Source organism: Akebia trifoliata, chromosome 6 (genome assembly GCF_017979445.1).
Source record: "Akebia trifoliata isolate Shusen 1 chromosome 6, ASM1797944v1, whole genome shotgun sequence".
NCBI lineage: Eukaryota > Viridiplantae > Streptophyta > Magnoliopsida > Ranunculales > Lardizabalaceae > Akebia > Akebia trifoliata.
The window spans coordinates 22983650-23055738 of NC_141380.1; the positions used below are offsets into that span (position 1 = coordinate 22983650).

The following is a 72089-nucleotide window of genomic DNA, read 5'->3' on the forward strand; positions in this document are numbered from 1 at the left end:
TTAGCAAAGGTTACCTTAGAGTATGAGGGACCAATACTAGTGGGTTGAGCAAATACTGTTTGATCTTGTCAAAAGCTTCCTGATAGTCTTTGTTCCACTTCTTTAGCGTGTCCTTTCTGAGTAATTTGAAGACTAGATAGGTGTGAGTTGAGTAATGAACCGGCTGATGTATTATATTATTCCCATAAAAGCTTTGATATCTCTATATGAAATAGACACCTTTATCTTGAGGATATATTTGGCTTTTGCCGGATTTATCTCAATACTTCTTTTCTTGACGATGAATCCTAGTAGCTTGCCCGATGTTGCTTTGAATACACACTTTGTTGGATTTAGCCTTAAGCTGTACTTCTTTAATCAGTCGAACAATTTCTTGAGATTTACCAGATGATCTTCTCCTATACCAGACTTAGCGATCATGTCATCTACATAGACCTCCATTTCTTTATGGATCATGTCGTGGAATAATGCAGTCATTGCACGTTGGTAGGTCGTTCTAGCATTTTTTTAGCCCAAATAGTATGACTTTGTAGTGGAAAGTGTCTTAGGGTATGATGAATGTGGTACTCTCCTGGTCTTCTTCTACCATTTTTATTTGGTTATAGAGTAAGAAACTACCCATGAATGAGAACATACCGTGTCCTACAATATTATCGATGTGTGGTAGTGGGAAATTATTCTTAGGACTAGCCTTGTTTAGGTTTCGATAGTTAATACACATGCGTACCTTCCCATCTTTCTTGGGTACTAGGACGACATTATCTAGCCACTCAGGGTATGTAGAAACTGCAAGGAATCTCATTTGGAACTGCTTAATGACTTCATCCTTAACCTTGAAGGTCTATTTTAACTTCAATTTTCTTAATTTTTTCTTGATCGACTTGCTTTCGAGAGCAATTGGTAGTTTGTCGACGATAAGATCTATGTCTAACGTAGGCATATCTCTGTATGATCATGCAAATATGTCTTGATCATTATGTAAGAGTTAAAACATTTCCTTATTCTGCTGTTATGTTAGTGAGGCTCCGATTTGGACGATTCGTGGGTCCTCTTCGGTACAAAGATTGATTGAATCTATATCATCAATGTTTGGCTGAACACTTTTCTTGTGACGTTCTACTAAAGTCTTTGATTTCTTTAGACGGTATTCCATTTCGTCCTTAGACTCTTCTTTGATCCCCATGAGGTCAAAGTTGAGTTCAAGATCAAAATCATACTCGTCCCTTTCAAACTTCGTTCTATCTAGGTACTCATTTAATTAAAGATAAATCCCTTGAAAGCTCTTTTTATTTTTATTTTTGGAAAATATCTATTTTTTACATTTTGAAATAATTTTTTTTTGTTTTTTTGTTTTTTGAGATGTTTTTTATTTTGATTTTTTATTTTTGAGGAATATTTATATTTTTGTTATTTTCTAGATATCTAAAATAAGAAAAATAATCATGCAAATTCATTAGTAAAGATAGGAAGCCCTCAAAACAGTCTTTCCCCAAAGACAATAGCTCGTTATAATCCTTGGGTAAATTAAAATTTTCTAATGATATATTTTTTTGAGACTTCAATAGGTCAAAGGGAATTTTTCCCAGTTGTTCAAGACTTCCCTTTCTCTGACGGGGCAGATAAGGTGGGAAAGTGATTCTTTTGGTAGTTTGGAGATGACTATTACCTCCGATTGACTATTGTTAGGATGGGGTAAGGTTCCTCCTAAGCTTGGTGGGATGATGATTGATGCCCAGTCGATACTGATGGGGAAAGGTGATTTATTCTTTTCACTTACAATGACTTTCATGTTTGCAGGATCTCCCAATGTTTCTTGTAGACTTTCGTTGGAATCCCCATTCAACAGGACATCTATGCCTTCTACGAGGGATGGTCGAGACTCAACAATCGAGTCTTCTTGAATACATTTGGATTTGAAAGTTACTGTTCCCGACATTCTTATTGGCTTTGTTGGTAGTTGATTTGATAAGCTATTAGGTCTGACTTGTGATTCCAGACGTTTGATTCACGATTTTACTTCCTTAGTAACCAGAGTTCCCGCTTTTTGTTGTTCATATCCGATATATCCTTTTCTATAGATCTGAACCCAAATCGAAATAAGGAGTATGTTTCTTTGCTACTATCAGAGTAACTTTCCCTTTTCCTCATGGTCCTAACTCTTGTTTGGGCCGATAACCTACTTTCTTCAAAACCTGTCCGATCATCAGATTTGCCCTTGATAATTCTACTTTTACCTTCTCTTTTCCTTTTTTGACGTGGTTAACAATAGTGAATTGGTAGGAATGGTATTATGCTTTATCTTTTATCAGCTCTATGTCTATGAAAGGAACGTCCGGAGCTCTCCCAGTCGGTATTAGGTTTTCTACTAAGACATATATCATCATCTGCCTCCTGATAAATTTGACTCTCTGGTGCAAAGAGGAAGGTACTGCCCCTATAATATGGATCCATGGCTTGTCCAGCAGCAAGTTGAATGTCTGATAAGGTCCCAATAATTCGATTTTGGGACCGTAAATTTACAAAGATTATTAACGTTTAAATGTTAGTTCCTATAAATAATAGTAAATTATATTAATTTTCAAAATTAATGAAACTAATGAGAATTCTTATTAATTGCAGGTAAATAAAGCACATTTGGAAGTCAACAAATCGTGTAACAAGCTTCATTACAATGTACAAGCAAAAAGAGAGCAACCAATAAAATTTGATCGCGTTCCATCGCCAAGTCACCGTGTGGCGGTGGCATCCTAGTGCTCCACGGTGATCTCGAGGAATCTTGCTTCAAGATTTGTGTTGAATGTCCTAGAAGGTTTAGCCGTTGTAACTAAATGATTCTTTTGAATCGAATCATCCGAAAAGTCGACCCAATAACCCGATTACGAATGCTATAAATTGAGGGGTTGTCCCTAGAAGAAAGGGTCCCTTTTGAGTCTTTGATTTTCTCATTTCCCTCCTGTAATTCTTTGTAATTCTCTGTAGTTTCTTTAGTTTTTGAGAGATTCTTGATTGTAGTGAGAGGTGGTCGGGTAGTAATATTTGGAATTTGGTGAGTATGATAGATGGTGAGATCAGCCATTCTGAGTGGTAATCGGGAATTTTGAGGCGAGTTTGGGTATATTGGGTAATGGTATTAACTGTTGATGTCTCTGGTTCCTTCATTAAGTGGATTCTGATCTTTGACCCGACATAAACTATCAAAGTTGATGGATTAAAGTTTAGTTCTTAAAGAATGACATTTACTGCATGATCACTTCCCCGTCCATTGTGGGTGGGTAGGGGATTTTGATTGATGTTCTACTACTGAGTGAGATTCGTTGGTCCATATAATATAAAAACCTTTTTATCTAACAAGTTCTGTACCTGATATTTGAGTTGCCAACATTGATCTGTAGAGTGCCATGATGCACCCATATAAAATTCACAAAACAAGCTAGGGTTGTACCCTGGTACTTTCGTAGCTTCAGGATTTGGTGGTCGTTTTGTAAGGTACTTTCCCCTGAACAAGATTAGGAGTAATTCTGATAGTATTATTGACAATCTGGTGAATACTTTGTTGACTCTTTTAGGCCGTGCATGTTGGTTCTGTCCATATTGTGGTACCTGTTGGGTGATTGGTAGAGGGTTTGCTCGGAATGGTCTTTGAGGTGCAGAGATCCAGGCTAGTGGAGGTATTAGAGCCCATGAATTTGATGGAGTTTGTGGTCTCTATGTTGGTGCAGGGATGAAGAAAGGTCGGTTGGCTTGTACGTTGTTAATCTGTGCTTTTTTTATCTTCTTTCCCAACGACACTGGTTTTCTCTAAGGAAGGACCCTTGTTGCTGCCCCTAGGCTTGTGAAGTCAAATATCAGATCGGTTCATATCTTGTCCTTGACCCAATCGGCTATTTGTACTAGGTTTGCAAAGGTGCCTGTAATGTGTCCCACCAGATGAATATAGAAAACATGCCCTAATGTTGAAATGAACGTTGTGTTCATTTTTTGTTCAATTATTGCAGGCCTTACTTGTGAAGCAGACTCTTGTTACCTCTGGATGTACTTTTTTACCGTCTCCCTTTGTTTTCATGTCATCTTAGTCATGTCACTCTTATCTAAACCCACATTTGTATTGAACCGGTAATTGTGCTAGAATATTTCAACCAAGTCCTGCCAATTCTTGATGAGTGTATGGTCCAATCCTGAGGACCATTTGAAGATTGGCCCCGTTAGATTTCTTTAAAACAGCCGTACTAGTAGTCTGTTGATGAAATTATCATTGTTCTTCCCACCGGAGTTAATATTAATCTTACTTTTACCTTAATTATGGAGTAAATAGGGGATCGAACCCAAGAGAAATGAGGAGTAGAGTTAAGCTAAGAGAATAAAATTTGAATTAACTAAAAGAAATTAAAACTGTTTTTCTTTGAGAAGATGTAAAATTACTAGAAAATGAACTAAAGTAAATGATGTTAAAAGTAAGTAAACGTATGAAATTAAAGCACCTTTGGAAGTGAATTTGCCTAGAACATGTTGATGAGCAATTCCTAGTCTCTAGCCTTTTTATAACTCAATCATAAGGATTTGGTGTTAGTTCTTTAGATCGAAAATTTTAGCAAATGAAATCAAATAAGAAAATATAAACAAAATAGAATTTCTTCAAAACTTCCTACTACTAGTTATTTAGTTTAAGTATACTTTATCTTGATCTAATCTAAGCATAAAGTATTTATATTAAGAATAAAAGGTGCAATAAATCTTAAAGAGAACTCATAGGTATTTTAGATAAAAGAAAGACATGAAATTAGAAACAACACAAAAACTTGCTCTAGGCTTTTCCACCCTCCAATGGAGGGGAGCTTAGTCTAATGTCATTGCAAGAGATGAAAGATAAGAGATGAAAGAACTTTTCTTCATTTCATGGAGAAACTTACAAATTTTTCTTCTACTATTTCTTACAAGACTATTTAGCCAAAAAGAAAATAACTAGAAGATAAAAATATAAAAAATAAGAGAATAAGCTAAGAGCCTTAGATTAATGGAGTCTTGGACAAGAGAATCAAGAGGGGGGGAGAGCCTCTAGAGATTAATGCTCCAGTTATAGAGAAAAATGTGTGTAAAAGAGTCTAAAAGTAGCCTTCACTTTTCTTTACATAAAAAGATAAAAGATGAGAACATGAGTTAAGGATTAAGGCATTCTAAAGTGGGCCTAAATGCTTTTGCCTTAAGATTTTGATTCCAAAATGTTGATTTTCTGCACAAGAAACACACGTAATTAGATTTATCTAATAAATAAATTTATTTATGTATAATTAAATTTAATTAACATGCAATATGATGTTTCGAGACTTATTATGATTATTACCTTAATATAGAGAAATAGGGATAAAAATAAAGATAAATATCCAGGAAATGTGAGTATAATTCAGTGTTTCGAGACGCTTATCACCTGTCATCCTTGCCATATTGGCACATTGATCCACAATACAACTTTTGATGCGATAAAGGACACCTTACTTTATTGTATTTCTCAAATTCCAAACACTTGAACTTGGCCGGCAGTTGTGCATTAGGATAAAAGTAGAGGTTCTTATACCAAGTTTTGCCCATGGTGTTGATGCCTTTGATTATCCTAATTTCTTCTTGAAGGACTCAATTTGTTGGGCCATATTTTCGTCTGTCATACTCTTGGCCTCTGTGGCTTTATACTCACATTTGTCATCAGGAATGACCATAGGGAGTGGTCGATTCTACGGAATGTGGAGTGGGGGCCCTTTGTATCCTAGAATAATGGGTGGCAGGGAGGTTTGCGACTCTTGTGAAGGTTATTCAGGGAGATCCTGATTTGACCCTGATGTATGGTGTTCTACCGTCTGGGCTTGTATGAAGTTGGTATTGGCTAACACGATGCTTAACATCTTTTCTTGTCGCTCAATCGTTTTCAATAATGTTGCGATCCTTGCATCAATATCTAACATTTCGGTTACTACAGGTTGTGGTACTTCGGAGGTACTCATAGTGGTGGTTAGGGATCTGAGGAAATACGAAGCTCATCTAGCTGTTTATATTTCTTTCGTTTGGCCACCTATGGGTACAAAAGACTAAGCGTTACTTTTTGTTTACAAAAAAGGAAAAATACATGACGTTTTATTAGGTTGGGTCAAGTTATTTATTACAAGGTAAACGATTTTTAAAGAAAGTTATTCGGTGTGGAGTTGGTATCAACACGAAGTTGGATTGCATGTTTTTGAAAATAATTATATCAACACGGAGTTAGCATTAACACAGAGTTGGCATCAGCACGGAACTGATATTAACACGGAGTTAGCATCAGCACGGAGCTAGGTTGTGTATTTTTAAAAAATAATTACATTAGCACGAAACTGGCATTAATAAGGAGTTGACATTAGTACAGAGTTAGGTTGTATATATTTGAAAATAATTACATCAGCACGGAACTAGCATCAATATGGGGTTGGCATTAGCACGGAGCTGGGTTGCATATTACATCAGCATGGAACTGGATTGCATATATTTGAAAATAATTACATTGACATTAACACAAAGTTGGATTAATGGATTACATCAACATATGACTGGTATCAACACGAAGTTGGATTTATTTGAAAATAATAGATTACATCAGCACGGGACTAGCATCAACACGGAGTTGGATTAATTTTGAAAACAAAAGGGTTACATTAGCACGGGACTGTAGACACCCCATTTTTGCCTTCACCTGATTAATCAACTCGTCAACCCGATCGCTACGATTCGCAATGATGGATGATTATTTCAATATTTTATTTGTTACTAGATATATTTCAGAAATTCAGATGAGGTATCTCAAACTAATAAAATTGTAGAAACCACGCTAAGTTAGGAAAGTGTAACCCCAAAAACATAGAAATCATCATTTTGCAGACAAAAAGAATCTTTTCGAGAAAAATCACTAAAAAAATGATCAAATTATCAAAATACCCTTAACATCAAAATATCCTTAGAGCCCCCTTATACTTAGGAAAATCCATTCGAATACATAAAACAATAAAATGAAATCAAATAAATCATTTTGTCAATTTTCACTAAATTCGACAAAATCATGAAAATGCCCCTCATAAGGGTTGACAATCATTTCACACTAATTTTTTTTATAAATAACACAAACCAATAACCCTATTGAATTCCTTACGAAAAAATGATTCCAAAATATCCCGAAACATCGAAAATCGACTTGAAACGCAAAAGTTCTATTTAAGGGTAAAACGATAATTTTTTAATTTTTAAAATTCAAAATTAATAAATAAAATATTAATTAATATAAAATAAAATCCTAATAAAATTAATTTAAAAATTTGAACCAAGTCAATTTAATAAAACTTAAGTCAAAATCCTAATCTAAAGAAATCAAGTCAATCTTATAAGACTTAAGTCAAAATCCTAATTAAAATCCTAACCAAGTCAATCCCATAAGACTTAAATCAAAACCCTAATTAAAATCCTAATCTAAAGGAACCAAGTCAATCTCATAAGACTAAAGTTAAAATTCTAATTAAAACCCTAAAAGAAACCTAATCAAACACTAACTCTACCTAAAAAACTCTATAAATAGAGAGCTTCCACAACCTAATTTCGTAGGTCAAAATAAATCATACAAAAAGTAGGTCAAAAAATCTCATTAGCCTTCCCAAAACCCTGATTTTGAAGTCCTAACTCCCTACTTATCATCAAAGCCGCAACTTTTACTTAAAAAATACACAAAAATCTTTCAAAAATACCTAGAAATCCATCAAAAAATTTAGAAAATACTTAGATCTAAGAAAGAGGTGCTTCATCTTAGAGATCCGAAGCAAATCCAGTGATGGAGAAAAAATAAGGAAACTCGTACAAGGACGTTCCCCGCTAGTACTAAGGGAACAAATCATTGTGAACATTTATGTAAGACCCCGAATTTTCAACTCATATCTCGATAAAATTAAATGGTGAGATTTAGAGGAAAATATTGAAGGAGAGACTTAAAGTAAAATATTCGAATATTGTTATGATTAATTTCAAGGAAAATCAACTTCACCATTAAATTTAAAATGATCGAAATATATACGTTAGCCTATAAGCAAGTTTGAATTCGAGTTCGGATGAAAAAATTATAGAATCCTTGAATTTTGTGTTGGGTGGGACCCAAAATAGTGAAATTTTGTTAGAGCGAAAATCAAGAAAATTTGACGTCACCATTAGATTTGTAGTGAAAAATTATTCGAAATGGAATATTCATTCTCCACAATTCGAGTCCGAATAATCAAGTTACGGTCGAACTAAAAACGATGAGAAGAAAATTACAAATATACCCTCCTCACTTTCTATTTAAAAGAAAATTTATTTTCTTTTATTCCTTTCTCTTCTTCTCCATCGAACCAAACGATAGCCACTCTCAACTCAAGGGTTTCAACCCATTCCCATTAAGTTCTAGCGCGATCGAGATCGAGTTCGAGTTGAACTTCGACGAAGAAGGCAAAGTTGTCAGCTATGACGAGAGCTACAACTTCACCATCTTTGGTTGTCTATTCTCGTTCGTTTTCCCCATCTTCCATAAAAAACCAACAACAGAGATTTTGATCTTACTCATTTAGAGTTCCACCTAGCTTGAAGAAGAGTGATCCATTGTTGTTAGGGAAGGAAGGACACCTCCATCGAGGGTTTCGCAACTAACTCGACCGTTGGGCCCCGAAATCGTTTCAATCTCGAGTCCTTACTGCCAACCTTTAATTTTCGAGTTAGTTAAGCGTGTCCGACGACCACAATCAAGTAAGGGACTTTTAATTCTTGTTAATAACTTTAGATTTTCGAAATGTGCATTTAGGTTTTGAAACAAAATTTATTATTTGCATTTAAATCGTAGAAATTGGTGTTTGACTTCAAATTCATGGTAGAAGTAAATATTTTGATTATGTTTTATCAAGTTTTAACTATAAACTCATAGGTGGGTTGAATGATTCGAAGAACGGATGAAAGACCCGAAGAATGGATTGAAATAACCCAAAAATTGTGAAGTTCCAGTTCTGTCGACAGATGTCGTCGGTCTCACCGACACATACAGATGAGCATTCTGTCGGTTCCACCGATAGAATCAACCTTCTGCCGTCGATAAAATCCTTCTGTCGGTAGGAACCGTCAGTTCTACAGACAGAACAAGCTTCTACCACCAACAACATTTTTCTGAGTCAGAAACAGACTCTGACTCTTGGCTTGACTTCCCCAGCGCCTATACTTCATTTCATTAAAAACATTAAAGTAAATGTCATCTTTCCATTTACTTTAAGTTCTTTAATGAAATTAAGGTTTTACCCCCCATTTCGAATAATAGGAATGGTTTCGAGATCCAAATCTCAACAAATCTCAAAGGATCAAAATCCAAATTTTGGTTTCAAGAACAAAGTAGTTTTTGACGTTTTCGACAAAATTTTAAAATATAATAACTTTCGCATTACTTTGAATTAGACTACAAAAATTATATGGTGTCAAATCTCGTGATCAAGATTTTCATTTCTAAAAATCCGTTTTCAATTTTGAGAACTTTAAAAAATTGAGTTTTCGACACTTAGCCAAATTTTTACCAGCTTTCCTTGTTTTTAACAGCTTTGGTCCCGTACATCGTCGGGACCTCGTTTTGAATAAACTTTGATGGTTTTCGATGGAAAGATCAAAAGTGACTTTGAAAGATTGAGAATGAATGGTGTGATTTGAAAAGACGAAAAGTGAGAATGTCGAGAGAATAAAAAAATGATATGATCGATAAAATGTCAGAGTCATACCTGAGAGGTGACGTCTGCATTTTACATTGTATGCTGTATGTACGTTGGTGAAAGGATATCCAGGTTATTAATGAAAAGGGTTGTATGTTTATTTAAGATTATGTTAGCGTATGGGTGGCCACAGTTGCATAGTAGGAACTGGATATCCATTCTCAATCCTATTATGTTAATTTCTCTTTTCTTTTAAATGAAAAACAAAATATATATATGTAGCTATTTTGTGAAATGTTAAAGGGTTTGTGAATGCCTGAAAGGATAGTGAGTCACATCATCCGAAGGGATGCACTATCCTGGGATGTACGGTAGGGACCACCAAGCTCATACATGGTATAGGACGCCTATGAGAGTGGAGTCACAACTGGAATCCGGGTTCATTCCTTTCTTATATTTACCAGTGAACATGTATTGTAAATGTGGTCGTATATGAGTGGAGTATTATTTTGGGAATCACATGCACGCCTGATAGGCATAGACGAAGATGATTGGTCAGTGATCATTAACAATCTAGTAGTAGTCAAACGTTCTGACACATCGAAAAGAGACCCATTGTTTACGGTTACGTTAAATGGCCAGCCTGAGTCAGATAAATGGTCCCGCAAGCGTGGTAAACAACGACCAGCCACAAAATTAGGAACTACAATGTTATTGAGGAATATCATGTCCCAACTGGGAGCGATTCAATCGTGAATCACAACGCTCAAATTCCATTACTCCACCATTTGTATTATGTATCTGTTGTTATATTTCAAATTATAAACTGAAAAGCATGTATATTATTTTAATGTTGTCAACGGTATTTGCATAAAATGGAAAATGTATAATGAGTATGACTGATTGATGCTATGTGTAACTTTTAAACTGTTTAGTTGCTCATCCCTAGCTATATGTACCAGTTGATCATATTTTATTCTATAAAATCTTGCATGTATTAAAATGTTCAGTATGATTTATTCGATCATATTTAGGAAGGATTATTAGTAGGAATTGGTTATGGACTTACTGGGTAATTCTCGTTACTCACCTTTTTTTTCTTATTTTTTTTTAGTTTCAACACTTGCAATTATCGAGGCAGGCGTAAAGTCAATAATTGATGAGTGTCTAGTTGGTCAGAACGACGATAAGAGTTTATTGCCTGGTGAGCACTAGGGCTACATCTCTTAGTGTTGTCAGTTCCATCCAGGATGTATGAAATCTTTAGATTGGGAGTTTAGGCCTATGTTAGAGTGATAGTATTTTGGTAAGCCTGTATATTACTAAATCTTCCGCGCTCTAATCTACTTACATGTTAGATGTAATTAGTCTTTCGCTGTTAAATTCCTATGTTTGCATATGTATATACAAGTTTTATTATATATTGGATTATCAGGTGTTGTATTCTGTTAAACACTAACATATTAAGAGAAGGCCATGCCGAAATTTTGAGGTGCCACCTAGTATCTTGAGATTTGACATTGGGATTTGTGTTAGCATTTGGCGGGACGTCACAATTTAGGTATTCTTTTTTATTTTATTTATTTATTTTTATTTGTTTTAGGTCTTTTAGCAATGTAATCTATTTTTTGAAAAATAGTAGAGATCGACATTTGCAGGGCAGGGTTGGTGCCTAACACCTTCTAACCCCGTAACGTTATCCTCGAACTTAGTTTCTTTTTGTAGATTAGTGATTTTTATCCATCTTGAGTCAACACTCAATTCCTTGACCGTAATAACTAGGTGGCGACTTCCAATCCTCAAAAATCAAAAGCGGATCCGCACACCCCACGGATCAAGGGCGCTTTCAGGGACTAGCACCAACACAGAGTTTTAATAATTTTGAAGACAAATAAGTTACATTAGTACGGGGTTGGCATCAACACGGAGTTGAAAAATATTTTGTAAATCAGATTTTTGTGAATAGAACGAGTTGAAAAAACATACATAATTTTTTTGTTAGCTTTCAATTCAGTTATTTGAAACCAAGATCGGCCAGTCAGATCCCTAGGGAAGAGGTGGCGCACGATGCTTTCGCAAAGGCACTCTTAAATCATCTCATTTCCTTGAATAGACATAGTCATTCTTAGGCACTGACTTTGATCAATAATTGTAATTCGTGCTTTTGAAAGGATTAAAAAAAAATACATTTTATTGGAAAATAATTGAATTCATTTGAGTTGATCGATTGATTGTTGACTTTGTTGGATCCCGTATAGATTATGGACTCAGTTCGTAATGGATACGGGTCATGGACCTGATTTGGGTGGATGCGGGTCGTGAATCCGGTTTGGGTGGATATGAGTCGTGTACTCAATTTGGGTGGATGTGGGTTGTGGACCCATTTTGGATAAGTACGGGTCGTGGATCCGATTTAGATGGATATAGGTTATGGACCTGGTTTAAATGGATACGGGTCAGGAATTCGATTCGAATGGATATGGGTCATGGACCCAATTGGAGATGGATACGGGTTGTGGATCCGATTTAGATAGATATGGGTCGGTGACCTGGATTGAAATGGGTACGGGTCCTCGTCCCAATTTGGATTGGATACGAGTCGTGGACCTAGTTTGAAATGGATATGGGTCGTGAATTTGGTTTAGATAGACATGGGTTGTGGACCAGATTTGGAATGTGGGTGGTGGGTCCTACTTGGGTTGGACCATAAGATCGATTTGATTTGAGAAAAACCCTCTTTTTTGTGTTTATTTGTTTTTTTTAAATGGTCGATGAGAGTTTTGAAGGTACTAAATTGCACTTGTCCTCGAGTTTTGGGGTCGATTAGTTGGTCGAATGACTCCTCATGGTTGTATGGAGCGTAATGGGTGCAAAGTCTTAAACTATCTCGATTTGGCTTATCGAGGGATAATTTGTTTTTTTCTTTTGTTTTGAAGTCATTGGCTAAAAAAATCTATTTTAGCTTTCCAAAATTTGAGATTTTTGTTGTTGTTAAGGGTGGCATTGGTGCTTTAAACAACAAGTGGGAGTTCTAGTCTGTGTTCGTTCCATGTTCCAGATTCATAATGGTTCGTGTTTGGAGCACGGACAGAAGCAACATTATCTTATTCGTGCTTTAAGCATGGATGAGGCATTTATTATTCTGTTCGTGCTTCAAGCACGGATAAGACACATTTTTGGTTATCTATATTATGAGCACGGACCAGAAAGAAATCCAGTTCCTAGATTTCATAAAAACTAGATTCTTGGTCCCTGTTTTGAATGTCCCTCACTATTTTTTGTTGTTTTGAACAAAATGCAGCAAACATATCCTCTTCTTTTACCTAAGGGGGAAAGCAAGAAAATGTAAGAAAAAAAAATCCTAATCTATACAAGGTTGCCTTCGTAGGCTTACAAGTTGGATTTCAAGACCTGAATGCACTAAACAAATACAACTTTGCTTTGGGGGTCAATATAAACTCGATAACTCGTGTCCTAACTCATCTAATCGTGCACATGCATGCGACTAATAAGTGGGTTTATGGTTACCTGATCTTCAAACCTCGATGCATATTGGAGTACACACATCATTGGTTGGTGATCGGATTTCATGTGTTCATCCCCAACACTTGAAATAACGATCTCAAGCCTAGAATTACTAGGCATCGGGGCTAGATATATTGAAGGATTCTTTTCATTCATTCATTTTTTTATCAACCCCCATACAAGTATGTAATGAAGAAAGCATGCAAATCGATATTACAATATGAATATGTAAGTAAAAATAAAGAAAACACAAGCAACAAACAAATAATATTAGCTAGCAAATGAAAGTCTTTTGTTTTTTTTTGTTTTTTCAAAATGACCAAGTTGACACGAGGGTTGAACCTAGTGTCCCTAGTGGAGCCGCCAACTGTAAATGCATGATTTTTAATTCCTAATATCACTTATACTAAGGTTTGGATTCGCTACCATTTATTTTGTAAGGGGGTGTGAATGGTCACCCGGAATGTATTTTTTTTAAATAGTGTTGTTTTGGCATTTAGTGACTCTTATTTGGATAAGGTACCAATCAACTTGAGATTGGGGTAAGCGGCTCAATTGGAGAAAAAGGAAGGTGTTGGACACCTTTTTCTCCCCACAAAGTAGTGGTAACCTCACCACAACTAGGTCATTTTTGAATGAAAATGCAAAATAAAATAAAGTGCCACGTGTCGACGACTTGTACCCTAAGTAGGGATTTACTATTGATTTTAGTTTATAATGATCATCTCATCGAAGAAGATAATCCTAATGGGCATTAGCCTTGGAAACAACTCCTATTTGAAAAGTTTTGGCTATGGTTACGGGTTCATTCTCATGAGTCGAGAAGAACCCAAATATCAATTACCTCAAAATGACTTGAATGATTAAATCGGTTTTGTTTTGAAAGTGGTTACAATCCTTATACTTTCAACCGAATCAAATTTCGATTTATCGGAGATAGAGGAGAGGAAAATTACATCTTAGAAGCTTTCTATTAATAAAAATTAAAGAGATGAAGGGGATAGTAGAAGATGGATATGAAGAGGGTAGAGAGAGGGGGGATACATATTCTTTTGACCCACCTTGAAGCTTTAAAGGTCTTCTTTTATTCTTTCATTATTCTTCTTTTATGTCTCCTTTATTGAGTTCTTAGTTAGATGTGAGAATGTGAAAATCAATAGAAGAGAGTTGAGGGTAGAGTCTTTTTTTAGGCTAAGACTTAGTATCCATTTTGAAAGGTGGGGAAGGTTATTTTAGGGATATAATGGGATGAAGAAATAAAAAAGTAGAGAGTGACATGAGATTTGAAGGTGTGGGAGTGTGAAATTTAGAGTTGGGATGAGGGTAATTGTGTAATGAGGGTAAATTAATAGTTTTTTGATCCAAATGATTTGGATCCTACCCAATATATTTAGGTGGAGTGTTTAGTGAGGTGAGATGATTAGTATTTGGTTTAAGAGAATGGGAGTGTAAGGGAGTGGTTTGTTGATTGAGTGTTAGGTAGGTTAAAGGGAAGTGATGTTTAAATTAGAAGAATGAGTTGTGTAAGGGATTAGTTGATTGGATTTTGAGAGAGTTAAGGGAATGATGACATATGTCAAAAAAGGATGGGGATGTGAGATGATTAGATGAATTGATTGTAGAGAATGAGTGTTTAATTGGAAAAGATGGTGTGGATTTGATTTGTAGAGATGAATTTGTAAGTAATGATGAGGGTAGGTTAGAGAAGGGTATGGGTTAAGATGGAGGTAGATGATTTTTTAGAGAGAGGTGATGTGGATATGTTAAGGAAAGATATGGGTTGAGATGGGGATAGATGATTTATTAGAGAAAGATGATGGGGGTAGGTTGTTTGTTAGAGAAAAGTGATGGGGGTAGGTTAGACAAGGGTACGGGTTGAGATAATTTTTAGAGAGAGGTGATGTGAGTAGATAGTTTGTTAGAAAAATGTGATGAGGGTAGGTTGCTGGATGAGGGAGGTCAACTGGGGTGATGACATGTGTCCCCTTTGATGATCAAAAAGGTGATTGGTTGATGTGGATTATGGTTTGTGGGTTAGGTTATGACTTATGGATATGGTTTGAATTAATTTTCGCTTCTGTATGTTAGGCTTGGGATTTTGGGAGGTCATAGGTTATTTGAGATTGGGTAGGGTTTATTTTAGGATGAGACTAAATGGTTGGTGGTTTCTAGGGTTTGGGTAATATAGAATTAGGTTTAGGTTATGTTGGATAATGTGAGAAATGAATTTTTTGTGAATTGAGGGTTCGTGGGCTTTAAGCAGGCTTGGGGTAATTCAATTTCGAGGGTGGAGCGGTGAAAGGTAGGGAAGGTGGTGGGTATTCCAAGTCTCAGTCTAAATTCATTAATCTTTTTAGGGGTCTTAGGAATCTTTGGGTAGATCAAAATCTCATGTTTTGACGAATTGGACTTTTTAGGCCCGTTGACAAATCTTATCAGAAAATTCGATATTTTTTTGTCTTTTCAAGTGGGGGCCCGTTCAAATTGGAGTGTCTACACCTAGTTAGATGTTCTTACTTTATTTAATTCATAGTATAGTTTTAAATTCCGAGCATAGAGAGTAATCCCTCTTTGAATAAAATTTTATCTCTATGTCCATTAAATGCATACACTATTTGTACACACATCACAATATGTTTATTTAAAATGATTAAAATTTAAAGGTGGGGATCTACCTATATCTATACTTAACTCTCTAAGCTAATAAAAATAATACCAAAGATGACACAACTCATGCATCTGGTCCCTAGTCTTTCAGTGGTGGTGTCTAACTCATAGACACTTTTTAAAGGATAAACCAATAAAAAAAAATGCTCCCAAGTGAGCACATACCCCCTAAAAGTGATTTGAGATAAAAAATAGTGAAATCCAAGTGGATTCCCACCAAAATTCCAAGCTTACAAATAATCCAGCAATCATACACTTTGATGTATAGCTTGCTCATCATCTTAATTTCTCTAGTTTGTTAACCGAAATATAGTATTTTTGTTTCTTAACTTTCTCTATAATTCCATCTACTTTTGAAACACCAAAATTGAGTTTATTATTTCACCTATGGGTCAATATTGGTAACCATTTTTGCATGGGAGGGACAAGTACCACGTGAAAATTGAAAAAAATGACAACAAAATTTGTGTGCTTAGGACTGATGAATCTAAGATAACAAAATTCGTGATCTACAACCCATCGAATTTTGTCTCTTATTTCTAAATAACACTCTCTTTAATAAAGAACTGTAACAAACCATCTCTCAAACTCTCTCACTCTCGATTTCATCACTCGATCTCTCTCTTAATTTCTTTATCAATTTATCTCTTAATTTATTCTATCTTCTCTTTCAGCATTCTTTAAACCAGACTATCATCTTTAAAACAAATCAAACACTCTAAAATCGATTTCAAGCTTCTATCTCTCCCTCTCTATAAAAATCCTAACTTCGTCAAAATAGTACAAACCCTAATTTAAAGGTTTTTCTGCTCTTTTTGTTTTCATAGCAAAGCTCGTACTACAATCTCTCTATCTCTATCTCTACAAGTTAAGATTTGTCGGCTGAGAATTAAAAGGGCTTTGGATGCTAGTTTTTGAGGTTTTAAAGCCGAAATACTTCAGATCTATTAGCTTTAGTTTCATATTTCTCATTTCATTTTCTTTTCTTTATATTTTACAAAATTTGAGTTTCTTTGCTTGACTTCATGTCTTTTAGTTTCGATTTAACTTTTTTAGTGTTTTCTTCGAGTTCCAGCTTTTTTTCTTCTTATTTCTCTTAGATTTCTAGTTCAAATGAGCTATTTTGATGTTGATTTACTTGAATCCTTAGTTAAATATTTTTTTATATTATAATTTGAGTTTCTAGGATCTCCGTTATTGTTTATCAAAGTTCATTTCGTTTTATATTTGAGTATTTAGGTGTTATTTCTTATGATTTGACTAAGAGCCTCGATGATTTTAGCTTGGATTGCCTATTTTTGATGGTGGTAGTACGTCGTGATGTTGATTGATCGGTGATCATATCGATTTCTAGAATTTCATGTATAATTTGACATTCGTGGCTATTGAGACTCGAATTTATTTATTTTCTTTGAATTTCTATTGTCTCCTGAGTGGATCTTCATTTTTTTCTTCAAAAAATTATTTTTTAGAGTAATTTGAATTTCATATATAATCTAAGATTTCTACACGTATTCTGATACGTTTGAGATGTCTCGTCAAAAAAATTTTAAAAATGCACGTGGGGTATTAAATCTCGCTTGAAAATTTAATTGTCCGTCCATTTCGTTCATGTGTTTCGGTCTTGGACGAGTTTGGAAACCATGATATTCACAGCGCAAGGGCTAGAGCTTATATTGTCGACCTTAAACTCTTAAACGACGATAACAACTGTGCTCACTCCTTCAATTTCATAATCTTGAATGACAGCAACGCTGCTTCATTCTTCAGTCTCACCTTCTTGAACGACGAAAACATTTCTCAAGATCAATCCTTCAATCTCATCCTCTTGAATGATGACAACATTGCTCAATCCTTCGATCCTTTGAACTCATCCATAACCTTTCGATCACCGTAGCTCAATCAACAAGCTTTGATTTATTTATTTATTTTAATTTTGTTTCTTTTTAAATATCCAGACATTTTAGTGTTCAGATATGAACCATCAGAGGCTGTGTTACCATCTTTAAGAATTTGAGATAAAGGGTAATTTATAAACTGATAACAAAGGGTTCTGATCTGTCTGTGCTGTGAAAGTTCATCATAAACTAATTACACTCTCTCTTAAAAAGTAATTTGAGATTCTATTACATGTTATGGTATCTTATAGTGTGCCCAGTTTTAGCAAGATTTGTTGTAATGACATCTTTTTTACTAGGTTCATTTGTTTTTGGTGATGGCCTTGTTAGAAAAATAACAACCTCATGTTTCTCGATAAAGGACCTTTTGTGTGTTTGGAATTTACTTGTTCAACGCCACACGTAATTTCTTTTTTACAATGTGATCATATTTTTGTGCAATAGATCACCAAAATGTTTTAGGTGATTAAGGATTTTATTAGATTGCAATGAAATTGGTTAAGATGGGAAATAGACTAAAACATGGCGATATAGGAATTATATGTTTGTTTTAATGTTAATCTAATATGTTGCTTATACATTTAATTTAGATGTTCATTGAATTATTATTGATTTTTTTAATTCTTAATTATCTTATAATTACTTAATTTTATTTTAATGTTTGTAGTCCTCAAAAGTTAAAATATGTCATTTGATAGTTTCTGTACATATAAGGGCAATATGGACAATTTGTTAGAATCCAGCAGCTGGATATTGTCAAAGAAACATCAATTTCAGGCTTTTACTTCAAGTCCAATATTTTTTCAGCTTTTTTAACAAACAAGTTTTTCTAGGGCAGTTTTCGAGACTCTAAGTAGGCGTTTGGATAGGACTCCTTGGCTACTTCTGACTCTTGCGGGGAGTTAGAAGTCGTTTGGATGCGTTTGTATGAACTACTCTTTCGAAGAGTTACTCCGCGCAAGAGTAAGAAATTACTCTTTATGAAGAAGTCAAGAAAACCTATTTCTCAAAACTCTTCTTGCGGGGAGTCAAAATCTAACGGTTCGTTTTACCAAAATACCCCTAACTTTATTAATTTTCTATGAAAATATTTCTAATTCATTTGCCCTTAAATCAAACAAAAGAAACATTTATTAATATTAATTTTTTTTTTTTAAAATTTGAGTATAAGGGATTTAAACACATTATATTAATATTTAATATTTAAAATATTATATTATATTAATATTATTATATTATATTATAATTAATATTTATAGTTAAACACATTATATTAATATTTAATATTTAAAATATTATATTATATTATATTAATATTTATTATATTATATATATTAATATTTATAGTTAAAATGTCAAAAACAATATAGTTTGAAGGCATATTATGACACTAAAAGACAATCTGTCAATTTTTTTTTTAAATTTTGAGTATAATGGATTTAAACACTTATATTAATATTTAATATTTAAAATATATTTATATTATATTAATATTTATTATATTATATTATATTAATATTTATAGTTAAAATTAAAATGTAAAAAACAGTATAGTTTGAAGGCATCTTATGACACTAAAAGACAGTCTGTCAATTTTTTTTTTTTAATATTATGTCAAAAACAGTCAGTCAAATTTTTTTTAAAATTTTAAATATAATGGATTTAAACATATTATATTAATATTTAATATTTAAAATATTATACTATATTATATTAATATTTATTATATTATATTATATTAATATTTATAGTTAAAATGTCAAAAACAATATAGTTTGAAGGCATATTATGACACTAAAAGATAAAAAACAGTAACTGGTATAATATAAGGGTATTCTAGTCTTTTTTCTAGAAGTCATGAGAAGTCAGTATGGTTCCCAAACAAACTTCCAGCACAAAAGTACTTCTGCCAGTACTTCATAGAGTTGATTGCCAAACGCCATTTCTGCACATAATTACTTTTCCAGCTCCTCCATAGAGTACTTCAGCTCCTGTTCTTTGGAAGAGTAGTTCTGCTCCTGGTATCCAAACAGGCCCTAAGCTTTTGCTTCTTCCAGATACAGAAAGTTGAAGCTAAAGCTGCAAGTTGTAAACAATTAATAGATCCTAAACCTGAGTGGTAAAAAAAAATAGGAAAATGTTGTGGGACACTGAAATTGACATCAATTCGCACATTGCTGATGTGGATCTATGTACGGAGCCATAAATGCTTTTCATCGAGATACAAGTGAAAGCATCTATGATTTTGTACTCCCCTCCATGTCAACGATGTGTAATGTCAATTATAATGTTACTCCAACACGACTCAAAAAAGTATTCTTGAAATTAGGGGTGGAGCCAGGATTTTCTTGAAGTGGGGGCAAACTTTAGTTAGTTGTATAGTTGAAGAACTTGAAGATAAATGGTTTTAAGGAGAACTTAAGAGGTTTTTGGTTAGAAGTTGAAAAAAAGATATTTAGGTCATTTTCAATTAGTATATGAGAAGGCATGATCATGAGGAAATGTCATCAAACAAAAAATTGAAAAAGGGGGGTCAAATGAGGAGAGAGGTGAGGATGTGGGGACAAGTGGGGCATATAATTAGTTGAAAATATAGGGGTGTTTCAAAGTTTTGTGTGGGCAATTGCCCCCACCAGCTCCTTACTAGCTCCACCCTTGAATGCAGTTGCGGATGCTCTAGCTAACTATGGAGCGGATGCCAAAATATCCTCTATTTTTGTAACACCGAGAGATCTACCTGATTATGTAAAATAGCTTTCATTGGAGATTACGTGGTGATTCCTACAATTCAATGCATATTATAAGAGTTGTGCTGGAGTGACCTCATGATTGTACCTCATATTGCACATTCCTGATAGGGAAGTGTGCAGGAATCATAGATGTTTTTTCACTCAAAACTCAATGAAAATCATACACTTCCACATCAGGGATGTGCGACATGAGGTATAATCTTGAGGTAACTTCAGAATTATTCGTATTATAAACGAATAAGCCTTTTTCTAAGTGCGTTTTATTTTATTTTATTTTATTGTAATACAAAAAATTTCTTATTTAGTAGAAAGAAAAAAAACCACATTTTTGCTACATTTTTGTAATGACCCTCCCTACAGGAAAATCTACATATCAATTAATCAATCCAATTAAAAAATCTAAAAACAGAGTAGGAAATACAAGGAAGGTAAACTACGCCATCAAAGACATGAATCAAAATAATTTTCTCATTGGAGTTAAAACTTCCTATATCTCTACAATCATATATTATAAAAAAAAAATATATTGAAAAAAAAAGAGAGGGAAAATGGTAATATTTTGAGCATAATTTATTGTGACTCATATGAAGGGAAGAAAACGTTGGATTTCAAATCTTATGATAAAAAGGATTTTAAGTACAAAATCCCTAATCAAACTAATTTTTAGTGTATACCAATGAGTGGGTCAAGCATTCATAGGGTATGTGAGTTCGTGATCAAGGAGAATTTTCTTTTACGAGAATCTGTTGCAGGACCAATTTTTTTTTTTCCGATGATTTAGGCATCCCAGGGCCCTTTCTGCGGCATATGAACGGGCATGGGCTGTGACTGATGCCGGTTATAATTGTTGATGTTAGCATAGTAATCACTCTGCTGTGCTGATGATGGACTGTCCGGTGCACTCATCCTCTCCCCATTATATCCAACCCCAATAAATTGCTGCACCACCAACACGGACACCGTCATTGCAAAGTCGGATGACGCGAGTAGGTCTCCTATAGGACCCAACTCTGCGCACTCATCACTCCAATCAGTTAGCCCAGATATGAGAGGTGGTGCCATACCTTGTCCTCTGCCAACTATATATAGATCATGTATACTATCAATGGATCTAATCACCCCTAGTGTCTCTTCGCCATTGTTAACCACCTTTTCTTTGTACACAACAGATTCATTAGTAACATGCTTGAGCCTAAATTCATTCAAGAACTCATCATCCATCTTTTTTTCCTTTTCGTTATTAGTTATCACGGATAGAACACCATGATCATTTCGTTCATCATTACGACGAAGTGTGATTTCCATTGCTTCGTCCCCTGGGACAAAATGTAGAATAGTAATTGTATTGCCAGGGTGGTCGGTCATCCTAGATGCGTATGCTAGTGCTTCACGATCATCAGGTCCACCAAAGAAGAGAACCACTATATGATGGGAAATATGGCTAGTAGATCCTCGAGTTGACCCACCAAGACCTCGATCAACAAGTATGCCTACAGAACAAGGAGAGTTAGTCAAGACATTTTGATTGACTGTACAGAACGCAGGGTTGGTTGCTTCCATGCTACCATCTACGGTTTGTTGTTTATGAAATGGTAGGATGATGAAAGCTACACGTTTATCCTCAGCAAGATTGCATATGTCTTCATGCATGGTGGAGTATGGGGAGACAACAGTGAGGGCTTGGATGGATACACCACCCGCATGTTGTTCATAGTTCTCAAGGGCACCAATGATGTGGTCAGATTGCACTTGTGTACTGTTGCGTGCTGGACGGCCAGACTTGCGGGTGTTGTGGACAATGAGCATGGCTGAGGCACGACCAGTTAGTTCGACTAGGTGGAGTGCATATACATAGATGGGGGATCTCTTGGAAGGATGGGTGCCTTCCAAGAAATTGATTATGGCTGGAACATTTCGAGGGGTGTGGATGCAAACTAACATACGGAGCTCTGCATCAGGCTTGGAATTTTGAATCGTTCTGCGCTTGTATGGCATAAAACGTTTGGCAGGCTTGTAAATGGCCGTTACAGCTGGTGTGATGGCGCTTGTTGTGATGACCGCAACAATAACCATGATTGTAAAGTATTCGTCAGTCAACACCTATCACAAAAATTACATTTCAATATATTTTATAGAATGTGCGAAAAAAAAACTTTTATTGCCAAGCAAAGTTTCATGACAGCACTCCATATGCCATCCAAAAACATGATATGCATAGCGATGTAGATCACAAAATTTTAATAACTTTAAAAAAAATATATATTTTTTTCATTGTTAGATTTGAATTTTAGATTTGGGTCTCGCTGACAATCCATTTACCTTTGATCAGGTCAAAAAAAGGTTTTTTCTTCTTTTCTCTCTCTCTCTCTATATATATATATAATTTTTTTTTAAAATTTGATATAGGCTATCATGAACTACAGAAGGCTATGATGTTATTTGACCAATATGGCAATCCATGCTGCCCAACAAACTTTAGTAAGGATGAAAATGAACTCACAAATTTAAAACTAACACTTGACCATTTTATTTATGCGTGATATTATGTATGTTTCTAAGAGGGTATAAGGTAGACAATCAAACCAACAGGGTTCATTATGAACCCAACTGGGTATGTATTATATAGACCAATTTTTAAGGGTGGGAGCCTAACTAAGTCGGTCTACAAATATTTCGAAAAATAAAAATAAAAATAACTCATTCCAAGAAAGAGAGATAGGATTGTTACACTTTGGTCCTTTCCGACATTGAGAACGATCATTTCAATGAGGCCTTTAGTGTTCATGAGCATTCCGAGTGCAGTTCCTTCACGAAATGGTATTTGATAATAAGCAGAAACAAGAAGAGTACCAACAACCTTTGCACCAAAAGCCAAGATGATGATTAAAAATAAAATCATCCAAGTGGTTGAATTTTTTAGTGTCGTCACATCAGTCTTTAACCCACTACTAGCGAAGAACAATGGCAACAACATGCCTGATACAAAATCCTCCAATTTCTCAATCAACGCCGTCCCAAATGGACCATTAGGTATCACCAACCCAAACACAAATGCCCCAAAGATAGAATGTGTGCCAATTGCATCAGTGATGAATCCACAGACCATAACACCAGCCAGTATCAAACATATATGCAAATCACTCACGTTCTCTCCCTCTGGTGTACGTCCTATGACCCATGAGATCGTGGGACGAACAACGAAGAGGCAGAATAACACAAATACGATACTTGAGATTATAACACCTATAGAGGCCCATGAGCTTCTATGGGTCTCGGATAGTGCAATTGCGAAAGCAAGGAGGACCCAAGCACACATATCATTTATAATAGCCGACGACATAGCAATCTTCCCTAGATCAGTATTGAGGAGTTTTAGTTCTGCAAGGATTCGTGCCAGAACTGGGAAAGATGTTACTGAGAGTGCTACACCTAAGAAAAGAGGGAAGCTTCCATGGGCGTTGTTGTCATTGTTGTTTAGAAGTAAGGAGGCAAAGGCACCGATGATTAAGGGACAAATCATACCAGCAAGAGCGATTATCAAAGACTTTCTGCCAGATTGCTTGATCACAGAGAGGTCCATCTCAACACCAATCAAGAACAAGAAGTAGAGGAGTCCCACGTTTGCCATTGTCTCGAGCACTATTATACTCCTCAAAGGGAAAACATATTCGGAAAAATTTGGGATGTGTCCCAAAACAGATGGACCAAGTATCACACCACCCTATTATTTCACAGAGTACATTGCATTAGGCATATGTCATTGAGCATGCTTTTAAGATTTAAATTTTAAAAGTCGAGGGAATACTGGACTGGATCCTCTGTAGTACTTTGTTTGTTGTATTGTTCATGAATGGTTTGAAAGATCCTCACGTCAACAAAACAATAAATAATCCACACCGTTTAAATTTGGGAGATGTCAATTATTCAAGATAGGGTCATTTTGATTGTAACTAAAAATAATTTCTATTGAGCCCTAAAAAAAAAAAAAGAGAAAAAAAGAAAAAGAAAAAGAAGGAATTGATCTATGCTCTGAAAACTAGAGGACCGTCATATAACTGATTTTCAAAGTGACCATTCTTGAGTGTTTCAAAACCACTGCATGGAAAGTATAGGAGAAAAGTACTACAAAGGATCTACTCCTGAGGAAAATAGGTCTCAAATTGAGGTTTGGGCTCTTTCATTCATAGGAAAATGCTAGCTTGGCCAACAGGTTGAGGCTCTCCATTATCATGACTGTTTGGATGAAAGGGATTCCCAAGAAAAATATATTCCCTTATAAAAAAAAAAAGGGTATTCATCCTAGAAGACTGTAACTAATCTCGAGGAAATTTTTGTTTTTTTCTTAAATCGGAATGTGTTGATGGAGAGCCTCAACTGTGGGTTGAGGCTAGAAAAATCTTTCCTCATCATAGTATTCGAGAATAATTCGGCCAAAGAAAGTTTTGGAAAAGTAGGTAAAAGACTATAAAATCCGGAAAACATCGAATAAATTAAAAAAAAAAAATAATAGTTTTAAGTATAAATCTAAAATCAATCCTAAACCCTAATATTTTTAACTATATTACTTAAACAACAGATATGCACACTGTTTTATAAATTACCGTTTTCAAGATTAAGATGACATTTTGGTAATTGTTCAATTTTCATGTATGGATTTGATAATTTTCTCTAAATAGCTTGTTACTGAGAATCACAAACAACAAACACTTCTATTGATGTTTAACATTCTCCTTTAATTATATATATAATAATTGCCATCATTATCAAAGTCTTGTACAAAGTAAAGATGAGGATGGGATAAATGAATCATGTTCCTTCATTCCAAGAACAATGATTTTCTGACTCCCCCCATACTATCTTGATGTGGCACTTCGTAGAACCATAGTTTTTTCTTGGGATACACAGCTGCACATATTTATGGGCATGTGTAATTATGTATCCCAAGCAAAAGAATCTATGATTCTATGCACATGCCAGTTAAGAGAGTAACATATGTCAAAGGGGAGAGTCAGATTATCACGACTATTGAAATAATGGTCGTATCTTCTTTCACTATCCTCATCCACTTGTAATTTTGATTCTTTCTCTCTCTCTCTCTCTCATTTGGCAAAGTTTGGATCTTTGGGGATTGTTTTTTTTTTTTTTGTATGTTAGAGTATGTCTTGTATTTTCTAAGAGTTGTCAGTATGCTAGAGGATGATTGTAATTATTTTTGATGGAGGGACCATTTAATCCCAACTTATATATCGATTAAAAAAATATATTAAATTTAAGAATAATTATTTATGATGATCTCAGAGATGACCTTAGACTGATGAAAGGGCTTGAAGATGATGACAAGGACACGTGTGAGAACAACTATGAGAGTTAACTGCAATAGAAAGAGGGGAAGAAAGTAATCCAAGGTATTTTCATCAAGCCATATACCTTTGGTTGTAGTATTTCTTAGATTAAAGCAAATTTTAAATTCCATCCTCGTCACTGTTATATTCTCTGTATGTGCAATTATTTTGTCTTCTTTAAGCAAATGTGAGAAAGTTCTAGAAGACGAGGAAAAACGTGAGGAGATAGTTCAAGAGTGAATGATTGAACGACCTAAAAATAGCTAACATGACTAGCGATTACTTTTGTCTTATTTTTTGTGGATTGTACAAGAGAAGACTATTTCTGCTTTTGTTGTGGTGTGTTGACTTGGTAGTTATTCCTTCTTTTAGGGATTGTAGCTAGGGATGTACATTTGGGTTCATTGGAACTGAAATGTTGACTTTTGTTAGGACGTACATTTTACTGTCACTCGAAACCCGGATAAAAATCAGATTGAAATTAAGGATTGAACCCATATCAAATCTGTTTGGGTTTGGACTAAACCGAATCCACGAAAAATTGATTCAAGTTCGGTTTTATCCCAAGACCAGATCGAACCTGGACCAACCTAGGATCGAAAACCAAAAAAATTGAATTTTTAATATCCCCCCTCCCCTTCAATGGCCAACTCGAAACCCGAAATTTGAAAAAAAAATGAAAATTTTTTTGAAATTTTTTTACCCAAACACCCCCCAATACAAAAGGAATTATTAGCGTTTTTAAACTGTTGAGAGGGGAATGAGAAGAAATATTATTATTATTTTTATTTATAAATATGCCAAAATCATTTCATTATTTACTACAAATTCTCTCAATCTCTTTACTTTATTTTCATAATTTTATAGTAAATTCTCTAAGGTCTTTATCAAATTGATATTTATTCTCAATTAATTTGATCATCATGTGATCAATAATCTTCTACATGGCAAGTTCAACATCAAGTCATCATCAAAGTGATCAAATCATCATCAAGTGATCAAGATCAAAGTCATCATCAAGTGATCAAGAATTCCTTCTACGTGGCAAGATCAATTGATCAAATCAACACGTGGCATGATCAACCAATCAAAATCAAAATTTTTGACATTAAGGTGTATTGGTTCTAATTTTTCTTCTTAATATTATTAGTAATAGCTGCACCTCCCCTTTTTTATTTTTTCTCTATTTCCAAGTGAAATCTAATAAGTTTCTATTAATTTTAATTTTAGTGTTAATTTTTATATAATACATTATTAAATATTAATATTGATGATTTTCAAAATTGTGATGATCCTCAAAATTTTAATATTGATTTTAATTCATTACTTACGAGGAGTTAATAATAAGGCAAAACCATTTAATCCTAATCCTCATTTCTAAAAAAATCGAAAAGATTTCGCTTCGAGGCAGGTAACATTTACATTAATAGATGTTGTAAATCTGGAGAAAAGTAAAATGTAATTATTGTGGTAAAATTTTAGCTTATTTTAATATGTTTACTAGAACAAATACAATGAATAAACACATAAAAAATAAGTGTCCAAGAAGAGAACGAATCGATATTACTCAAAAGCTACTTAGTTGATCAACGACCGACGAAATAAGCACATGGTCATATGATGTCGAAAGAGCTCGACGAGAAATCATTAAATTTTTTATTCTGGAAGAATTACTATTTTTAGTAATTAAAAAATACATTATAAAGAATTTATTCAAAAAATATATTTTTCTAATTTGAAAAGTTTTTCTAGAAATACATTGAAAAAAGATGTAATGAAAATGGTTAAAAATAAAAATAAAAAATTATTACAAAATACAACTAACAAAATATGCTTAACTTTTGATTTATAGAGTTTACTTCAAGATATACCATATATGTGTGTTATGACACATTTTATAGATGAAAATTAGAATTTTCATAAAAAAATTATATATTTTTCTTTATTAAATGCAAAATATATTTGTTTAGTGATTTTTTAAACTTTGAAAAGTATTTTATTAGATTATAAAATTAACAATAAAAAATTTATAATTCCATTAGATAATGCAGTAGTAATAATAATGTCGTAACTTACCTTAAAGATGTTTATTAGATGAATCAATTTAAAAAAAGTTATTACATGTTTGTTGTGCAGCACATATTTTAAATTTAATAGTATAAAATGATATTCAAATTATAAATAATGTTTTTAAAAATATTAAAGAAATTATTAGTATTATAAGATTATCACAAATTAAAAATAATAATTTGAAGAATATTGTATACTAATAGACTTACCATCCACCAGATTATTATTACACGCGCCACATCGATGAAATTCCACCTATTACTTGTTACAACATGTGGTTTGTTATAAAAATTCAATAAAATTATTTTTATGCAAAGTTTGGATCATTAGGGATGATTTTTCTTTGTATGTTAAAGTACGTCTTGTATTTCCTAAGAGTTATCAAGTATGCTAGAAGATGATTGTAATTATTTTTGGTGGAGGGGCCATTTAATCCTAACTTATATATCGATTAAAAAAATATATTAAATTTAAGAATAATTACTTACGATGATCTCAGAGATAATCTTAGGTTGACGAAAGGGTTTGAAGATGATGACAAGGACATGTGTGAGAACAACCATGAGAGTTAGCTGCAATAAGAAGAGGGGAAGAAAGTAATCCAAAGACTTTTCATCATGTCATATCCCTTTGGTTGTAGTATTTCTTGGATCAAAGGAAACTTAAAATTCCATCACCGTCACTGTTATATTTTCTGTATGTGCCATTATTTTACCTTCTTTGAGCAAATGTGAGAGAGCGTTGGAAGAAGAGGATATACGTTAGGAGATGGTTTGAGAGTGAATGATTGAATGACCTAAAATTGGCTAACAGAATTGGCAATTACTTTTGTCTTGTTTTTGTGGATTGTACAAGAGAATACCGTTTCGACTTTTGTTTTGATGTGTGTTGACTTGGAGGTTATTCTTTATTTTAGGGATTGTACCTAGGGATGTACATTGTTGTGTGTTTAGACTTGGTAGTTATTCCTTCTTTTAGGGATTGTAGCTTGGGATGTACATACGGGTCTACTAGAACTGAAATGTTGGGTTTTGTTAGGGATGTACATTTTACCATCACCCGAAACCCGATTAAAAATCGGATTGAAATTAAAGACTAAACCCAAACTGAATCTGTTTGGGTTTGGACTTAATTGAATCAACGAAAAATTGATTCAAGTTTGGTTTTACTACAAAATCCGACTTAACTCGGACCAACCCAGTATCGAAAACAAAAAAATTTCGTAAAAAAAGTTGAATTTTAACTATCCCCTCCGTCCCCCTCAATGGCCAACTCGAAACTCGAAATTTGAAAAAAAAAAAAACCAAATTTGTTTTGAAATATTTTTACCCAAACACTCCCCAAATACAAACAAAATTATTAGCGTTTTTAAACCGTTGGGAAGGGAGTGAGGAAATATTGACGTTTTATTTATTTATTTATAAATATGCCAAAATCACTTTTATTATTTATTACAAATTCTCTCAATCTCTTTAATTTATTTTCGTAATTTTATAGTTAATTTTGTAAGGTCTTTATTAAACTGAGATTTATTCTCATTTAATTTGATCATCAAGTGATCAATATTCTTCTACATGGTAAGTTCAATATCAAGTCATCATCAAAGTGATCAAATCATCATCAAGTGATCAAGATCAAAGTCATCATCAAGTGATCAAGAATTCCTTCTACGTGGCAAGATCAATTGATCAAATCAACACGTGGCATGATCAACTAATCAAAATCAAAAATTTTGACATTAAGGTGTATTGGTTCTAATTTTTCTTCTTAATATTATTAGTAATAGCTGCACCTCCCCTTTTTTATTTTTTCTCTATTTCCAAGTGAAATCTAATAAGTTTCTATTAATTTTAATTTTAGTGTTAATTTTTATATAATGGATTCTCAAAATATTAATATTGATGATTTTCAAAATTGTGATAATCTTCAAAATTTTAATACTGATTTTAATTCATTACTTATGAGTGATTTTTAAAATTGTGATAATCCTCAAAATTTTAATACTAATTTTAATTCATTAGTTACGAGGGGTTAATAATGAGGTGAAACCCTCTAACCGAAATCCCCATCCCCTAAAAAAATTGAAAAGATTTCGCTCTGAGGCAGGCAACATTTTACATTAATAGATATTGTAAATTTGGATAAAGTAAAACGAAAAAAGTAAAATGTAATTATTGTGATAAAATTTTACTTTTTCTAATACATCTACTAGAATAATCATAATGAAAAAACACATAAAAAATACGTGTCCAAGAAGAAAAAACTCCATCTTACTCAAAATCTACTTAGTCGATCAACCACCGACGAAATAAACACATGATCATATGATGTCGAAAGAGCTCTATCAAAAATCGTTAAATTTTTTATTATGAAAGAAATACCATTTATAGTAGTAAAAAAATACATTATAAAGAATTTATTCAAAAATTATATTTTCGTAACTTTAAAAGTATTTCTAGAAATACATTAAAAAAAGATGCAATGAAAATGATTAAAAATAAAAATAAAAATAAAAAATTATTACAAAATACACCTAACAAAATATACATAAATTTTGATTTATAGACTTTAATTCAAATTATACCATATATGTGTGTTACGATACATTTTATAGATGAAAATTATAATTTATATAAAAATTTTATATATATATATATATATAGATATATAGATATTTATTAAATGCAAAATATATTGGTTTAATAATTTTTTAAACTTTTCAAAATATTTTATTAGATTATGAAATTAGCAATAAAAAATTTATAATTACATTATATAATGCAAGTAGTAATAATAGTGTCGTAAATTACCTTTAAAATACTTATTTGATGAACCAATTTGAAAAAAAAGATTATATGTTTGCGGTGCAGCACATATTTTAAATTTAATAGTATAAAATGATATTTAAATTATAAATAATATTTTTAAAAATATTAGAGAAATTATTAGTATTATAAGATTGTCACATATTAAAAAACATGATTTGAAAAATATTGTATATTATTAGGCTTACCATCCACTAGATTATCATTACACGCGCCACATCGATGAAATTCCACCTATACTTGTTACAACATGCAGTTCGTTATAAAAATTCAATAAAATTATTTTTTATGCAAAGTTTAGATCTTTGGGGATGATTTTTTTTGTATATTAAAGTACGTATTGTATTTCTTAAGAGTTATCAAGTATGCTAGAAGATGATCGTAATTATTCTTGGTGGAGGGGCTCTTTAATCCCAGCTTATATATCGATTAAAAAAATATATTAACTTTAAGAATAATTACTTACAATGATCTCATAAATGACCTTAGACTAACGAAATGGTTTGAAAATGATGACAAGGATACTTGTGAGAACAACCACGAGAGTTAGCTACAATAGAAAGAGGGGAAGAAAGTAATCTAAGGGTTTTTCATCATGCCACATCCCTTTGCTAGTTGTATTTATTGGATCAAAGCAGACTTTAAATACCATCCCCGTCACTGTTATATTCTCTGTATGTGCCACTATTTACTTTCTTTGAGCAAAGTTGAGAGAGTGTTGGAAGAAGAGGAAAGACATGAAGAGATGGTTAGAGAGTGAAGAATTGAACGATCTAAAATAAGCAAATAGAATTGACAATTACTTTTGTCATATTTTTTGTAGATTGTACAAGAGAAGACCGTTTCTACTTTTATTGTGGTGTGTATTGACTTGGTGGTTATTCCTTCTTTTAGGGATTGTAGTTAGGGATGTACACTGTGGTGTGTGTAGACTTGGCAATTATTCTTTCTTTTAGAGATAGTAGTTAGGGATGTACATTCGGGTCCATTGGAACTGAAATGTTGGATTTTGTTAGAGACGTACATTTTACCGTCACCCGAAACTCGGATTAAAATCGGATTGAAATTAAGGACTGAACCTAGACCGAATCTGGTTGGGTTTAGACTGAACTGAATCTTCAAAAAATATATTCAAGTTTGGTATTACCCAAAGACCAGACTGAACCCGGACCACCCGGACCAACCTAGTATCGTAAACCAAAACATTTCAAATATATATATATATATATATATATAATATATATATATATATAAATTTTTTTTTTTTTTTTGAATTTTTACTGTCCTCCCTCCCCCTCAACAGCCAACCTAAAACTTGAAATTTGAAAAAAAAAAATGAAAAATATTTTAGAAGTTTTTTACCCAACCCCCCCCCCCCCACCCCCCCAAAAAAAAAAAAAAAAAAAAAAAAATATATATATATATATATATATATATATATATATATATATATATATATATATATATATAAAAGGAATTATTATTGTTTTATATTCATTAGGAGGAAAGTGAGAGGGAATATTGATTTTTTTATTATTTATAAATACCCCAAAACCATTTTCATTATTTACTACAAATTCTCTTAATCTCTTTAATTTATTTTCATAATTTTATAGTAATTCTCTAAGGTCTTTATTAAATTGAGATTTATTCTCAATTAATTTGATCATCAAGTGATCAATATCTTCTACATGGCAAATTCAATATCAAGTAATCAAGACCAAATCATCATTAAGTGATCAAGATCAAAGTCATCATCAAGTGATAAATAATTTTTCTACGTGGCAAGATCAATCGATCAAATCAACACGTTGCATGATCAACCAACCAAAATCAAAATTTTCGACATTAAGGTTTAGTAGTTCTAATTTTTCTCTTAATATTATTTTAGTAATAGCTACACCTCCCCTTTTTTAATTTTTTCTCTATTTTCAAGTGAAGTCTAATAAATCTCTATTAATTTTAATTTTAATGTTAATTTTTATATAATGGATTATCAAAATATTAATATTGATGATTTTCAAAATTATGATGATGCTCAAAATTTTAATATTGATTTTAACTCATTACTAACGAGGGGTTAATAATGAGGGAAAACCTTCTAATTATAATCCTCATCTCCTAAATTTTTTTTAAGGATTTCGATTTGAGATAGGTAACATTTTACATTAATAGATGTTGTAAATCTAGACGAAAGTAAAACGAAAAAAGTAAAATGTAATTATTATAATAAAATTTTAGCTTATTTTAATACATCTATTAGAATAAACACATAAATAATATGTGTCTAAGAAGAAAACAACTCGATATTACTCAAAATCTATTTAGTCGATCAACCACCGACGAAATAAACACATGGTCATATGATGTCAAAAGAGCTGTAGTGGAAATCGTTAGATTTTTTTATTATAGAAGAAATAACATTTATATTAATTAAAAAAATATATTATAACGAATTTATTCAAAAAAATATATTTTTCTAATTTTAAAAGTATTTTTAGAAATGCATTGAAAAAAGATGTAATAAAAATGGTTAACAATAAAAATAAAAATAAAAAATTATTACAAAATATGCTTAACTTTTGATTTATAGACTTTAATTCAAGATATACCATATATGTGTGTTACGGCACATTTTATAGATGACAATTAGAACTTACATAAAAAAATTATATATTTTTCTTTATTAAATGCAACATATATTTATTTAGAAATTTTTTAAATTTTGCAAAATATTTTATTATTAGCAATAAAAAATTTATAATTATATTAGATAATGCTAGTAGTAATAGTAGTACCGTAACTTACCTTAAAATTATTTATTTGATGAATGATTTAAAAAAAAATATTATATGTTTGTTGTGTAGCACATATTTTAAATTTAACAGTATAAAATGATATTCAATGTATAAATAATATTTTTTAAAATATTAGAGAAATTATTAGTCCTATAAGATTATCACATATTAAACAAAAATGATTTGATGAGTATTGTATATTATTTTGCTTACCACCTACTAGATTATCATTAGACACGCCACATCGATGAAATTCCACCTATTACTTATTACAACATGCGGTTCGTTATAAAATCCAATAAAATTATTTTTAGGCAAAATTTGGATCTTTGGAGATAGTTTTTTTTTTTTGTATGTTAAACTATGTCTTGTATTTCCTAAAAGTTATCGAGTATGCTAGAAGATGATCTTAATTATTTTTGGTGGAAGGGCCATTTAATCCTAACTTATATATTGATTAAAAAAATATATTAAATTTAAGAATAATTACTTATGATGATCTCAGAGATGACCTTAGGCTGGCAAAAGGGTTTGAAGATGATGATAAAGATACGTGTGAGAACAACCACGAGAGTTAACTGTAATAGGAAGAGGGGAAGAAAGTAATCTAAGGGCTTTTCATCATGCCATATCCCTTTGGTTGTAGTATTTCTTGGATCAAAGCAGATTTGAAATTCCATCCCCGTCGCTATTATATTTATTGTATGTGCCATTATTTTATCTTCTTTGAGCAAATCTGAAAAAGTGTTGGAAGAATAAGAAAGACGTGAAGTAGAGGTTCAAGTGTGAAGGATTGAAGGACCTAAAATTAGCTAATATAATTGACGATTACTTTTTTCTTATTTTTTGTGGATTGTACGAGAGAAGACCGTTTCTACTTTTGTTGTGGTGTGTGTTGACTTGGAGGTTATTCCTTCTTTTAGGGATGTACATTGTATTGTGTTTAGACTTGGTAGTAATTCCTTCTTTTAGGGATTGTAGTTGCGGATGTACATACGGATCTACTAGAATTGAAATGTTGTGTTTTGTTAGGGACGTACATTTTACCATCACCTGAAACTCGGATTAAAATTAAAGACTAAACCCAGACCGAATCTGTTTGGGTTTGGACTGAACCGAATCCATGAAAATTTGATTCAAGTTTGTTTTTACCCCAAGACCAGACTAAACCCGAACCAACCCATGATTGAAAACAATTTTTTTTTTGAAAAATGATTGAATGTTTACTTTTACCCCAAGACCAGACTAAACCTGAACCAACCCAGGATCTAAAACAAAAAAAAAAAAACTTTGAAAAAAGATTGATTATTTATTGTCCCCCCTCTCCCTCAACGGTAACCTTGAAACCTGAAATTAAAAAAAAAATAGTAATAATAATAATAATAATTTTGATATTTTTTTACCCGAACCCCTCCCCAAAAATACAACAGAATTATTACCATTTTAAAACCGTTAGGTGGGGAGTGAGAGGAAATATTGATTGTTTTTAATTATAAATACCCCAAAACCAGTTTCATTATTCACTACAAATTCTCTTCATCTCTTTAATTTATTTTCATAATTTATAATAATTTTTTAAGGTCTTTATTAAATTGAGATTTATTCTCAACTAATTTGATCATCAAACTGATTAAATCATCATCAAGACCAAATCATCATCAAGTGATCAATATCGAAGTCATCAACAAGTTATCAAGAATTTCTTTTACGTGACAAGATCAATCGATGAAATCAACATGTGGCATGATCAACCAATCAAAATCAAAATTTTCGACATTAAGGTGTAGTGGTTCAAAATTTTCTTCTTTATATTATTAGTAATAGATGCACCGTCCCCTTCTTTTTTTTTTCTCTATTTTCAAGTGAAGTCTAACAAATCTCTATTAATTTTAATTTAGTGTAAATTTTATATAATGGATTATCAAAATATTAATATTAATGAGTTTCAAAATTGTGATGATCCTCAAAATTTTAATATTGATTTTAATTCATTACTTATGAGGGGTTAATAATAAGGCGAAACCCTCTAATCATAATCCTCATCTCCTAAAAAAATCGAAAAGATTTCGCTCTGAGGAAGACAACATTTTACATTAATAGATGTTGTAAATCTGGACGAAAGTAAAATATAATTATTATGATAAAATTTTAACTTATTCTAATACATCTATTAGAACATACATAATGAATAATATAAAAAAAATGTGTCTAAGAAGAAAATAACTCGATATTACTCAAAATCTATTTAGTTGATCAACCATCGACGAAATAAACACATGGTCATATGATATTGCAAAAATCCTACCGAAAATTGTTAATTTTTTTTTATTTTTGAAGAAATAGCATTTATAGTAATTAAAAAAAACACATTATAAAGAATTTATTCAAGAAACATATTTTCTTAATTTTAAAAGTATTTCTAGAAATACATTGAAAAAAAATGTAATGAAAATGGTTTAAAAAAAATATATATATATATACAAAATAAACCTAAAAAAAATGCTTAACTTTTAATTCATAAATTTTATTTCAAGGTGTATCTTATATGTATGTTACAACACATTTTATAGATGAAAATTAGAATATACATAAAAAAATTATATATTTTTCTTTATTAAATGTAAAATATATTTTTCTTTATTAAACGTTGTAAAATATTTTATTAGATTATGAAATTAGTAATAAAAAATTTATAATTACATTAGATAATGCTAGTTGTAATAATAGTATCGTAACTTACCTTAAAGATGTTTATTTGATGAACCCAGTTTAAAAAAATATTATATGTTTACTGTGCAGCACATATTTTAAATTTAATAGTATAAAATGACATTCAATGCATAAATAATATTTTTAAAAATATTAGAGAAATTATTAGTACTATAAGATTATCACATATTAAACAAAAATGATTTGATGAATATTATACTTATTACTTACTAGATTATCATTAGACGTACCACATTGATGAAATTTCACCTATTACTTATTACGACATGTGGTTCATTATAAAAATCAAATAAAATTATTTTTAGGAAAAGTTTTGATCTTTAAGGATAGTTTTTTTTATATGTTAAAGTACGTCTTATATTTCCTAAGAGTTATCAAGTATGCTAGAGGATGATCTTAATTATTTTTGGTAGAGGGGCCCTTTAATCCCAGCTTATATATCGAACAAAAAAATATATTAAATTTGAGAATAATTACTTACGATGATCTCAGAGATGACCTTAGGCAGACGAAAGGATTTGAAGATGACAACAAGGACACGTGTGATAACAACCACGAGAGTTAGCTGCAATAGAAAGAGCGGAAGAAAATAATCCAAGGGCTTTTCATCTTCCCATATTCCTTTAGTTGTAGTATTTCTTGGATCAAAGCAGACTTTCATTTCCGTCCCTGTCACTATTATAGTATCTTTTTGTGCCATTTTTTTTTTTTTTGCCTTCTTTGAGAAAATGTGAGAGAGTATTGGAAGAAGAGGAAAGACGTGAAGAGATGGATAAAGAGTGAATGATTGAACGACCTAAAATTAGCTAATAGGATTGGCAATTACTTTTATCTTTTTTTTTGTGGATTGTTAGAAAGAAGACCATTTCTATTTTTGTAGTGGTGTGTGTTGAGTTGGTAGTTATTCCTTCTTTTAGGGATTGTTGATAGGGATGTACATTATGGTGTGTGTTGACTTGGTGGTTATTCCTTCTTTTAGGAATTGTAGTTAGGGATGAACATTTGGGTCCACTGGAACTAAAATGTTGGATTTTGTTAAGGACGTACATTTTACCCTCACCTTAAACTCGGATAAAAAATACGATTGAAATTAAGGACTGAATCTAGATCGAATCCAGAAAATTGGTACGAGTTCGGTTTCACCCCTGGACCAGACCAAACCCAAATCGAACCCTATTTCAGGACCGTTACCCTAGACCGAACCCGAGCCAACCTAGGATTGAAAACCAAAAAGTTTCGAAAAAAAATTTGAATTTTTATGCCCCCCCTCAATAGCCAACCCAAAACTCGAAATTTGAAAAAAAAATAAAAAAATTTTGATTTTTTTTTACCCAACCTCCCCTCAAACAGAATTATTACTGTTTTTATACCATTGGGAAGGGGTGAGAGGAATATTGAGCTTTTTTTATTTATATATACCTCAAAAGCATTTTAATTATTTACTACAAATTCTCTTAGTCTCTTTAATTTATTTTCATAATTTTATAGTAAATTCTTTAAGGTCTTTATTAAAATGAAATTTATTCTCAATTAATTTGATTATCAGGTGATCAATATTCTTCTACATGGCAAGGTCAATATCAAGTCATCATCAAGTGAATAAATTCAAATCATCTTCAAGTGATTAATATCAATTGATTAAATCGACATGTGACATGATCAACAAATCAAAATCAAATTTTTTGACATTAAGATGTAATTGTTCTAATTTTTTTCTTAATATTATTAGTAATAGCTCCACCTCCCATTTTTTTTTTCTCTAATTTTAAGTGAATTCTAATCAACCTCTATTAATTTTAATTTTAGTGTTAATTTTTATATAATGGATCCTCAAAATATTAATATTGATGATTTTCAAAATTGTGATGATCCTCAAAATTTTAATATTGATTTTAATTCATTTACTTACGAGGGGTTAATAATGAAGCGAAACCTTCTAATCCTAATTCTAATCTCTCAAAAAAATCGAAAAGATTTCGCTTCAAGACAAGCTACATTTTACATTAATGATATTGTAAATCCAGATGGAAGTAAAACGAAAAAAGTAAAATGTAATTATTGTGGTAAAATTTTAGCTTATTCTAGTGCATATACTGGAATGAGTACAATAAATAAACACATAAAAAATACGTGTGTCCAAGAAGAGAACAACACAATATTACTAAAAATCTATTTAATCGATTAACCACTGACGAAATAAGTACATGGTCATATAATGCCAAAGAGCTCAATAGAAAATCATTAAATTTTTTATTATGGAAGAAATATCATTTATAGTAATTGAAATAATACATTATAAATAATTTATTCAAAAAACATATTTTCCTAATTTTGAAAGTATTTCTAGAAATACATTGAAAAAAGATGTAATGAAAATGGTTAAAAATAAAAATAAAATATTATTACAAAATACACCTTATACAATATGCTTAATTCTTGATTCATAAACTTTAATTCAGGGTATACTATATATATGTGTTATGACACATTTTATAGATGAAATTGAAATTTATATAAAATAATTACATATTTTCTTTATTAAATGCAAAATATATTGATTTAATTATTTATGAAACTTTGTAAAATATTTTATTAGATTATGTAATTAGTAATAAAAAATTTATAATTACATTAAATAATGCTAGTAGTAATGATAATGTCATAATTCACTTTAAAGATGTTTATTTGACGAATCAATTTTAAAACAATTATTACATGTTTGTTGTGCAGTACATATTTTAATTTAATAATATAAAATGATATTCAATGTATAAATAATGATTTTAAAAATACTAGAAAAATTATTAGTACTATAAGAGTATTACATATTAAATAAAAATGATTTGATGAATGTTATATATTATTTGGCTTACCACCCACTAGATTATCATTAGACGTGTCATATCGATAAAAGTCCACCTATTACACGTTACAACATGCGACTTGTTGTAAAAATCTAATAGAAAGATTTTTAGAAGACTCACGTAGTGAAACACAATTAGAAGAAAATGATTGAGATAATACATCTAATATTTATGATTATTTTCAAAATTTTGTTAAAATTACAAAAGTTTTTTTGGGCTAAAAAATATGTTACATCCACCAAATTTATATGTAATTAGGGTAAATTATAGAATTTTTAAATTTGAATTTGAATAATAATATTATTATAGAAATGAATTACAAATTTAATAAATATTAGAAAACTATTTCCCATAACTTAACATTTTCTTCAATTAAGGATTTTAGAGTTAAAATTAAGATTTAAAACTTATTTTTAGTTTAAGTAGTGATCTTGATGTTGAATTTAAAATGAAAAATATAAAAAAATAATTATTTAAATTTTTTAATATTTCTGAAAGTAAGTATAAGTTAAATAATAATTCTACTAGTAGATCTCAAAATTTAGCATCATCATTTTTTAGTTCGAAAATTACTTTTCTTGTCCTTTTATCAAGAACACCTATAACTTATAACGATAATAATTGAACATCTGAAGTATAACGTTATTTGGATTCTGATTTCATAGAGACTAGAGATGAGAGTTATAATATTTTGGAATGGTAAAAAAGTTATAGTATGCACTATCATGTAATATCTATAATGACATGTGATTTATTAACGATTTATGTGTCTATTATGGCTTCAGAATCAACATTTAGTACTGGTGAAAATATTCTATCTCAATATAGAAGTAGTTTAGCTTTGGGGTACATTAGAAGTTTTAATTTGTTTGGAGGATATTGGTGATTAGGCAAAAGAGGAGAATAACAATAAGATGTACAATTAGAATAATCGTTAGAGGAATTATAAATTTAATTTAATTTTTTATTATTTATTTGGATTGAGCTGTGCAAATGATAGATGGAAAGAATGGATGCCAACCTAGTTGAAATGTATTCAAACTATTGTGATGCAGTTCTTCCCATTTTTGTAATTGTAAGTAGTTTAATTTTTACAATTTACTTTTATACCCAATGTAATTTACAATTTCATCAATAAAAAAAGTTATGGTTCATTTTTTATTTATTATTTTGTGATATATTTATAATTGTAAGTTATATAGTTATTTATAAATAATACAATTTATATAATTACAAAAAAAAGTATTTCTATAAATGTATATAAGTTATATAAATATATATAATATAGTTATTTGTAGTTTATAAGTTATGTAGGTATATATTTATAAGCTATATAGTTTATATTTATATAATTACAATAATAAAATTCTTATATAATATATCTAAGCAATATAAATATATATAAGTTATATAGTTATTTGTATTTTATAAGTTATGTAATTATAAATTACTATGCATATGAATATATATTTATATCACAATAGCTCACTTGACTTATTGGTATGGAATTGGGCTAGTCTTGTAAGACATCCTTGGTTCAAGTTCCTTAAACCCATCTTTTGTAAATTTAAAAATCAATTTCAAAATTTGGATTTACCTAGATCGAACTCAAGCTTGATAAAATTTACCACAAATATACTACACCATTTTTTATTTACATCAACGGAATTTTCTGCCGCTACAGGGTGATTTCTCCATCTGTAAAAGATATTGTGGCGATGAGCAGCGGAAGCAAGATCCGACAGTGCTGCCTCGGTCACTAAATGTAGCAGCGGATAATATGTTTCGCTATTGAAGGTAATACCATTAGCGGCGGCTTATAATATCCGTTGCAATAGGTCAATTTTTAAATTAATAGATTATACAACATATAACGGCGGCCCTAAATATCCGCTGCAATAGATAAATTTTTAATTAATAAAATATACAACATATAGCGGCGGATCCTCATACCCGCTGCAATATATCAATTTTTAATTAATAGAATATACTATATATAGCGGCGGATTATATTATCCGCTGTAATAAGTCAGTTTTTAATTAATAGAATATACAGCATATAGCGGCGAATCTTCATATCCGCTGCAATAGGTCAATTTTGAAATTCATAGAATATGCTACACATAGCGGTCAATCGTATTATCCACTGCAATAGGTCAGTTTTTAATTAATAGAATATTCGGTATATAGCGGCGGATCTTTATATCTGCTGCAATAGGTCAATTTTTAAATTCATAGAATATGCTACATATAGTGGCGGATCATATTATCTGCTGTAATAGGTTAGTTTTTAATTAATGGAATATACTACATATAGCGGCGGATCTTATTATCCGCTGCTGTAAGTTTCTTTTTCATATATGTATATATATATAGATATATATAACCTATGTCCTCCAACCTGCATACATTGAAAACTCTAAAATAAATAAAAAAAGAGATGTTATTGCCACACTAACTTTTACTAATCCCACACCAATTCATAAGTAAATCACTAAAGAACTACATAAAGTTGGTATGACATAAGCTTTATGTTTAGTTTTACACCTTTCAATAACTTCAGGGCTACAAGTCATAAGTAAATTATCAAAATAATATTTTTCTCTAAGCCTCTAATCAATAATCAGCTTGTAGATTACTTGTAAGTTATAAGCAATCTAACAACCTTGTACCAAATATAACATCAACAACCCCAATTAAAACCTAAAAAATAAAAAATAAAAACTTTGGCAATGAATGAAACACCAGCACTAACGGTATTGTGATTGTGTAGTTGTTTGAGCAACACCATTTGGTACATAACTAAATGTACCTGTTAGAGCTAAATATACATGTTTGAGTTGTACCCAAATGTGTTCTAACCACCAACAATACATTTCAAAATGACTCTAAATTGAACTAGTAAAAGTTCATACCAAATAGATCATTAAGCAAGCATTAACAATATATAACCAAAGGTGCAAGTGCACCAAATGGCTCACTAATAAAGCATTAATAGCAACACCAACAATATTGAGAAAGTGCAAAAGTACCAAATGACTCAATGATATCAAGCATTAACACCAACACAAATACCAATACCAATATCAATACTAATAGTATCAAATGTACTGTGAAGGTGGAAGAATACCAAATGGCAGACTAATCAAGCATCAACACCAGCACTAAAAGTATTGTGAAAGTGTAAGAGTCCCAAATGGCAGACTAATCAAGCAAAGGAAAAAAAATAAGATGAATTGCACGTCAGAGAAAAGGCAAAAAGAGATATCAAAATCTGATAAAATTTTTAGCTATTGATCCTCTTGTTGGGCCCAGTTCAATGGAGAGACCATTATTCTGTTTGGACTTTGGAATATGTTCTTATACTGTGTACGGGGTACCTTGGATTCTCTTGGACTCTCCAAAAGTGTTTTTCTCTTTTGACATTTCAACTTCTGATTTAGTCAGCCACATATACCAATATTTGGGATAAAGTTTTGATATGGCCAAAGAAATCACAATGGGATGGATAAGCAGACTAAACTAAAGTTTGATTGATCTTGATTTGACCCAATAAAGATGGAAACTAGTTTTACCCTCAACATCAATCATTATGTGTTATGCTAAAACATGGAAACGATTCTCCACTAGCCCATCTTTCTCTCTCAATTATATTCCTCTATCCAAACAAAACTTCCAACTAGGCTTGTATTTCATATGAGTTATTATTAGAAAAATCCAATGGAGACCAAAAATAAAGATGGTTACCTGATGTGTATGAGGAGAAGATGAAGGAAAGTGATAAGGGTTTAATCGTATTCCCATACTTTGAAAACATGTCATACAACCTCACATTATCAATCGAAAATTTATATAATTTGTTCGTCATCGAAAATTAAATATGATTATGGTGCAAATTATACAAATTCATATTGGGAAACTAGACAACCAACCAAGAGAGCAAGAAAATCCAACAAAAAAAAAGGAAATTATAGAGATGGGTTCAAAGTGTATAAAATAAACCACAAAGGAAAGATGAGTTCTATGTCAAGAAATCATATGAGTATTTTGAGATACATAAAATGAAATAGAGCAATACCTTAGAGAGATTAGGTAGTCCATCCTTAACTTTGGGAATAATTAAGATTTGAAACAAGACAAATAAACTTGTTTTAGGCTAAAACAAGAATGACATAATACAAACATCGATAAAAAACTACACATGCCTACATTTCTAATAGATTTAGAGTATGATATCTATGTGGAGATGTGTTGGCAAACTTTTATCTTACTGAAACATACGGATCAAGGGAAAGAGACAATTCAAAAAGATTAAAATAATACTAGTTATACTTTGAGAACAAAATGTTGGAATCAAGAAACAACAGTTTGTTGAAAGAGTGTAGTAAAAGTAAAAGAAAACTAGATGAAATTTGTAGGAATTTAAGTGTAGCACCAATAGGGTATAAAATGAAGTTGTTTGAGATGGTTTTGGCATGCACAAAGAAGACTAAAAATCACAGTGTAAGTAATGCTTTGGTGAAAGTTAAAGGATTTAAAAGAACAAGAATAGTAAGAAAATATTTAAAGACATGTGTCTTAACAAAAGATATAATTGACGAAACAAGTAATGCAGTCCTAGAGACTTATATAAAGTCTATCTACTTATGACACTTGTGAAATAGATTTTTAATGAAGGTTGAGGACTATAAAAATGTGTGAGAAAGGCTTATATATGGTCTGGCTACTTACGTCATCACAAAAGTATTGACCCATAGAAACTTGACTAACCTGGCAGTAGTAGAAGAAAAAGTTAGTTTACGTAATACACAAGGAACCAAAATTATAGTCAGCCCTTGATGAGAAAGAGAGGAAAAAAAGGTAAAACTCACAATCACATTATTGACATGCTATTTGATTTTAAAGTCTCATTAGTCAGGGTTGGTTTTGTATGTTGTTCTTGGAACCCCGATTTTTAGATGGTCATGGGTTTATGATTTTACTTAGAAATATTGGATAGATTGGCAATAGTCAACAGACCTCACAGGTACTAATGAGGTGAATTATCTTAACCATAGTAACAAACACAACATTCTTACTTATATAACGTATTGAGCTAGAACAACATGGAGGGGTAGAGTTGTTGATTTAGGAGTGCTGTTCAAAAGCTCTCTAGTTAAACTATAATACACACACTGCATATGAGACCATACCCCCAGCTTATACGTAGACTACACATAAGCCAAGATATAAAGCTTGACTTTACAATGGCAGTTAATATATGCTCAGATGGTAAGGAAGTTCATTATTGTATAATAAGTATACTTATTATACTAAGACAATTCAATACATAAGTATGGATTTAGAATGACAATTCACATGTGCTTCCATGAGGTAAGGAAATTTATAGTTGTATAGTTATACTTACTAGACCAAAATGTCTCCAATGTTTTGGTGATTTGTGTCCAACATATGGCTGAGATGATATATTTTGACAATTTCAGAGGAGACGAGTTTGGCCTACGAACTCTCGGGATACTAAAGCTTGAAAGAAGAATTACACTAAGGTGACCTAAAATGACAATACTAAGCCCACTGTTGTGTAGAGATCCAATATGCTTGGTTACGTATATTAACTATTAGTTTTCAAGGGTTGAATTAAAACCTCAGCAATTGTTCTTCATTAGCGAGATATTTGTACTTATAAATGCAAGGAAACTTAAGTTAGGATGGGAAGACTGGCATCATTTCATCCCTAACTTGTCATGGGGAAGCCAAGGGTGGGGGTGGACATGATCTTTCCAACTTACAATTATTGTATAGCATAGTACCGATCCATAAGCTTACTTCAAATATACTATATTACGATGCTATGTTTATGTATTCCTCAAAGTGCACAGTTAGACATCAAAAAGTTTTACTTAAGATGGATGAAATTTTCAAACTCTAAGAAAAATCAATGATTCAGCCCTTATCCAATATTTAACAAGAAATGTTGTGTATTTGGAATATCTATAGTCATAAAAAAATGGAAGGAAATAAAATTGAATACCTGGATCAACAGAAGTTGATCAATGGCACAACACTTAGCATCATTGATTTCAAAATAAAGTTCCCATACTCTCAAATCCTCTAGATCCTCATCATGTGCAACAGACCCCATAAGCTCTCCACTATATTCGTTAAGGACACATGAAAAATCAGGAAGAGTAGCATTAGCTACTTCTTTTAATGATGAAACCACTTCTAGCCACTTTTCCTCTGAAAATAATTCTCCCGAATTGCTCATCTACAATGCTTCCAACATCAGCAAGTACTAAAACAAATGATAGAAATCACACTACTTTGAATATTCTCTATAGTATATTGACTAAAGAGTTGTTTTCATATTTGAGAATGTTTGGCTGATGGGGGAGAGGAATGCTACGTGAAATAAGGTGATGTTGGATGTAAATGCATATGCAAGAGCAAAAATAGTCCTAATGTGTGAGTCTTAAATCGTTACAACAATGCTGGGGGAGTGGACAAGTCTATTAGAGTTCCAACTAACCCTCTTCTATACATTGGAGGATGTGAGTGAAATTGTGGATAATTGTTTTAGGGAGGATAAGGATTTAAGTCTTATGAAAACTTGAATGGGCACAATCTGATTCAGCTACATTTTTATTCAAGAAGGGTTTGAAATCAGAACAAAGTTTTAATGGATTTTTGACATAGTTTTTTTCTTTATTAGATAGAATTCATTTTCTCTCTTTTATATATTGAAAGTTTATAATTACTATAAATAAGGTATGGATGTCACAGCTTTTGTGCACAAGTTTTGAAATTTTATTCAAATCTGTGGATTTAGTATCCTCATCTAATTTATGTGGATCTCACCTTCTATTGATTAGAGTAATCTACAACGAATATTGAGTAGAATATAGTTAGACTCGATCATGTGAGGATCTGATTAAATAGATGATCATGTTTCTATCTAATAATAGCCAATAAAAATATAAGGAAAAAGGGGCTTTAACTTCATATCCAAACCCTAAACAAACCAATTTCTTAAACCTGTAAGAATATCTACCATTACAAACGTGTAATATAAACAAAATCATCTAAAACCCAAAAAAATTTCATACATGAAAAGCAAAATCAAATTCTTCAGCTCCCATTCCTCACAAAATCCGCCATTAATGAGGAGAGGATATGACGACTCGACCACACACGAGGATGCATATTCATAGAGAGGTAATCTTTAACAAAGAGAGAGAGACTCACCAGCTAAGGTTGAGGGTTCAAGTCCCTCCTTCTACTCCTAGCAGTACGAGCCAGATAGGAATCCCCTGCGTCAACCCTTACCACAACGACCGCGAAGTAGGTGCTGCACAATAGGTTGAAAATCAAGGGCCGAACCAAGCCTCTAAACAAAATGGTCAACTGAAATTCCAATTAGGACTCTAACTGATGAAGAAAAAATTGTTAAAAACTCCAAGTTTTAAAGATTTCAAATAGATAGAGAAAATGAGAAGAAGAGAAGAGAAAATGATAGAGAAAGTGATGGAGTTTTGAGCTTCTGATTTCAAAGAGATAGAGAGAATAATGGAGATCGAGTTGCTGACCAAATAACTCAAGTTGATGTTTCCAAGTCTTCTCAAGAACCATTGCAAGGAATTGGTGGTCCGATGACTATGGCAATGACAAAGAGGATGGAAGAGGCATTGCAAGGCTTGATTGTGGAAGTACAATACAAAGAGGCCATTCTAGAAGATTCTAAGGCTAACTTCGGAGATATCAAAGTTTCATCAAGGATGGTCAACTATCTTTTTATGCAAGAGATCAATTTGAATGCAAAGGTTAATTGGGAATTTTTATGTTCTAATTGTCCTTAGTTTTGAATTCTTTATTTCCTAAGGACTAATTAAACTTTCTTTATTTTTCCAAGGACTAATTAGAATTAATCTTGATCTAATTTGTCTATAAAAGGGCACATCATCTTGTAATTGAGACACAATTTACAATTTACATTTTATGAGCAATTCTTTGAAAGTTTATTCAAAAAGTTTCTTAAGTCTTCATGTGTTCTTATGAGTTCTTGTATGAGTTTTTGTATGAGTTCTTGCTTAAGTTCTTGAAGAAGTGCATGAATCTTCGACTTATCAAAGGAGTGATCATCCTTTGTGGTGTCTCAAGGTTGGGGTTTTAAGGACATAGCTTCCTTGAAGTTCTAAACCGATCAACATTACACAACTTGCGTTTCCTTCGAATTAAAAGATTCCTAGAAGAGATCATCAAGAGGAGTTTCCAAGAGGAAACATATCATTTGGTATTAGAGCATCAAGATTGCTGGAAAGTAGAACATTAATTGAAGGAATTCTTCGAAGATTCGGGTAGCGTAACAATTAGATTGGAGAACAAAACGGTTAGATCTTGCTTCCCAACAAAAATTCATACCAATTCAAAGCCAACGATAATTGAAAACCAGGTTTTTATTATTCCAAATCAATTTTTTGTTACTTTTTTTTGTTACATTCTTGATTAGAATCCATGACCATTCATTAGATTTTCGTTCTTGTTAACGTTCTTTAATGAATCTTAACGATCTTGAATGATCTTCCATTGAAAATAGACGAATCCTTCTTCGTAAATATTCCGAACTTATTGCTCTCATTTGTTGTTGTTTTGTACTATTATTAAAAAATAAATAAAAATTGACAGCCGCAATGAACATTCAGTGTTGCTGAATTGTTGTATTGTTTTTCTTTAAAAAAAAAAAAACCTTTCCAAGAATAAACATTTATTACTGATCTTTAATGATTTTTTAACGGCCTTTAATGGTCTTCCATTGAATATTATGAATCTTCAATTAGAAAACTTCGTTTCTTGTTTTCTAAACTGATCTATCTTGCTGGAAATTCAGCAACAATGTTCTATTGAATCGACAAAATGACATCACCATTGACGTTCACTAGATAGCTACTCTTTAAATCATTCTTTGCTGGGTTTGTTGTTGTTTCTTCTTGCCTGAAATATATAAATAACCGAAAACTCCCATTAAAACATTTCTTAAACGTTCTCTTTCTTGTTGTTCTTGTTGTAAATTTCAGAATAACACATTTATTTTATTGCTGAGTTTCAGCCACCACGTGTTATTTGAATTCAGCAAAACAGAAAAACAAAGATCGACTTCTAAACCAAACTTCTTACATAGATCATCCTCGATTGTGAATTCTGAATTTCATTCATAAGTTGTCTTGAATGGTCTTTCATTGAAAATAGATGAAACATTCTTCGTGAAAATATTCAGACATTGATTTCTGAATTGCGTTTTGATTGGAAACCATGAGCATAATGTAAGTAGATTTCATATTCAAATTTTCAATGAAATTCTTGATTGTTTTGCTTGTTGTTCTCTGAAATTTAATTCTTAAAGTTGTCTTTAATGGACTTTCATTATATAAAAAAAACCAACAAAACCCATATACTGGAATTTGAATTCAACAATAACAAAAAGGGAAATCTTCAAGCATTATCAATTTGTGCTGAAATATCAACAATTGTGACACTGTAACTCCGCCATTACAGAAGAATGTGAGGAGGAAATACTTTAAAAAAAAAAAAAAAAACTCTTCAAGTATTTTCGTTTGTATTTGGTTCTTACATAGTTCTTGTGAATTCTGAAATTTTCCTTGCTGAATTTTCTTTGTGAATTGTGATCGATCTTCAACAATCATTCTAAGATCTTATATGTTTATTTACAAATCGAACTTCTTGAATATTTTTGAAATTCGTTCTTGCTTGATCAAGTTGGTAACCGTTCTTTCTTGTACCAGAACATTACAGGTTAGCTGAATTTGGGCTACAACGTATATATACATATATATATATTTTCTTTCTTTTCTTGTTGAATTTTAGATAAACGTTTGACATAATTTTCTTCGATTCAATAACTCACTTCTTTGGAAAAATTCCAGCAATATATCCATAATGTTGCTTACTGAAATTTCAGCCACAACATAATTTTTTTTCTTTTGTTGTATGAACATCGAATGCTGAATTTTAAAATTATTGAACTTTAGCTTCTGATTAAGAACCTTAAAGGAGGTTGATTTGTTGTTTCTTCTTGCTGGGCTTTGTTATTAAAAAAAAAAAAAAAGAGGATTTGTTAGTTGTTGTTTGTAGTTACAGAAAATCGATAAAATTGGAGTTGCTAACTTCAAACGGCCATAACTTTTGATCCGAGTATCGGAACGACTACTAGTGCATATCAAATCGAAGCTCTTTTTGAGACCTACAAGTTGAACAAGGCAAAGCCTCGTTCTATACCGTTTCGACCCCAAATTCCATCATTTTCATCACTTTTTGGGACTTACAAGATTGTTGTATTCTTTTGTTGTTTTCGTTTATTTAAACTTACAGGTTTCAACCATGAGTAAGGAAGGAGGAGAACCACATGAGACCGACCTGAAATTACTCATCAAGGTCGTTCATAACCAATTTAAATTATTGAATTCAAGGTTGGATAATATGGAATCCTCTAATGAATCTAAACCATATCGAAGACATGAGTTCGACGGAGAAGAAGATGTTCATTCCAAAGCGGAGAGAGTACATTATCGACGAGATAAGAAAGTTGATTTCAAAGAAGATAACAATTGGGATAGCATAAAGATGACGATTCCGACCTGTCACGGAAAGAATGATCCTGAATTATATTTAGAGTGGGAAAGAAAGGTTGAGCATGTTTTTTATTATCATAATTATTCCGAGGATAAAAAAATAAAACTAGCCGTTGTGGAATTTACAAACTATGCCATTATATGGTGGGATCAATTGGTGATCAATAAGTGCAGAAATGGTAAGAGACCTATTCGATCATGGGATGAGATGAAGTTAGTGATGCGTAAAAGATTTATTCCTAGCCATTACTATCGAGATTTGTATATCAAATTTCAAGGATTGGTTCAAGGTTCCATGAGTGTAGAGGATTATTATAAAGAAATGGAGATTGCCATGATTAGAACAAATATAGAGGAAGATAGAGAAGCAACCATGGCTAGATTCAATGCCGGATTGACCAAAGAGATTGTTGATTTGGTTGAGTTGTACCATTATGTGGAGATGGAAGAGTTACTACACAAAGCCATTAAAGTGGAAAAACAAATCAAGTCTAGAAGGTTCAGATTTGGATCATTTTCTAATAATCCATGGAGACCCAATTGGAAGGATAATAAAATTCCTTTCAAACCAAAAGAAGACGCAAAGTCGAAGCCTTCGGTTTCTATTCTTAAAGATAGATCTGAAACAAAACTTCTTATTAAGTCACGTCAGATTAAGTGTTTTAGGTGCCAAGGGTTTGAACACATTGCTTCTAAATGCCCAAACAAAAGGGTTATGGTTGTCTTGGCAAACGGTGACATTGAAAGTACAAGTTCAAGTGACAACGAGATGCCTCCATTAGAGGATTGTTCTGATGTTGAAGTAGAAGAGCCTGTGTATGGTGATTTACTTATCACTAGGAGAGCTTTGAGTATACAGCCTAAGGATGAAGTAGAAGAGCTTGTGTCTTTATTGCAGGATTTTGATGATCTTTTTCCCGAGGAGATTCCACATGGTTTACCTCCTTTAAGAAGAATTGAGCACCAAATAGACTTCATGCCTGGTTCTGCTATGCCAAATAGACCTGCTTATAGAGCTAATCCCGAGGAAACAAAGGAGATACAGAGGCAAGTGGATGAACTGTTGCAAAAGGGATTTGTAAGGAAAAGTCTCAGCCCATGTTCGGTTCCAGTTCTCTTAATACCAAAGAAAGATGGAACATGGCATATGTGTGTGGATTGTCGAGCTATTAATAAGATAACGGTAAAATATAGGCATCCTATCCCTAGGTTGGATGATATGTTTGATGAATTGCATAGCTCTCATTTATTTTCTAAAATTGATTTAAAGAATGGGTATTATCAAATTCGCATGAAAGAGGGAGATGAATGAAAAACTGCATTTAGAACTAGATATGGGTTGTATGAATGGTTAGTAATGCCCTTCGGTTCAACTAACGCACCTAGTACATTCACGAGATTAATGAACTATATCTTGCGTGCTTTCATGGGAAAATTTGTGCTAGTTTACTTTGATGATATTTTAGTCTATAGCAAAAATATTGATGACCATGTGAAGCATTTGCATGCTGTGTTTAGTGTGTTAAGAGAATACCAATTATATGTTAATCTTAAGAAATGCACATTTTATATGGAATCTATTGTGTTTCTTGGATTTGTTGTTAGTTCACAGGGAATTAATGTTGATGAGAAAAATGTAAGGGCAATAAAGGATTGGCCTACACTTAAGAATGCGAACGTGGTAAGAAGTTTCTATGGTTTAGCAAGTTTTTATCGAAGGTTTGTTAAGGATTTTAGTTATATTGCTGCACCTTTTAATGAACTTGTTAAAAAGAATGTTGTTTTTAATTGGGTTAATGTGCATGATTAAGCTTTGCAAACTTTGAAAGATAAGTTAACTAATGCACCTTTGTTGTGTTTGCCTAACTTTGATAAAGCTTTTGAAATAGAGTGTGATGCATTCGGGATTGGAGTAGGAGCTGTTTTGACGCAGGATTCTAAGCCAATAGCTTATTTTAGTGAAAAGCTAAGTGGGGCAGCATTGAATTATCCTACTTATGACAAAGAGCTTTATGCATTAGTAAGAACTCTTCGAACGTGGCAACATTATTTATGGCCGAGAAAATTTATCATTCATTCTGATCATGAGAGCTTGAAATTCCTGAAGACCTAAGGTAAGCTTAATAAAAGACATGCTAAATGATTGGAGTTTATAGAAATATTTTCTTATGTAATTAAATATAAACATGGGAAGGAAAATGTTGTGACCGATGCATTATCAAGAAGGTACGTATTACTTACTTCATTACAAACTAAACTACTTGGTTTTGAATTGATTAAAGATTTGTATGCTAATGATTCTGATTTCGTGTTTGGTGACTTTTATAGGCATGAAGGATTTCTTTTCAAGAAAGATAAATTGTGCGTGCCTAATTGTTCTGTTCGTGAGTTACTTGTAAGGGAAAGTCATGGGGGAGGTTTAATGGGTCACTTTGGTGTCCTAAAAATTTTAGATATCTTATATGAGCATTTCTATTGGCTCCATATAAAGTATGATGTTCAATCTGTTTGTGAAAAGTGCATTATATATAGGCAAGCAAAGTCTAAAATTCGACCGCATGGCTTGTATACCCCTTTGCCTGTACCTAATCAGCCTTGGACTGATATTTCTATGGATTTTGTTTTAGGATTGCCAAGGACTCAAAATGGTAAAGATAGTATATTTGTTGTTGTTGATAGGTTTAGTAAGATAGTCATTTTATTGCATGTACTAAAACCAATAATGCAACACATATTGCTGATTTGTTCTTCAAAGAGGTAGTTCGATTGCATGGGCTACCTAAGTCAATTGTTAGTGACAGAGATGTTAAGTTCCTAAGTTATTTTTGACGTACTTAATGGAGTAAATTAGGAACTAGACTTCTATTTTCTACTGTTGCACATCCTCAAACGGATGGCCAAACTGAAGTAGTTAATAGGACACTCACTACCTTGTTGCGTGCTATCATTCAAAAAAATTTAAAACAATGGGAGAAGTGTTTACCACATATTGAGTTCGCATATAATAGGACTATTCATTCAACTACTTCATTTTCTCCATTTGAGATTGTTTATGCTTTTAATCCTTTAACTCCTGTGGATATTTTACCTTTGCCTACTAATGAACATGCTAATCTTGATGGTAAGAAAAAGGCAGATTTTGTGAAAGATTTACATGCCAAAGTTCGAGCCAACATTGACAGGAAGAATGAGCAATATGCTAAGCAAGCCAATAAAGGCCACTAGAAAGTTATTTTCCACCCTGGAGATTGGGTTTGGGTGCACTTGCGTAAGGAACGGTTTTATACCCAAAGGAAATCAAAATTACAGCCCCGAAGAGATGGTTCATTTCAAGTCTTGGAACGGATCAATGATAACGCCTACAAATTCGATTTGCCAAGTGATTATGGTAATGTTAGTGCCACTTTTAATGTTGCTGATTTATCCTTGTTTAATGTAGGTGATTCGAGGACGAATCTTTTCAAAGAGGGGGAGAATAATGGAGATCGAGTTGCTGACCAAATAACTCAAGTTGATGTTTCCAAGTCTTCTAAAGAACCATTGCAAGGAATTGGCGGTCCGATGACTAGGGCAAGGACAAAGAGGATGGAAGAGGCATTGCATGGCTTGATTGTGGAAGTACAATACAAAGAGGCCATTCTAGAAGATTCTAAGGCTAACTTCGGAAATATCAAAGTTTCATCAAGGATGGTCAACTATCTTTTTATGCAAGAGATCAATTTGGAAGATCAATTTGAATGCAAGGGTTAATTGGGAATTTTTATGTTCTAATTGTCCTTATTTTTGAATTCCTTATTTTCTAAGGACTAATTAGACTTTCTTTATTTTTCCAAGGACTAATTAGAATTAATCTTGATCTAATTTTTCTATAAAAGGACACCTCATTTTGTAATTGAGACACAATTTACAATTTACATTTTATGAGCAATTCTTTGAAAGTTTATTCAAGAAGTTTCTTAAGTCTTTATGTGTTCTTATGAGTTCTTTATGAGTTCTTGTATGAGTTTTTGTATAAGTTCTTGCTTGAGTTCTTGAAGAAGTGTATGAATCTTCGACTTATCAAATGAGTGATCATTCTTTGTGGCGTCTCAAGGTTGGGGTTTTAAGGACATAGCTTCCTTAAGATTCTAATCCGATCAACATTATCTCTTATTTCTACATAACTTGTATTTCCTTCGAATTAAAATATTTCTAGAAGAGATCACCAAGAGGAATTTCCAAGAGGAAACATATCAGAGAATGAAAAGAAGAGAAGAAAAATAACAGTGAAAGTGACGGAGTTTTGAGCTTCCTACAAAAATTTTGCGCCAATCGATTGATTTGTGCGGCATTTATTAAAACCCCCTGTTTGCTGTACAGTTGATGAGACTATCGTTATTCTTCTCACCGGAGTTAATAATAATCTTACTTTTACCTTACTTGTGGGGCGATCCAGGGGATCGAACCCGAGAGAAAGGAGGAATAGAGTTAAGCTAAGAAGATAAAATTCAAATTAACTAAAAGAAATTAAAACTGTTTTTCTTTGTATTTTTGAACTTATAAGAAAATGTAAAATTGCTAGAAAATAAACTAAAGTAAATGAAATTAAAAGCAAGTAAACTTATAAAATTAAAATACCATTGGAAGTGTATCTACCTAGAACATGTTGATGAGCAATTCTTAATTTCTAACTTTTTTATAACTCAATCGTAAGGGCTTGGTGTTAGCTCCTTAGATCGGAAAGTTTTGCAAATGAAATGAAATAAGGGAACATAAACAAAGTAGAATTCTTTGAAAACTTCCTACTACCAATTATCTAGTTTAAACATACTTTATCTTGATCTAATCTAAGTATAAAATATCTATATTAAGAATAAAAGGTGAAAGAACTTAAAGAGAACTCATAAGCATTTTAAATAAAAGAAAGGCATGAAATTAGAAATAACACAAGAACTTGCTCTAGGCTTTTCCACTCTCCAATGGAGGAGAACTTAGCCTAATGTCATTGCAAGAGAGGAAAGATAAGAGATGAAATAATTTTTCTTCATTTCATAGAGAAACTTACAACTTCTTCTTCTTCTACTTCTTACAAGACTATTTAGCCAAAAGAAAATAACTAGAAAATGAAAATACTAAAAATAAGATAATAGGCTAAGAGCCTTAGATTAAAGGAGTCTTGGATAAGAGAACCAAGATGGGACCATTATCTAGAAATGGAGGCTCTATTTATAGAGAAAAATATGTGTAGAAGAGTCTAAAAGTAGCCTCCACTTTTCTTTGCACAAAAAGACAAAAAAGGAGAATATGAGTTAAGGATTAAGGCATTCTAAAGGATTAGGAAATTCCAAAGTGGGCCCAAATACTTTTGCCTTGAGATTTTGATTCCAAATTATTGATTTTCTGCACAAGAAACACACGTAATTAGATTTATCTAATAAATGAATTTATTTATATATAATTAAACCTAATTAACATGCAACATGGTGTTTTAGGGCTTAACATGATTATAACCTTAATATGGAAAATTAGGTACAAAAATCAAGATAAATAATTGGAAAATGTGCGTATAATTGAGTGTTTGGAGTCACTCATCACACCCCCAAGCCCTTGAACTGCTAGGTTACCCCTAGTGGATGAGTTTGACTCGTGAGGGTTTACAGAAAATATACCCACAAAATTTGAAAATAACTTTGAAGTAAAAATAGTCAAAATTAAAACTTATATTGAAAAGCACAAGTCTTTTTTTTTTGTTTTGTCAATCAATTGGAAGTACTGCTTGGTATAGAGTCTCAACCCTTATTTCTCTACGACAAAACTTAAACTTAAATTGACCTTTGAACGATAGTGATTCTAACTCAAAATTTAAGAAATTTGATTTCCTAAAATGAGTTTCAACCTTTTAACTACTCAAGAATAGCTGGAGTAACTTAGGGTTTAATTCTAAACTTAGCATCCTGTCTAGGGTAGTGAGAAGTGTGGATATTCACTTTAATACCTCTAAGGGACTTTATCTATGATATTCCAGTATACTCACATTTTTACATTTGATGGCTTTCACCCTACTAAAACTTTACATAAACTTTTAGATTTTTGAATTTTTTTTTTTTTTGAAATATCTCTTTTTTTTCTATTACTTCTTCGCTCTTTTTCTAAGAAAAGTAGGCAGCCCTTTTCAAGGTACCGAATCTAATTCAATGGTTGCTGCTGTATAAGGTGTATACAACCCAATTCTGTTTTTCTTCTAATCAGCCAACCAATTGAACAAGGAAGTCAAAGTTCATCAAACCCAATTTTTCCTTAAACTCTAGGTAGAAAGAAGGTAACAAGCTCTCTTAATACAATCTAGACCCTTGGGGCCCGTGTGGATACAGGAGCCAGAAGTACTTAGAACATAAGTACTTTCATAAGTACTTTTTTAAGTACTGTCTGGAGTAAGTGGATAACTGTTGTGTGTTAGGATGCAGGTTCTGAAAAGTACTGTTAGAAGTACTTTTGATAGAGTTTTGTGTTTGGAAACTATTTTGAATTCTGTTTAAATGATCAAAATGCCCTTATAAGTATCAGTTACTATTATTAACATTATAACTCAACAAATTATTCTTCAAAAGAAATAAAAGTTATTGTTTTTATCCATAAAAACTAATATAAACACCCAACAATTATAAATAAATAGAAAATATTGTGAGCAAATATATACAACCACTAAAAATATGAAAAAGCTTTCACCACATCAATGGATAGTAAATTTGTGTGTAATTGTTCACATCAATTTTCCAATAAGAAAATTTCAACCATAGTTGGAATGCTCATGGATAAATCATTGAGTAAGCAATTGGGGGAGTTAGAAATTCAAATTCAAATGCTACACTAAAAGACTACCACCACATCAATGGATAATAATAAAATATTATTTAATTGCATTTTTTAGGGTATGCTTGTAATTTTCAAAATTTATGATGGACATACTTGTCCCAAATGCTATAACAAAAAGCTACCACCACATCAATGGATAGTAATATAGTATTACTGCAATTGCATTTTTAAGGGAATGCTTGTAATTTTCAAAATTTATGAGGGGTATACTTGTCCCAAATGTTACACTAAAAGGCTACTACCATATCAATGGATAGTAATATAATATTATTTCAATTACTTTTATGAGGGTAGATTTGTAATTTTTGAAATTTATGAGGAGCATACTTGTCTTAATCTCGTCATTTTGACAATATTTTGTGGCTCCGCGCAAGAGTAGTTTAGAGAAGTAGCACCATCGGTACTCCGTGAAAAGGCACTAAAATGACTCCACAATAAAGTAGTTCTTTCTAGGAGTAATTTATCCAAACACCTTTAAAGTGCTTCTGACTCCCCGCAAAAGTCAGAATTACTTAGAAAAGTCAATCCACACAGGCCCTTGGTAATCTTATTAGAAGTGACTATAAACCAAAAGATAACTTTGCTCTAACTTTTGCCTAAGAGAAACACAAATGGGGACTCCAGATCATAGCTTCCAATGAAAGACTGATTAAATATTTTTGACCAAGTGCTTAAAGATATAAGCTACGATTTTGAGCAAAATACAACAAAGACACCAACTATATATATATTTTTTTGAGAGATGAAAGAAGAAAATAATAAGTGGAAATCCGACCCATACACCCCCAAACTTAAACATTATATTGTCCTCAATATTTCAACATATACATGCAAAGGTAAAATTGATATTGACAAAATGAAATGAAGTGGGTTAGATAGCATCTGAGAAAGACCTTACAGTCTTGTTAATATTTAACACAATGTCCCCTGAGACGTGTGGGTTGCCTCCCAGAAACGCTAAGTTTAACATCTTTAGCCAGACGAAAACAAAGTTAATTTTGATAGACAGGGTCGTCGAGGAAAAGAACTTTCTCATGTGGAACATTGGGCGATTTTGGACAGTTTCAACATCGCTTCTTAATCTAGGCATAACTCTCTCATCTGAGCTCCAATTAAGATGATTCAAGATGCTATGAAACTCTAAGAAAAAGATCTACATATTTCATGTTTTGAGTTTTGAGTTTTGAGAGATACTAGCTGCATCAAGGTTGAAATTGGACTTGAAGTTGCTGTACTTGCACTATTAACGTTCTGGAACATCCCTTAACTTGTAATTCTAATACGCGGATTTGACACGGTATATTTTCGAAAGTTTTCAGATTTGGTACACGAAAGTTCCAATTGAAAACAACACTTTCTTAGTTATATTATGACTTTATTTTATTTTTAATATTTTTCTTAATGAGTCAAGTTTTGATATTATTATTTTAGGATAATATTTATAATATTTTTAATAGATTTTGTAGGGCTTCTAATACGGATAAATAACGTATAGAGGGAGGAGAAATCATGAGACTTCACACATGCCTCTTTATCCCATCTTCTCTAACTTCACCTTTGAGTTTTCATCATGGCCAGGCGAGGCTAAACTTTTATAATTGGTCGAAAGAAATGGAATCAATAAAATTGTGAGATCTAATTCATTTTTATTGTTAAATTTATGCTTTGAGTATTAGATGTTTTTATGTGTCTATTTTCATGATTATCTCGTTTAATTACTAGGAGGCCTATTAGTTTATTATTTGTTGCAATCTACTTCTAGGTTAGATATCAAATTCGTAATTATTTGATCCCTCTAATTTGTGAAGTAACTAAGATTAAATGATTTACTGCGTTAGAAATTATTAGATCTTAAGAAGAACGTTCGGCTAAATTAAATGCAACTACTTGTACTTGTGTTGTTTAGCTTCATCGATCTCTCTAATTCTTAAGGCTGCTACTAAATTAAATCTTTAGTGCTTGTCTTGGGTTGTTGAGTAGTTAGGGTTAATTAGATCACATATTTTCTAATTAATTGTGACTAAGGAGAAATAGGAAAATAGTTCCAATGGTGAATATTCAAAGTATGAATTGATATATACTTGCTTCAATGATTAGTTGTAAAATTCTGACGGTGGATGTTAACATAGACCAAGGTTTGTTCTTTTTATTGATTTCAATACTTCAATTTGAATTATTCCTTAATTATTTTTCTTAAAATTGTTTTCGTTATACTCAAATCCTCCTCATTGTTTATGTAGCATAAAACTAGGCTAGATATTATCCATGGGAACGACCCTTACTTGCACCACTACATGTATTTTTAGGAGTATAGATTTTATTTTTGGTTGCCTACAACAGCACACCAGGCAATAAGGGTTGGTTGGCTTACTTGAGTGACTACGACTTTCAAGTAGTGAGACTACCTTCCTAGACTTCAAGTAGTGATACATCTTCTTGTTCCTGTCTTTGGTGTTCTCCTTCCTTGGGTTAGTGGGCTGGCAACATGGAAGAGCACTTATTCTTCGTATTTGCATGGAAGAGCACTTATTCTTCGTATCTGTCAAGTAGTCCATCTGAAATGAGTCATTTCACCCTTAGACCTTACTTAGCTAGACAAAGACTTCCAATCAGCTTCAAAGGAATTCATGCTAGCTATAAGAACAACTACCTGTACAGCCGATAATATAGAACGTCGGTTAACTAATACAACAACTGCTGATAGAGCTACTACCCAAGCATCACGTGCAAGATACGGCTATGAATTTCTTGGGGAAAGTGCCCAAGTGTGTAGTGAAGGACAAGTGTTGTTGTTCCTGGGAATGAACATAGTTCTCTTTTTTCAGCTATCATCTTTCTTTCTTGATTTGGATTTATTTATAAAGCAAGCAAGGCAAGCCGGTACAGACCACTAATATCGAGAGCGCTCTCCCTTGAATACTTAAACTAGGGCCGTTCCTCTCCTATTAAAGCGCCCTAAGGGACTCTCACTCTCAAGGCACTACTCCTTACACTAAGCAACCTTCCGCCTACTGCTGCCCCCCGCCCTTAGCTCATCAAGTCGCAGCAACATTGAAGGCTTGCTTTTCAGCTGCTTCATGTTAAGAGGAAATGCTCGAGTGCAACAATAATGGATATAGGAACCTCGATCTTACAAACAAACCGACATATTCAGATTGAAGAATTGAAGAATATAAGATCCGATAAGCCCGTCAACATTGGAAAAAGGGATCACTAATGCTAGTTGAGCTATAAGCGTGATATCTTATAGTATATTATAGCCGTTTATATATATATATATATATATATATATATATATATATATATATATATATATATATATATATATATATATATAGAGAGAGAGAGAGAGAGAGAGAGAGGGTAGTGTTTGGTAGTCAAAATTTGTCCTATATGAGTTAAAAGTTTTGGGTTGGGATGCTTTTTTATGAAGATGAACCCTATGGTGAGGAAATCATCCCCACAAAAAATCAATCAAATCTGAAACTTCTAACCCCATAAAAAGTGGTTTGCAAATTAATAGAGAAAAATAGACGATCCACAATTCTAAATCACTTTTGATGGGGTTTGAAGTTTCAGATTGAGCAGATTTTTTGTGAGGATGATCTCCTCACCATAAACATCATCCTCACAAAAAACCAGCCCAATCCAAAACTTCTAACTCATATGAAAAAATGCATTGGCTCCTTAAGATTGGCTGTCGAATAGGACCCATGTATGTATATTCTTCTCTAGAAGTCACAATTTGATGAATAGTTCTATATAAAAGATTGAATTTTAGAATTAATAAATATTTTTAACATAAACCCATAACTTAATTGTCTAAGTAGAGTGGGGAATGGCATATCAAAATCACACCCTACTTTGTTTCATCAAAATCCCTTAAAAGAAAAAAAATAAATAACCACCACAGTCTACTAACAAATACAAATGAAAAGAAACGGTCTTCTCTTGTACAACAATCCACAAATAGAGGGACAATGGTAACCGTCAATATTATTAGCTGTTTTAGACCATTCAATCCCTCCCCCTCTAAAACCATCTAATTCTTGGTTTCCTTTTCTTCCATACTCTCTCTCTCTATCTCTCATTTGCTCAAAAAATAAGCGGAGAAGGGCAAAATAATGGCAGATCAAACAAAGAATAGTTCAAAAGAGATTGGAGCGCTGGATTTAGTGGTGTGTTTAGATCCAAACAAGATGACATCGAATGGAATATGGCACCGTGAGAACCCCTTGGATTACATGCTTCCACTCTTCATCTTGCAGCTAACCCTCGTTGTTATTATTACACGTTCTCTTGTCTTTCTCTTCAAACCATTTCGCCAACCTAAGGTCATTTCTGAGATTTTGGTAAGTACTTATTTTTCATTTATCTTTATATTTTTTGATCGATGATTCATCTTTACAATTATAATGACGAAGGGGAAGTGAAGTGTTACACACCAAAATCTGAGTCATCATAAATGCTCTTATTTTTATATTTAAATTTAATATAATCAAAGGTCATTTTAATAATAAATAAAATTTTATATAATCACATTGCTTAATTTTCAAAATTATAAATATATTTTTTATTGTGATAAATGTGCGTTTGCATTAAAAATTAATAAAAGTTCTAAAAAGAGAAATATCCAAAATAATATGAATGGATATGGTGAAATCGGGCATGACTATACTTTCAATAACAAATGATATGATTTCGGACACAATGGAAGGAAAAAAAAAACATGATTCGTTCAGCATATCCCAAAAAATTTTATAAGACTTTTATAATGATGATGATTTATTAATTAATAAATAAATGGGAAATGTTAATCATCTTTAATATACAATTTTTTTTTCTTTATTTAACTTTTCTGGTGTCAAATGTGGTTTTGGATTAGTATTTTATTGGGAAATTTATCAAAACATGATCAACTTTTGACGAAATTCCAATTCTAACTCACAATTCATTATAATTCTCAAAACGGGAATAGCGAGATCTTATGTTTTCCAGTGACGATCTCGTAGGTTTGCTACTTTTAACGAGATTGTCACTATATAAACCAGCAAGTTTTGACTCGACTTGTCTGAGTTTTTTTAGTTGACTCGCTCAAGTTAATTATTTGAGTTGTGAAATCGATTCACCTCGAAATACAATTGTGTTGAGTCGACTCTGCATGTTTTAAAACTATGCTTTCAAAAGGAATTAATTGGATGACTAAGTTGATTTGGACTGGTCCCATTTTGGAATCTTCTGATGTTTGAGGTTCACCATGCAACCCCAGGATTAGAGGGGAATTAAACACAGATTTCCAAGATTACTACTTGTTAAGGATCTGTATGGATTTTTTAGAGATACTAACTTATGCGAATCCCTAGGAGTATAATTTAATTTCTCAAGCTTTTATTATTGAGTCAAGATCCAGAATGGTGTCTACGTGACATACTTTTGGTAAGGGTTTAAAAAATATTGGAGCCATTTTTACCATATGGCACACAACCAAATAAATGGGTTGCCTACTTTGCTATAGAAGAATGAATTGGACACTGTACGTTCTGTAATTGTTTGATGGAGAGCTAGAAATAAATATTAAATTTGTGAGTTTCAATAGTAGTTAAAAATATTTGAATATATTAAAACCATGCCCCAAGACATATGGCTAATGCAAATATATCTTTAAAATGATAGGGTGGTATAATACTTGGTCCATCGCTTCTGGGACACATCCCACAATTTTCCCAATATGTTTTCCCATTGAAGAGTATAACCATGTTTGGAACAATGGCAAACATAGGACTCATCTATTTCTTGTTCTTGATTGGTGTGGAGATGGACATCAACATGATCAAGCAAACAGGAAAAAAATCTTTGACCATCGCTATTTCTGGTATGATTTTACCTTTCATCATTGGCACCTTCGCTAGCTTAATTATAAACATCAAGGAAAACAATGAAACATCCCTTGGAAGCTTGCCTCTCTACGTAGGTATAGTTCTATCGGCAACAGCTTTCCCAGTTCTCTCACGTATCCTCGCAGAGCTTAAACTTCTCAATACTGATCTAGGGCAGATGGCAATGTCTGCAGCCGTTGTTAATGATATGTGTGCTTGGATCCTCCTTGTCATAACCATTGCTCTAACCCAGAGCAATGTACCCTCTTGGTCCTCCTTAGGTGTCATAGCTTTGAGTGTTGGCTTCGTGTTATTTTGTATCTTTGTTGTTCGTCCAGCGATCTCGTGGTTTATACGACATACACCAGAAGGAGAAAATGTGAGTCAGCTTCATATGGGTATGATATTGACTGGGGTTATGATAAGTGGATTCATCACCGATGCAATTGGCACACATGCTATCTTTGGGGCATTTGTGTTTGGATTAGTGATGCCTAATGGTCCACTTGGGACGGCATTGGTTGAGAAGTTGGAGGATTTTGTGTCAGGATTGTTGTTGCCGTTGTTCTTCGCCACAAGTGGGTTAAGGACTAATGTGGCAGTGATACATCAATCAGGGGCATGGTTTTTTGTAATGTTGGTCATCATCTTGGCTTTTGTTGGAAAGGTGGCTGGTACTCTTCTTACTGCCATGTATTATCAAATACCATTTAATGAAGGAGTTGCTCTTGGATTGCTTATGAACACCAAAGGCCTCATTGAGATGGTTGTCCTCAATGTGGGAATGGACCAAAATGTAACTTTTCTCTCTCTCTCTCTCTCTCTCTCTCTCTCTCTCTCTCTAAAAAATTCTAGGCCAACTTAGTCAGCTTCCCACCCTCAAACATAATGTACCCTGTTTGGGGGACTAATACACTCTGTTACACAAATAAAAATTGTGGCCCCTGTAGGAGACTCATGAAAAAGTGAACTCATATCATCACACACAATCTCGACCTTGTATATATATGTGAGATCCAACGGTTGAAATAAAAGATGTATCCCGAGGATATATTATAGATCTCTAAGATAAATCTCAATTGTCAATCTTACATATACATGGTCGAGATTGTGGGTGAACATATGATTTCACATTTCATGAGTCTATGGATCCCAACCCTATATGTATATATATATATATATATATATATATGGGTCCTGTTCCCCACCCTAAGCTTTATCCTACACTTTAACAAACGTGTTTTGTCCTACATGGGTTAGAAGTTTTGGAATTGGCTGATTTTTTGTGAGGATGATCTCTACGATGAGGAGATCATCCTCACCAAAAATCAGCCCCTTCCAAAACTTCTAACCCCATCAAAAATGGTTTACAAAAAATGGATGGTCCACGATTTTTCAACTTGTAAACATGGGGCTAAAAATTTCGGAATGGGCTGATTTTTGGTGAGATGATCTCTAATCATAGAGATCATCCTCACCAAAAATCAGCCCATTCTAAACTTCTAACCTATGTAGGACAAAACACGTTTGTTAAAGTGTAGGGTAAAGCTTAGGGTGTTGAACATTTCCCTATATATATATATATATATATATATATATTTACATATGAATCGTGATAATCTGCTGCTCTTTGTACGTTCTCTGACCTGGCACTTCACAAAATCATAAATCTCTATCCTTGTGTATCACAAAGCAAAGGTTTTACAGTTATATGAAGGAAGTGCATAAAAAGCATCAAATTATCACGGCTCTTTATATCTATATACAACATTCGATAGACAAAATTGTAGACCAAGTTCTAGACAAAGTTGTCTTATAAAGGCTAAAAAGTTTCAGAATGAGCTGATTTTTTTGTGAGGGTGGTCTCCATGGTAAGAAGATCATCCTCAAAAAAATCATCTCATTTAGAAATATCTAACCCCATGAAAAGTGGTTAACAAACATACGGTAAAAATAGACAATCCACGACTCTTCAGCTTATAAACTAAGGTTATGGAAATCATCCTCATGAAAAATCAAATCATTCTAAAACTTTTAGCCCATATAGCACAAAAGACATTTCCTAGAACTGTGTCTACAATTTTGTCTACAGAACCCAACCTTGTATATATATATATATATTGGCTAGATGATATATCCCGTTGTTAGAGAAGGGGTATGGAAGCTCTATAACGATCTTTTCCAGTAGCACCCTGTAGCATTTTTGAATGGTTGAGAGAATGCTTCATCAACAAGAAAGCAAAGTGCCATTGAGCTATCTATTTTCAAAGCCTTTTGTCAAGCTTTTTTCTCATTTTCTTTTTCAAAAATAACCCTCTATGGATGATAGAAAAGTGCTACATGGTTAATTACTATGGAAAAACACGTTACAAAGATCTGCTCCTATTAGAAAGATATATAGGATTTGTAAGGGAGGGAATCTTAAACCTTAGGGAGTTGGCTCAACAGTAAAACGAGCAATGGGGATTTTGCTCCATCTGATTGTGCTTCTGACAAAGGTGACCTACAGACTTACCTGTTATACAACAAGAAACTTTCATTGGGTTGCAGGGTGCAACAGTAGGGATTAGTCCCATGTCAAAAGAGTGTGGGACAACCCTGCGATAAATTTAAACGATAATATAGTCTTACACTCTTAATTAGACAAACAAGCAAGCAGATTTTATTTTGTATAATAAAAATGTAATTTCTGTAATAGGTGTTGGACAACAAATCGTTTGCTATAATGGTAATTGTTACGCTTATCACTACCTGGGTTATCACACCAGCTGTAGCTTGGATTTACAAGCCTGCTAGACGTTTCGTGCCGTATAAGCGCAGGACGATTCAAAAATCGAAACCAGACGCAGAACTACGTATGTTAGCATGTATCCACACCCCTCGAAATGTTCCAACCATCATCAATCTCTTGGAAGCCACCTATCCTACAAAGAAATCCCCCATCTATGTCTATGCACTCCACCTAATCGAACTAACTGGTCGTGCCTCAGCTATGCTCATCGTCCAAAACACCCGCAAGACTGGCGATCCAGCACACAACAATGCACAAGCACAATCTGACCACATCATCACCGCCCTAGAAAACTACGAGCAACGTGCAGGTGGCGTATCCATCCAACCTCTCACTGCCATTTCTCCATACTCCACCATGCATGAAGACATATGTAATGTTGCTGAAGATAAACGTGTAGCCTTCATCATCATTCCTTTTCATAAACAACAAACGGTAGATGGTAGCATGGAAGAAATCAACCCTGCTTACCGTACAATCAATCAGAATGTCTTGGCTAACGCTCCTTGTTCTGTTGGTGTACTTGTTGATCGAGGTCTTGGTGCATCATCTCGAATACCTACTAACCATATCTCCCATCACATGGTGGTACTCTTCTTTGGTGGACCAGATGATCGTGAAGCACTAGCATACGCATCTAGAATGGCAGACCACCCTGGTAATATTGTCACGATTCTACGTTTCATTGCTGGAGAAAACACGGTGGACACCACAATTAATCTCAAGGATGATGATCTCAATGATCAAGGACCTTTATCTGTGATAACTGATATGGAAAAGGAAAAACAGATTGACGATGATTTCTTGAATGAGTGTAGGCTCAAGCATGTTAGCAATGAATCAGTTGTGTATACAGAAAAGGTTGTTAACAATGGTGAAGAAACAGTAGAAGTGATCAGCGCCATTGATAGTAAACATGATCTATATATTGTTGGTAGGGGACAAAGTATGGTATCACCTCTCACAGCTGGTCTAACTGATTGGAGTGAGTGCCCAGAGTTGGGGGCCATAGGAGATCTATTAGCATCATCTGACTTTGCAGCAACAGTGTCTGTGTTGGTAGTGCAGCAATATGTTGGGTTTGGCCCCAATAGAGATATGTTGAGTACACCGAACAGTCCAGCAAGTCAGAGTGATTACTACACTAACATCCAAAATGTTAACCGGCGTCCCGAGAAGACTTTGCCCATTTCTTTGACTCAGAATCAGAGAGGGTCATGGAACGCCTAAGTCATCTACAAGAATCAAAAAAACAAAACAGATTTTGATTGAAAAATAAATAAATAGTACAACTCATCGTACATATGTATGCTTAGCCTCACTTATTACTTCACAAGAAAAATAACTCAGTTAGTGATTTTGACAATTTTTTTCCTTACATTTCCAAATCTCTTGGAAAAAAAAGTGATGTATGACACGAAACATATTTTGTAGGGGGGGATCATGAAAGTCATGTTAGCATTCTACTTTTGATTATGACGAGAATTATGAGATGATGATTGTTTTGTATGAGTAGGGTTAAATTCAATTTAATCAAAATATCTTATGTGTCCTGTGATAGGTAATCTGAGGTCATCTTCCTTTTGATTCGTCTTTTAATTAGGTTTATGGAAATATGCATTTAATTCAAATAACAATGAGAATTTAATATTAACAATTGGATGAAAGGATATCATCTTTAGATTCTTCAAGCTGAAAATTGTTAAATTGAAATCCACCAAGTTGTTGATTAAGGGCTGAATTTTTTGTAGTGGTGTCGTTGTATGTTGCCATGGTCTCACCTCATTTGATGTCTAAAATAGACACAAGTTTGACCAAAAAGTAGAGTATAAGCAAGACAAAGGAAGAACTGGAGAAAATCGACAAGACTCAACAGCAAAAGATCAAAAAATACCCATGCTGCAGATAGTAGTAGGGGCAGTTTTATTTTCCATTTGATTTTTGTAACAGACTCCCATATAATTCTATAAAATGGTGGAGTCTTGTAAAGTTCTGGATATAGTAGTTTCTTTTCCCAAACAAATTTTACGTAGTTTGAGAGAGTTTTAGAGAGCTCTTGAAGTGGAGAAATCCTGTTAAAAAACTGTATCTCAAACTATTCTAGTAGACTTTTATGGAATTTTAGTTTCTATTTTGTAAGTATTTTTTATTTAATTTCTATTTTATAGTCTTCATTTCCTCTTTAATTTAATCGACCTCAAGCCACGAACCCCTCTTTTTCCTCTTCTTTTATTTCTCTAATACTTTACATAATGGAATCACAACCAACCTGACACTTGAGAGTTGATTCATGTCCATTATCTTTGTGGTAGGAACAGCAACAAAGGACTCAAATTTTTAATATCTTCTTCTCTTTATTCTTCTTTCTATTCTTCCTTTTGTGTGTGATTGTGGTTTTGAGTTGTTCATGGTGGGTTAGAAGAGTTGCACCCCAAAGTTTGGAGATTAAGCTCCCAACTAAATAGAGAATTGAATCCATGAATAACCTCCAACCATTCTCATTTTTTTTTTTTTTTTGGAGAGTGTGTGAGGAGGACAAAGGGAAAGAGAACAAAATGGTGTTTTCATTATTTCTCTTGGTGGTGGTTTCTATTCCCTCTTGTTTCTTCCTTTTTTTTGTCCTTTTCACTGCTTTTTGGTTTAATTTCCATTATTTTTATAGAATTTTTCTTTGTTTTTTTATTCTTAGTTTCTTTGTTTGCTAAGCTATTAATGAATATTTTGTTTTTAGTCTCATTTTCTTTATTTTTTTCTCTTTGTTTTGGAACCCACATGAGAATGACTCGTAATAATATTCTGTTACAAGTGAATACACATTCTCTATCTAAGTGAATACGCATTCTCTCTCATTTATTTTCCTGGTTTGCTTCGCCCAAGGTGTTTAACGAGTGCCCAGTCGCTATATGCCAACATATATTTTTTGGGCCCTTTTTTTTTTCTTCTTTGTTTAGTACTTTTTGTATGGTTTGGAAGATGAGTACTACCCTACATTAATAATATCACTATTTGTAATATCTTTTCTTGGCCCCACCTTGTTTTTTAGCTTGTGAGACCTTGGTTTGATCTCACTTAATGAGTTTTTTTTTTTTCTTTTAATAAGGTGTTGTGCTATTAAATTTTTGTTTCCTTTTCTTGTTCTTACTTTTACACTTTCACACACCCATTATTGTCGATGGAAGTTAATAATGTTGAAAATTCCAAGCTTTGTACCATGTCTAATCCTAGAGGGGGATGAATAGGATAGTTAAAATTTCTTTCGATTTATTCAAATTTAAGTCAGATTGATTAATTTGACTATGTATTATAAGTCATTCACCTAGCCTCGATTTTGCACTCATGTCTCTAACTTGCATTTAATGAAAATACACTTGAAATTTAAACATTCATTTAACCAAGTCATTCAATGGTACATTTATATACAATTTACCTATTCGACATTCATGGCATCTCATGACATTCAAAACATTCAAATGTAAATTGTGGAATTATGAAAACATGCACGAGACTAAGACATCTAATGAATCGGTAATATTCTATGGCATCCCACCAAACGCTAACACAAAACCCCATATCAGATCTCGAGACATTAGGTGGCGCCTCGAAATTTTGAAATGGTCTTCTCTATTTATGTTAGTATTCCAAGGCGTTCAACCTGCACTTGATAAACGACACACACATCCTGAATATATACATACAAAATATAATACTAGCGAAAGCCTATATACATCCAATAACACATTATAAATCAGAGTGCGGAAGAAGAAATTTATATACAAGATTATACAAAAACTCCTCACTCTAACAAAATTCCTAACTCTCAAAATCAAAATCCATATTATTACCTGAACAACCTGACGTCGCTAGGTATAGTTCAGTGCTTATCATGAAAAGGACTCTGGTCGTTTACCTGACTTAACAAATAATCTTCACTCGTGTTCTACACATGTCTCGCCAAGCTCTGAATCTAAAACTAAAAAACTGGATAAGGAAAGGGTGAGTAACAATGATTACCCAATAGGGAAGCAAATAATTTTTGTCAATAACCTCTTTAAATATGAACGAATAAACATACTGAATCATTTTAAAATATGCAAAGTTTTACAAAAGGAACTATGATTAACTGGTACATATAGCCAAAGATAATCAACTAAACATTTTAAAACTCACAATACATCAATTAACAATACCCACTATAATATTTTCATTTTATATAAATCTAATTGTCCAAATGGAAACATTAAACATGCATTTCATTTTATATATCAAAATAAGGCAACGGATACATAATACACAATGATGGAGTAGTAGAATTAGAGAGTTGGGATTTACGACTAGATCGCTCTCAGTTAGGAGATGATGTTTCATAATAAAGTAGTAGTTCTTGATTTTGTGGTTGGTCATTGTTTACCAAACTTGCAGGACCATTTATCCAGTTCAGGCTAGTCGTTTGATATGACCGTAAGCAATGGGTCTCTTTTCGATGTGTCATAACGTTCGACTACTATAGATTGTTAGTGATCACTGACTAATTATCTTCGTCTATGCCTATCAGGCGTGCATGTGATTCCCAAATATACAATCCATTCATATACGACCACCTTTACATTACAAATTCACTAGTAAAAATAGAAAGGAATAATCCTGGATTCTACTTGTGACTACACTCTCATACACATCTCATACCACGTATGAGCTTGGTGGTCCATACCGTACATCCTAGGATAGTACACCACTCCAGATGATATGACGCATTATCCCTTCAAGCATTCACAGACTCTTTAACAACTTACAAAATAGCAACATATATATATATATATATATATATATATATATAGATGATTAGGATCCGTATACACATAAAGCTACAACGTGTTTTGTCTTATATGGGTAAAAATGTTTGGAATGGGCTGATTTTTTGTGAGGATGATCTCTATGGTGAGGAGATCATTATTACCAAAAATCAGCCCATTATTACAAGTTGAAAATTTTTTGACCGTCTAATTTTTATAAATCACTTTTGATGGGGTTAGAAGTTTTGGAATGGAATGATTTTTTGCAAGGTTGATCCCCTCACCACAGAAATCACCCTCACAAAAAATCAGCTCATTCTGAACCTTTTAACCATATAAGATAAAAACGTTGTAGCTTTATGAATAGCTTTATGTGTCTACGGAACCCCACCCATATATATATATAATTTTATTTTTGAAAACAAAAGAGAAATTAACAATACAAAGTTGAAAATGGATATCCAATTTCCTACCATGCAACTATAACTACCTTACTTAAAATAAATAACGGAACAGAAAAGTACACAGTGTCTCGCGCTAATAGAAAGTAAACAAACATGCAACCAGTAACATTATCCCTGAATATTCGTTCACCAATGTAGCGCCCCGCCAAACGCTAACACGAATCCCAATACCGCCTCGAGGTACTAGGTGGCGCCTCGAAATTTCGGCATGGTCTCCTCTGTTTATGTTAGCGTTTCACGGAACTCAAACCTGATAAACAATACTAAACAATCCTGTATAAAGCAACGAATCCACAATGACTAAAGAACGAAAAATAATAGATTTTATAAACAACAAAATAAGCAAGATCAGAGTTGCGCAAAAAGGTATAAAGTTATACAAGATTACAAAGTCTATCCTCATTCTAACATAGACCTAGCACTCGGTCCCAAAATACTATGTACACCTCCTAGGATGAACAGACTCCTAGTAGAAGTAGTCGTGTTGCTCACCGGACAACGGACTCTGGTCGTCGATCTGACCGACCAAGTGTTCCTCGGCTAATAGCTCAGCACCCGCTGCGCCAACTGAAGGCTCTACAACTAAAAAAAAATGGAAGGAAAGGGTGAGTAACAATGGTTACCCAGTAGGTCCACAAACAATTCCTACTAATAACCTCCCCTAACGTAATCGAATAATCATACTTCATTATTTCAAAACATGCAAGTTTTACAATTGAAACTACGATTAACTGGTACATATAGCCAGGGATGAGCAACTAAACATTTTAAAAATTATACATAGCATCAACCATCCATACGCATTATACATTTTCCATTTATGCAAATACAGTTGGCAACATTGAAATAGTAGACATGATTTTCAGTTTATAATCTGAAATATAATACAGATACATAATACAAGTGGTGGAGTAATGGAATTTGAGCGTTGGGATTCACGACTGGATCGCTCCCAGTCGGGACATGATGTTACAACATAAATCCGACTTTTAGTTCCTGATTTTATGGCCAGTCGCTGCACTTACCACACGGGTGACCATTTATCCGGCTCAGGCTGGCCGTTTGACGTGACCGTAAGCAATGGATCTCTTTTCGATGTGTCAGAATGTTCGACTACTACTAGATTGTTAGTGATCACTGATCAATCATCTTCGTCTATGCCTATCAGGCGTGCATGTGATTCCCAAAAGACACTCCACTCGTATACGACCACCTTTACAATACACGTTCACTGGTAAAGATAAGAAAGGAATGGACCCGGACTCCAGTTGTGACTCCACTCTCATACGCGTCCCATACCACGTATGAGTTTGGTGGTCCCTACCGTACATCCCAGGATAGTGCACCCCTCCGGATGATGTGACACACTATCCCTTCAGGCATTCACAAACTCTTTAACAGCTCACAAAATAGTTACGTATATATATAGTTTTTCATTTAAAGCAAAAGAGAAATTAACAAAACAGGGTTGAGAATGGATATCCAGTTCCT

The 72089-nt window shown here is 32.7% G+C and overlaps 2 protein-coding genes across 6 annotated transcripts; one reads left to right on the top strand and one right to left on the bottom strand.

Moving 5' to 3' along the window:
- Nucleotides 1-21003: 21003 nt before the first annotated feature.
- LOC147400428 (cation/H(+) antiporter 15-like) lies at nt 21004-37066 on the bottom strand. Of its 2 annotated transcripts, none has more exons than XM_086446108.1 (3): nt 36800-37066; nt 23282-24274; nt 21004-22653 (listed from the first exon to the last, which is right to left on the bottom strand). In XM_086446108.1, the coding sequence occupies exons 1-3, from the start codon at nt 37016-37018 to the stop codon at nt 21331-21333; spliced, it is 2535 nt and encodes an 844-aa protein (XP_086302234.1). In that variant the 5' UTR covers nt 37019-37066; the 3' UTR covers nt 21004-21330. The 2 variants fall into 2 exon arrangements, with proteins under 2 accessions (XP_086302234.1, XP_086302235.1); XM_086446109.1 differs by lacking the exon at nt 36800-37066 and adding an exon at nt 28454-28531.
- Nucleotides 37067-60735: 23669 nt separating this feature from the next.
- On the top strand, nt 60736-66820 carry LOC147400429 (cation/H(+) antiporter 15-like). 4 transcript variants are annotated; one of them, XM_086446111.1, is made up of 4 exons: nt 60736-61029; nt 62351-62549; nt 62649-63349; nt 65252-66820. In XM_086446111.1, the coding sequence occupies exons 1-4, from the start codon at nt 60802-60804 to the stop codon at nt 66572-66574; spliced, it is 2451 nt and encodes an 816-aa protein (XP_086302237.1). In that variant the 5' UTR covers nt 60736-60801; the 3' UTR covers nt 66575-66820. The 4 variants fall into 4 exon arrangements, with proteins under 4 accessions (XP_086302237.1, XP_086302239.1, XP_086302238.1 ...); XM_086446113.1 differs by having other exon boundaries at nt 62492-62549; XM_086446112.1 differs by having other exon boundaries at nt 62492-63349.
- Nucleotides 66821-72089: the final 5269 nt, after the last annotated feature.

Bases quoted from the DNA above. Each gene is read 5' to 3' on its own strand.
- LOC147400429 (XM_086446110.1), top strand. From the start codon at position 60,802: ATGGCAGATCAAACAAAGAATAGTTCAAAAGAGATTGGAGCGCTGGAT. The intron at 61,030-62,350 runs GTAAGTACTTAT...TTAAAATGATAG, and splicing joins AGGTCATTTCTGAGATTTTG to GGTGGTATAATACTTGGTCC. The intron at 63,350-65,251 runs GTAACTTTTCTC...TTTCTGTAATAG, and splicing joins ATGTGGGAATGGACCAAAAT to GTGTTGGACAACAAATCGTT.
- LOC147400428 (XM_086446108.1), bottom strand. From the start codon at position 37,018: ATGGCACAAAAAGATACTATAATAGTGACAGGGACGGAAATGAAAGTC. The intron at 24,275-36,799 runs GTAAGTAATTAT...GTGAAATAATAG, and splicing joins AGGTCATCTCTGAGATCATC to GGTGGTGTGATACTTGGTCC. The intron at 22,654-23,281 runs GTAACAATCCTA...TTTTTGTGATAG, and splicing joins ATGTCGGAAAGGACCAAAGT to GTGTTGACTGACGAATACTT.